General features: G+C 46.1%; 2 protein-coding genes across 2 annotated transcripts; both read left to right on the top strand.

Moving 5' to 3' along the window:
• Positions 1-15,232: 15,232 nt before the first annotated feature.
• Positions 15,233-37,219, top strand: HNRNPUL1 (heterogeneous nuclear ribonucleoprotein U like 1). Its single transcript, XM_069746630.1, has 15 exons — positions 15,233-15,406; positions 18,725-18,865; positions 19,259-19,403; positions 19,521-19,603; positions 20,630-20,769; positions 20,850-20,949; positions 21,292-21,404; positions 30,380-30,646; positions 30,737-30,859; positions 31,265-31,393; positions 31,487-31,655; positions 31,770-32,078; positions 34,233-34,432; positions 34,519-35,490; positions 36,418-37,219. The coding sequence occupies exons 1-15, from the start codon at positions 15,340-15,342 to the stop codon at positions 36,589-36,591; spliced, it is 3,132 nt and encodes a 1,043-aa protein (XP_069602731.1). The 5' UTR covers positions 15,233-15,339; the 3' UTR covers positions 36,592-37,219.
• A 2,221-nt stretch (positions 37,220-39,440) lies between these two features.
• On the top strand, positions 39,441-46,945 carry CCDC97 (coiled-coil domain containing 97). The gene is made up of 5 exons (XM_069746628.1): positions 39,441-39,526; positions 41,257-41,754; positions 44,086-44,337; positions 44,756-44,882; positions 46,329-46,945. The coding sequence occupies exons 1-5, from the start codon at positions 39,457-39,459 to the stop codon at positions 46,483-46,485; spliced, it is 1,104 nt and encodes a 367-aa protein (XP_069602729.1). The 5' UTR covers positions 39,441-39,456; the 3' UTR covers positions 46,486-46,945.
• Positions 46,946-62,709: the final 15,764 nt, after the last annotated feature.

Raw genomic sequence — 62,709 nt, 5'->3', positions numbered from 1 at the left:
ATCAATGGTGGTGGTGGAAAGGGCAATGATGGGGTGGTGGGGGAGGAGGAAATGATAGAGGTGGTGGAATGGGTAATGATGGGGTGGTGGGGGAGAAGGCAATGATGGTGGCAGTGGAAAGGACAATAATGGGGTGGAGGGGAGCAGGCAATTATGGAGGTGGTGGAATGGGCAATAATGGGGTGGTGGGGAGAAAGCAAAGATGCAGGTGGGCAATCATGGAAGTGGGAGAGAGGGCAATAATGGGATGCGGGGGAGGAGGACAATGAGGGGTGTGGGGGATTGGGATGGGAGAAAGGGGGATTTATAATGGATTTAGGAACAGGGGGAGGTGGAGGAAGATTTTGTTATTGATCATTATGTCTAACACAGTCCCTTTAGTATAAAGTGCACTCACTTATTATGTACTAGATGGTGGCCCGATTCTAACGTATCGGGTATTCTAGAATATGTAGGTAGTATATAGCACAGGCTATGTACTATATTGCACAGTGACGTAGTATATAACACAACCGACGTAGTATATAACAGAGCTACGTAGTAAGTAACACTGCGTACGTAGTATATAGCAGAGCTACGTAGTATATAACACAGCCACGTAGTATATAACATAGCCACGTAGTGTATTGCACAGCTACGTAGTGTATTGCACAGGCATGTATGTTATGAACAGGTAATTCAGAACCACAATGGACCTTGAAGTTCAGAGCACACAAACTGACATTTACCAAAAACATAGGACGAGCTCTGAGACGTGGAAACTCTGCTGACCGCAATCCCTAATCCTATCACACCACACTAGAGGTAGCCGTGGATTGCGCCTAACGCTCCCTATGCAACTCGGCACAGCCTGAGAAACTAACTAGCCCTGAAGATAGAAAAATAAGCCTACCTTGCCTCAGAGAAATTCCCCAAAGGAAAAGGCAGCCCCCCACATATAATGACTGTGAGTAAAGATGAAATACAAACACAGAGATGAAATAGATTTAGCAAAGTGAGGCCCGACTTACTGAATAGACCGAGGATAGGAAAGATAGCTTTGCGGTCAACACAAAAACCTACAAACAACCACGCAGAGGGGCAAAAAGACCCTCCGCACCGACTAACGGTACGGAGGTGCTCCCTCTGCGTCTCAGAGCTTCCAGCAAGCAAGAAAAACCAATAAAGCAAGCTGGACAGAAAAAAATAGCAAACAAAAGTAACACAAGCAGAACTTAGCTTATGCAGGATAGACAGGCCACAGGAACGATCCAGGAGGAAGCAAGACCAATACTAGAACATTGACTGGAGGCCAGGATCAAAGCACCAGGTGGAGTTAAATAGAGCAGCACCTAACGACTTAACCTCATCACCTGAGGAAGGAAACTCAGAAGCCGCAGTATCACTCTCATCCACCAAAGGAAGCTCATAGACAGAACCAGCCGAAGTACCAATCACGACCACAGGAGGGAGCTTGGCCACAGAATTCACAACAGCACCCCCCCTTGAGGAGGGGTCACCGAACCCTCACCAGAGCCCCCAGGCCGACCAGGATGAGCCACATGAAAGGCACGAACCAGATCGGCAGCATGGACATCAGAGGCAAAGACCCAGGAATTATCTTCCTGACCATAACCTTTCCACTTAACCAGATACTGGAGTTTCCGTCTCGAAACACGAGAATCCAAAATCTTCTCCACTATATACTCCAATTCCCCTTCAACCAAAACCGGAGCAGGAGGATCAATAGATGGAACCACATGTGCCACGTATCTCCGCAACAATGACCTATGGCACACGTTATGGATGGAAAAAGAAGCCGGAAGAGTCAAACGAAAAGACACAGGATTAAGAACCTCAGAAATCCTATATGGACCAATGAAACGAGGCTTAAATTTAGGAGAGGAAACCTTCATAGGAATATAACGAGATTACAACCAAACCAAATCCCCAACACGAAGTCGGGGACCCACACAGCGCCTGCGGTTAGCAAAACATTGAGCCTTCTCCTGGGACAAAGTCAAATTGTCCACTATATGAGTCCAAATCTGCTGCAACCTATCCACCACAGTATCCACACCAGGACAGTCCGAAGACTCAACCTGCCCTGAAGAGAAACGAGGGTGGAACCCAGAATTGCAGAAAAACGGCGAAACCAAAGTAGCCGAGCTGGCCCGATTATTAAGGGCGAACTCGGACAAAGGCAAAAAGGACACCCAATCATCCTGATCAGCAGAAACAAAACATCTCAGATATGTTTCCAAGGTCTGATTGGTTCGCTCAGTCTGGCCATTTGTCTGAGGATGGAAAGCCGAGGAAAAAGACAAATCAATGCCCATCCTAGCACAAAAGGCTCGCCAAAACCTCGAAACAAACTGGGAACCTCTGTCAGAAACGATGTTCTCTGGAATGCCATGTAAACGAACCACATGCTGGAAAAACAATGGCACCAAATCAGAGGAGGAAGGCAATTTAGACAAGGGCACCAAATGGACCATCTTAGAGAAGCGATCACAAACCACCCAAATGACCGACATTCTTTGAGAGACGGGGAGATCCGAAATAAAATCCATAGAGATATGTGTCCAAGGCCTCTTCGGGACCGGCAAGGGCAAAAGCAACCCACTGGCACGAGAACAGCAGGGCTTAGCCCGAGCACAAATCCCACAGGACTGCACAAAAGAACGCACATCCCGCGACAGAGACGGCCACCAAAAGGATCTAGCCACCAAATCTCTGGTACCAAAGATTCCAGGATGACCAGCCAACACCGAACAATGAACCTCAGAGATAACTTTATTCGTCCACCTATCAGGGACAAACAGTTTCTCCGCTGGGCAACGGTCAGGTCTATTAGCCTGAAATTTTTGCAGCACCCGCCGCAAATCAGGGGAGATGGCAGACAAAATTACCCCCTCTTTGAGAATACCCGCCGGCTCAGGCAAACCCGGAGAATCGGGCACAAAACTCCTAGACAAGGCATCCGCCTTCACATTCTTAGAGCCCGGAAGGTACGAAACCACAAAGTCAAAACGGGAGAAAAACAGCAACCAACGAGCCTGTCTAGGATTCAACCGTTTGGCAGACTCGAGATAAGTCAAGTTTTTGTGATCAGTCAAGACCACCACGCGATGCTTAGCTCCTTCAAGCCAATGACGCCACTCCTCGAATGCCCACTTCATGGCTAGCAACTCTCGATTGCAAACATCATAATTTCGCTCAGCAGGCGAAAATTTCCTGGAAAAGAAGGCGTATGGTTTCATCACCGAGCAATCAGAACTTCTCTGCGACAAAACAGCCCCTGCTCCAATTTCAGAAGCATCAACCTCGACCTGGAACGGAAGCGAAACATCTGGTTGGCACAACACAGGGGCAGAAGAAAAATGACGCTTCAACTCCTGAAAAGCTTCCACAGCAGCAGAAGACCAATTGACCACATCAGCACCCTTCTTGGTTAAATCAGTCAACGGTTTAGCAATACTAGAAAAATTATTGATAAAGCGACGATAAAAATTAGCAAAGCCCAGGAACTTCTGCAGACTCTTCAGGGATGTTGGCTGAGTTCAATCATAAATGGCCTGAACTTTAACAGGGTCCATCTCGATAGTAGAAGGAGAAAAAATGAACCCCAAAAATGAAACCTTCTGAACACCAAAGAGACACTTTGACCCCTTCACAAACAAAGAATTAGCACGCAGGACCTGGAACACCATTCTGACCTGCTTCACATGAGACTCCCAATCATCCGAGAAGACCAAAATATCATCCAAGTATACAATCAGGAATTTATCCAGGTGCTCTCGGAAGATGTCATGCATAAAGGACTGAAACACTGATGGAGCATTAGAAAGCCCGAATGGCATAACCAGGTACTCAAAATGGCCTTCGGGCGTATTAAATGCTGTTTTCCATTCATCACCCTGTTTAATACGCACAAGATTATACGCACCACGAAGATCTATCTTGGTGAACCAACTAGCCCCCTTAATCCGAGCAAACAAATCAGACAGCAGCGGCAAGGGGTACTGAAATTTGACCGTAATTTTATTTAGAAGGCGGGAATCAATACAAGGTCTCAGCGAACCATCCTTCTTGGCCACAAAAAAGAACCCCGCTCCCAATGGCGACGATGATGGGCGAATATGACCCTTCTCCAAAGACTCCTTCACGTAACTCCGCATAGCGGCGTGCTCAGGTACAGATAAATTAAACAGTCGACCCTTAGGAAACTTACTACCAGGAATCAAATCGATAGCACAATCACAATCCCTATGCGGAGGTAGGGCATTGGACTTGGGCTCATCGAATACATCCCGTTAATCAGACAAGAACTCTGGGACCTCAGAAGGGGTGGATGATGAGATAGACAGAAATGGAACATCACCATGTACCCCCTGACAACCCCAGCTGGACACAGACATTGATTTCCAATCTAATACTGGGTTATGGACTTGTAGCCATGGCAACCCCAACACGACCACATCATGCAGATTATGCAACACCAAAAAGCGAATATCCTCCTGGTGCGCAGGAGCCATGCACATGGTCAGCTGGGTCCAATACTGAGGCTTATTCTTGGCCAAAGGCGTAGCATCAATTCCTCTCAATGGAATAAGACACTGCAAGGGCTCCAAGACAAACCCACAGCGCCTAGCAAACTCCAAGTCCATCAAATTCAGGGCAGCGCCTGAATCCACAAATGCCATGACAGAATAGGAAGACAATGAGCAGATCAAAGTAACGGACAAAAGAAATTTCGACTGTACCGTACCAATGGTGGCGGACCTAGTGAACCGCTTAGTGCGCTTAGGACAATCGGAGATAGCATGAGTGGAATCACCACAGTAGAAACACAGCCCATTCTGACGTCTGTGTTCTTGCCTCTCAGCTCTGGTCAAAGTCCTATCGCACTGCATAGGCTCAGGTTTATGCTCAGATAATACCGCCAAATGGTGCACAGATTTACGCTCACGCAAGCGTCGACCGATCTGAATGGCCAAAGACATAGACTCATTTAGACCAGCAGGCATAGGAAATCCCACCATGACATCCTTAAGGGCTTCAGAGAGACCCTTTCTGAAAATAGCTGCCAGCGCACATTCATTCCATTGAGTGAGCACGGACGACTTTCTAAACTTCTGACAATAAATCTCTATCTCATCCTGACCCTGACACAAAGCCAGCAAATTTTTCTCTGCCTGATCCACTGAATTAGGTTCGTCGTACAGCAATCCGAGCGCCAGAAAAAACGCATCAATATTACATAATGCAGGATCTCCTGGCGCAAGGGAAAATGCCCAGTCTTGAGGGTCGCCACGTAATAAAGAAATAATGATCTTAACTTGTTGAACTGGGTCACCAGAGGAGCGGGGTTTCAAAGCCAGAAATAGTTTACAATTATTTTTAAAATTCAAAAACTTAGCTCTATCTCCAGAAAATAACTCAGGAATAGGAATTTTAGGTTCTAACATAGGATTCTGAACCACTAAATCTTGAATGTTCTGTACTCTTATAGTGAGATTATCCATCAAAGAGGACAGACCCTGAATGTCCATGTCCACACCTGTGTTCTGAACCACCCTGATGTAAAGGGGAAAAGAAAGACAGAACACAGTGCAAAGAAAAAAAATGGTCTCAGAACTTCTCTTTTCCCTCTATTGAGAAGCATTAGTACTTTTGGCCTCCAGTACTGTTATGAACAGGTAATTCAGAACCACAATGGACCTTGAAGTTCAGAGCACACAAAGTGACCTGACATTTACCAAAAACATAGGACGAGTTCTGAGACGTGGAAACTCTTCTGACCGCAATCCCTAATCCTATCACACCACACTAGAGGTAGCCGTGGATTGCGCCTAACGCTCCCTATGCAACTTGGCACAGCCTAAGAAACTAACTAGCCCTGAAGATAGAAAAATAAGCCTACCTTGCCTCAGAGAAATTCCCCAAAGGAAAAGGCAGCCCCCCACATATAATGACTGTGAGTAAAGATGAAATACAAACACAGAGATGAAATAGATTTAGCAAAGTGAGGCCCGACTTACTGAATAGACCGAGGATAGGAAAGATAGCTTTGCGGTCAACACAAAAACCTACAAACAACCACGCAGAGGGGCAAAAAGACCCTCCGCACCGACTAACGGTACGGAGGTGCTCCCTCTGCGTCTCAGAGCTTCCAGCAAGCAAGAAAAACCAATAAAGCAAGCTGGACAGAAAAAATAGCAAACAAAAGTAATACAAGCAGAACTTAGCTTATGCAGGATAGACAGGCCACAGGAACGATCCAGGAGGAAGCAAGACCAATACTAGAACATTGACTGGAGGCCAGGATCAAAGCACCAGGTGGAGTTAAATAGAGCAGCACCTAACGACTTAACCTCATCACCTGAGGAAGGAAACTCAGAAGCCGCAGTACCACTCTCATCCACCAAAGGAAGCTCATAGACAGAACCAGCCGAAGTACCACTCACGACCACAGGAGGGAGCTTGGCCACAGAATTCACAACACATGTAGTATATTGGTCAGCCACGTAGTATATAGCAAAGCCACGTAGTATATAACATAGCCACGTCATATATCATAGTATATTGCACTGCCACGTAGTATATAACAGAGCCACGTAGTATATTGCACAGTCGACGTAGTATATAATAGAACCGACACAGCCACATAGTATATTGCACAGCTACATAGTATATAGCACAGAGCACGTAGTATATTGCACAGCCACGTAGTATATTGGACAGTCACGTTGTATATTGCACAGTCACGATGTATACTGCCCAGCTACATCGTATATAGCACAGAGATGTAGTATATAACAGAGCCCACGCAGTATGTAACACAGCCCACGTAGTATATAGCAATGTGGGCAATATATTTTAAAGACTTAAAATAAAACATAAACATTTACTCACCTTCCGAGGGCCCCTTGAAGTCCTGGCGCCTGTGTGCGGTGCACGCGGCAGTTTCCGGTCCCAGGGTTGGTATGAGCGCAGGACCTGTGATGACGTCGCGGTCACATGACCGTGACGTCATGGCAGGTCCTTCTCGCATACCATCCTTGGCACCGGAACCTGCCGCTTGCACTGCCGAGGACAGCAGGCGACGTCGGAGGGTGAGAATAACCTTTTTTTTATTATTATTATTTGTAACATTAGATCGTTACATCAATAGTAAAAAGTTGGTTAGACAGGGTTAATAGCAGCGTTAACGGAGAGCATTACACCGTGGTCCGTTAACTCTGGCATTAACCCTGTGTGAGCGCTCAGCGCTGACTGCAGGGCAGTATAGCAGCGGCCATTTCGCTGCCAGACTATGGCAGTCGCTGATTGGTCATGGCAATGGTCGTGGGAGTTTTGCCACGACCAATCAGCGACTTGGATTTCCATGACAGACAGAGGACACGACCAATGAATATCCATGACATACAGACAGAAAGACAGACAGATGGAAGTGACCCTTAGACAATTATATAGTAGATAGCACAGTCCCTTAGTATATAGTGTACTCACTTATGTATAGCACAGTTCCTTAGTGTATAATGTACTCACTTATGTATAGCACAGTCCCTTAGTATATAGTGTACTCATTTATTATGTCTAACACAGTCCCTTAGTATATAATATACTTATTATGTATAACATAGTTCCTTAGTATATAGCGTACTCACTTATTATGTATAACACCATCCTTAGTTAGATAGTTTCCTCTTTTGTTATGTATAACACCGTCCCTTCTTAAGTACCATCCTCTCTAGTTATATGGTGCCATCTCTTATTATATAGCTTCCTCTGCTGTTATGTAGAGTTCTGTCTCTTACATAGTGTATTATTGTTATTTTTTTTTATTCACAGCGCCCTCATTTATTACATAGTCCCCTCTCTTGTTAGATATAAAATGACTACTGATGGAGGAGCCGGTGACCAGACTACCAGTCCATCAGCTCCTCTTTTAGAAAAGAAGCTTTACTATGCTCCATCAGCCATCATTGCATTATAAAGCTAACAAGACAGGACGGTATGTAATAAAAAACAGGGCTCTATAAAATTCAACATGTTAGGGACAGTACTGTATATAACAAGAGAGGGCACTGCATAATAAGGGACGGCAATATACTGTACATAAAAAAGGAGGCTATGTATGTATATATATATATATATATATATATATATATATATATATATATATATATATATATATATATATATAATATGTAGCTTTGTCACCTTAAAAAGAGGGGGGCCCAGACACATTTCCTGCACAGGGGTGCCAAGCTGTCTGTGTCCGCCCCTGGATTGGTCACTACTAAGTTTCCTATCACCTTAATTGCAGTGTCTGCAATCATGTAAAAAAAATCCCCCCAAAACAATCCTGAAATTGCATTTTCTTTCACCATTTCCCTTCACTTGGAACTTTTTGCCAAACCTTCAGTAATTTTTTAACAGTTGTTAAAAAGCATGAAAACTCTGTCAGTGCACTGTATTATTAAATGGACTGATGATTACTATAACATATAGTTCTAGGAGATCTCAGAGTGTCACGCATTGTCTTTTCCAGGCAATTGAAGATTTTTCAACATTGCGATTTGCGGCAAATCGATTTACTGCTGATTACATTTTTTTGAGAAAAAATGTCAAATTTAAAAAGATCTGGTCATCTACAATATTCAGTCTTGCCAAGTCCATGAAAGTCAGAACTATGACAATGTAAAATTAATTAACCCACATCATAGCCCTGTAATCCAGGGGTGAGGAACCTTTTTTTCTGTTAAGGGCCATTTTGGATATTTATAACCTCATTCGTACAAAATTATCAATTACACTGCTATATTGGGTCAAACATTAAATTAACTCACCCCTAATGTTATGGCTGGAGATGCTTCTCTTTGTTGCGGCTGTGATATTAGGTGATAATGAAGATGTCGCTACTCTAACTGTTTTTCTAGATTTGCATCAGTCATGAGCTCAGGTGACTCTTTGCAATAACTTTTGTCAAAGAACTCGCAGCAATAATTTGTACCGAATACATATGTATATTATACTGCATGACTGTTCACAGTGGGAAATTTATCATTGCTCTCATAACTCAAACACTGGGAGATCTGCAGTATACATCACATAGGAGACACTTCGACTGCTGTATAAAGGTCACATAGGAGACACTGGGACTGCTGTATATACATCTTATAGAAGACACTGAGACTATTATATATACAACACATGGGAGACACTGAGACTGTTATATATACATCATATAGTAAACACTGCAACTGCTGTGTATATCACATAGAATACACTGAGACGGTTGTGTATATACATCACATAGGAGACAATGCTACTGCTGTGTATACATCATATAGAACACACTGAGATGGCTGTATATACATCACATAGGAAACACTGAAACTTCTGTGTATACAACACATAGGAGACACTGAGACGGCTGTATATACGTCACATAGGAGACATGTAGACAGCGGTATATACATAACATAGGAGACACTGAGACTACTGTATGGACATCACAAATGATACACTGAGACTACTGTGTATAAATCACAGAAGATAAACTGAGACTGCTGTATATACATCACATAGGAGACACACAGATTGCTGTAAATACATCACATAGAATACTCTGAGACTGCTGTATATCCATCACATAGATGATGTCTCGCTGAAGCTCCGCAGGTAAGTGCAGACTCCACTAGATGGCAGCATAGTGGAAAGAGGGCTGAAATCCCGCTCAGAGCAGACCAGCACAACTGGTCCTTCTTCCAATGTCATGGATTTCCACACTAGAAACATAGTCTCCCTTCACGTCGCCGCTTCCTCTCCTTCTCCTTGAAGTTAATGGCTCCAACCTCCATAGGTTCCGTATATGGCATCACCTCGGAGTTAGCATGATATACTGAAACCTCTCGCTGGATTACTCCTTTCTCCCGCAGTCTCCGATCCATACGAATGGCCTGAGTCATGGCCTCCTCCAAAGAACTGGGTGGCGGATGGAGAGCCAGCGTATCCTTAAGATGATCCGACAGTCCTCTCCTGAACTGGCATCTTAAACCAGAGTCGTTCCAGGACACTTCGATAGGCCACCATCTAAACTCTGAACAATACCATTCGGCAGTGAGTTTACCCTGGGAGAGACCTATGATCATGTCCTCTGCCACCCTGACCTGGTCTGGTTCATCATAAATCTGTCCTAGAGCCTCAAAGAACCTATCCAGAGACACATGTTCAGGGGCAGTAACAGGTAAAGAAAAAGCCCAAGTTTGAGGACCTTCCCGGAGTAAAGAAATAATTATGCCCACCTGTTGACTCTCGTCTCCTGAAGATCTGGGTCTAAGGGAGAAAAGTAACTTACAACTATCTCTGAATGTACGGAACTTCTCCTTTTCTCCAGAGAAAGTATCTGGAAGCTTGACTGCGGGTTCCGGAGAGTGTAAAGAGATATCAATGTGGTCGGAGTGCCTAGAGGCTGATTGTGCCATAGAACCCTGAAAAGACTTAACTGTTTCAGTCAGTTCCATCTGGGGTAGATTATGGGAAGTGAACAGGGTTCTATGTTCCACAGACAACTCCTGCATAATTTGGGTCAAATTTGACATCTGATCCGCAAGAGTACAAAGCGGATACTTAGAGGGAGGGAAAAGGAAGAAAAACTTTTTCTGGTCAGTTATAATGTCACGCTGCAGCTCCGCAGGTAAGTGTAGACTCTACTGGATGGCAGCAGAGTGGAAAGAGGGCTGAAATCCTGCTCAGAGCAGACCAACAGAACTGCAGTGAGGCTACCACCAGGTGGCAGCAGAATAGTCAGACAAGCCGGGTAGATATCAGAGAGAAGCGTAGTACAAAGGGAAATTCCAAACACACAGTCAAAGGAGTGCCAGAAAGTCAGTACCGGTCTGTAGCATAAGTATCAGAAGTAGAAAAACAAAAAGCAGAGCGGCACAGTCTCTAATACAGAGGTTCTTCCCAGACTACTACCAGGGTGTCTTGGTTTTCAACAGTGGACTATACAGCCATAGAATCCATACCTTAGGTGCTCCTCTGAAAAAAGACGTCCATCTGCACAATCCACATATAAGAAAAGATGAGGGCACTCACCAGTCTTCACAAAATTCAATCCTTTATTGGTAACATATCCAGATAAAATTCATGGCCAGGGGCGAGAGAGCCGAAGCTCGTGTGAGCAGGGGAGAACAGGGACGACGGCCTTTTCGCGCTGTGCTTGCGCTTCTACGGGTCCCGAATTTTATCTATCTCATCTTTTCTTATAAGTATCAGAAGGGAGAGGCAGAAGCAGGTCACAGCCAAAGCAGAATCGAGTACCAGGGAATCCAAACACACAAGGACAAACAGAGTCAGGGGCAGGAAGAGAGGTACGAACAGACACAGGCAAAGTCAGCTAAACGCAGCAGGACAAATCAGGGTTTCATCAGGGCCAGCTACACACGCCGTAGGCAGGAAATATAATTGACACTGCCCGCAGGATGCAGCGCAGCTAAATAGCAGACCCGACACCGGAACGAGGAAGAGAAAGTTAACCCCTGACATGACCAGTCTGGGAAAGGAGAGACAAGACCCAAAACCCGGTCTGGATCATGACAGGTGACACTGAGACTGTTGTATATACCTCACATAAGTGACACTGAGACTGCTGTATATACATCACATAGGAGACAGTGAGACTACTGTATATACATCGGAATTGGTGCAGATACATCACATAGGAGACATTGAGGCAAGAGTGTATATATTTATAGCAGGAAACATGGGGGCTGAAGCATATGCATCACAGTAGACAATAGGTCTGGAGCATATACATTGCATAGTAGACACTGGGGCTGCAGCATGTACATCACAGGAGATGCTGGCGCTGCCACTACTGTCTTCATTTGTTCCCACATCGTGAGCTAACTGTGCCCACAAAGTACGTCCAAACCCTGGCAATGACCAGTGTCAGGATATAATCCTTCATTGCATGCATCGCAGAATTCAGTACTGAATACTGTGTGCGCATGTTCACAGTGCAAAAAGAAGTTAAAGGGCTGGTGGACAGCAGCTACCGGCCCGAGAACTGCGGTGTCTCGGGCTGCAGAAAAGATCATACGACCCGCAAGCTGGAGGTTCCCTTCCACAGATGTAAAGTAAAAAAATTGAAACTCAGAATTGCCATTTTCTGGTCACTCTGCTTCCCCAAAAGAATGCAATATAAAGCGACCAAAGTGTAACTGTTGAATGGACCTCAAAATTGTGCAAAAAATGCAGCTTGAAAAGCAGAAAAAAATAGTCATCCCACAACTCCATCAACATAAAAGTTAAACGTTTATGCGTCTAGGAAAACGGTGACACAATTCAATTTTTTTTTACAAATTTCTAAACTTTTCAAAACCATTAAAATAAAAAAAATTAAAAAAAATACTATATAAGTTTGGTACTGGCGTATTTGCCCTTACCAAAACAATCACGTCGTCAAGTAATTTGTACTGAAAAAATGAATGACGTTAAAAAATAAATGAAAAAACAATGTCGGAATTGCAGTCTTTTCACCCCACTTGGATTTTTTTTCACCCGTTTTCAGTACATTGTGAATGTACTGAAACTCAAAATTACAACTAATCCATCCTGACAAATAACAAGCCCTCGTATGGCTATGTCAGTACAACAATAAAAAGTTATGGCTTTTGTAAGACTTTGGTGGAAAAAATGAAAATACAAAATTGAAAACTGGCTGCGTCATTAAAGGGAACCATTTCTTCCTAAATCTAAAGGTTGGGCTGTATGGGCACTTTTACATTGAGTAAATCGACAAGTTTCTAGTAGAAATCTGTCCTGGTATTCTTGAGAAATCCAAGATTGAATTTATATGTAAAATTAGCTGCAAGTGCTTTGGGGGAGTGTCAAAGCGTTGGGATTGCTGCATTGATTGACAGGTCAGTCCAGACCCTGTCATCTTCTGCCCCAGGCCGAGATCTCACCGAAGAGTTGTCAGTGCCTTCGTTAGTGCTTAAGATCTTGTTGAGGGGCAGCAGATGACATGGGTCGAACTGATCTGCTAATCAAATGGGTGAGGAATAAGGAGTGAGGGCCGGAACACTGGAAGTGCTTTGACACTCCCCAATGCACTTGCAGCTAATTTGCATATAAAAGACAAAAGACAGATTTTTGCAACAAGGCTATCAAATTTGCTCAGGACAGCAGCGCCCATTTTCCATACCTTTAGTTTTAGGTTAGGCCGGGTTCACATTGCGTTAACAGCAGCCCGTTCAATACATACGTTAACGGGCTGCTGTTAACGCAAGTGCCGATGTGTCATCACGCTAGCGCAGATAGAACTAGCAGATGCTCTATCTGCGCTAGCGGTGACGGACCCGGAAACGCTGCAGCCCGCGTCTCAGGGTCTGTCACTCAATGACGGCACATCGCTAACGCACGCCCATTGTGGGCATGCGCTAGCGATGCGTCCGACATAGGACATAATGGCGGCGTTAACGGACTGCGTTACACCGCGTAGCCTTAGGTAGATCAGCCCCATGAATAGTGCCAGAAAACCTCTAAAAAGAAAAGCCATAGGCCAGAGGCCTCCAATAAATACGACCCATTATCAGGATATGTGCACACAACATCTTTTATACGCCGGCATACCGCTGAGTTTTTCTGCAATAGATGCTCCAGGAAAACGTCAGCAGTTTTTTTTTCCAGAATTATTTTTTTTTCTGACGGACGGCATATTTTTTTTTTAGTGCGCAGGCAGACGGGCATATCACACGGCCTACGATGGCATTGCAGCGAGCGGACTGGCTCTCTTGACCTGAGCGTGACAGCGTCATGTATTTCTATGCAGTTGTCACACTCTGGACAGGAGAGCTGCCAGCCAGTCCGAGGATTGCGATGTGACCATCGGTCGTGTTATACGTCCACCCCTAAAATGTATATATTAATAGTGTACGGGAGCCGCCAGAACAATGATCAGGTCACTTCTTTAAGTGTTTAGCAGCCTGAAACGATTAAAAGTAGGGTCCGACCTCATCGGAACGAATGGAGTGACAGGATGGACGCTCAGCCGCTGCTCCGTTTATTCCCTACGTGGCTGCCAAGCGCTGCACTCAATTTATAGAAAATGAATTGTACAGGGATCGGGGGTCCTACCTAACGCGTCATTTTGTGACAAGGAGAAAAGTGTCCTATTGGGAATAAAAATTCCCTTTTCTGTTGATCCGTGGGGGTCCCAGCGCTCGGACCTCCACCAATCAGTATGTTTTCACCTGACAGCCCCTTTCGTGGAGCAAATCTGCCGCTTTTCTATGCAGAATCTGAAGCAACAGTCATTTTAAAAGCTGCAGGAAATTCTTTACTCCGTACAGTTTTTTCAGAAAAAACAGAGTGTATAAATATTCCTGCGATGGATCCTGAGCATTGGCTCACAGCGCCGCTGGCCTCTTTTACATCGTAGGAGCTTGTGACTTCAGGTTTGATTGCCATTGCTCCCCCACCCAAAAATGGCAGATTCAGAGAAATAATTCTAAAACTGTGGTGCGCCATATTGACATTTTTGCACGACTACTGCTAACATGTCTCCATTTTTTGCTACATTTCCACAATATAAAGCATGCAACATGACAACTTTTCGTTACATGTCAAAAATAATAAAACGCCTCAGATACTGATGGAGAAAAATGACGCAGTTAATTCCTGACACACGGCGAGACAAATTTATCAAAACTCTTGTAGTTGCCTAATAGCAGCCAATCAGAGTGCAGCTCTCATTGTGCCAGAGCTGTTTCTAAAATGAAAGCGCTGTTCTGATTGGTTGCTATGGGCAACTAATTTTGATCAATGAGGCCCATTGACTTGCTGCTCCTAATAGTGGTACACGTTACCACAGTAAACAAACTGGGGCTATTTTTTTTACAAATTAAATGTGGATTTAGTGATAATTTGTGGGAAATTGTGAAATTACTGTTTAATTACACCTTCATTATACAAACGCGTTGTTGAGAGTACCAAGATGGCTGACATTCCAAAAGCTCTTAATAGCTAGTGAAGCCTAGGGTGGACAAAGATGGCTGACTCTCTCGTCAAATCTTTCGGGGCGTTGTGATAGGAGACGGCGGTCTCTAATTCAATTGGTTGTTCTTGTTGCCGCCCATCAAATTCTAACCAATCAGCGAATCCGGAGACACAGGATGAGGAAACCTATTGGCTGGATTTACAAACATACTGCAATTTGTCACCAGGGGGCGTTGCTACGCGAGTGGACGGCGAAGATAGAGAGAGGGGGTTGTTAGGGGCCGCCATTTTGTCCGCTCTCTTGACTGTGAAACCCGCGCTGCTGGGAGCTGAGAGAAGAGGATGGGGGATCACTTCCATCGAGGCGGATACCCACCCAGGGATTTCCGGAGGGACGGGGAAGGTCGATGTAAGCGCTGGGACATGGGCGCCGGGGGCGAACACAAAGCCATTGCTGATGGTTGTGGGGGGCGGCTGATGGGGTGTCACAGGCGCCGAGATCACTGTCATATGACTCCGGTCACATGATGCGACTTAGCTGCGCTTTATTTGTGGGGACCTCAGGGACTTAAAGGAATTTTCCATTTTTTTTTAAAACCCCCTTCCTAATGCAATACCCACTGAGCAGATCGTTACCGTAGTAACGTTATCCCATAATCCGGGGGCAGCGGTGTATCCAGTATACGGACAGGGGTGCCACCCAGAGGGGCTATGGTATTAATGGGGGTCTCCCGGGGTTAAAATGACTGCTCGTCGTGTGTGGGGATCGCCCACTAGTCCCATGTCATAAGGTGATGGTAGATGGCTACTATGGGATTGGTGGGGGTCTCGCCGCTAGGACCCCCTCACTGACCCTGGAAAAAGGCCTGGACGTAGGAATAAAAATGCTGCTACGCCGCGCCCGTTTTCACTCTCAGGGGGTCCCACCGATCCTACCCATCAGCGGGAGCGCCCTTTTAACCCCTTGACGCACATATATCCGTCATAGAGGTGGGCGCAGGTGTTTGGGGTGTTTTACAGCCAGCAGCGATCTGAGTGAGCTCCGATCGCGACTGACCATGAAATGTAAGTGGCGCAGTCCAGGTGAGGTGCCAGGCTCCATGTCCACGTCACCCGCCTGGCGCTGTCGCCATGAGGCACAGCGGTGTTTGCCATAGTAGCCGGGGGCCCGGTGAGAGGATCTCGTCGTCGCCATCTTTGTATTCCTCTCCACTGTCCCAGCAGTCGCCGCCTCTCCTGCCTTGATTGACATCGTCCAGACGGCCTGTAGAGCCTGCGCCGCTCGTTCCCTACTGTGCCGGAGCGAGGGTCTATGTGGCGATGACTTAGGAGGGCTCAATCGAGGCTGGTGAGACGGTGATTGCCGGATGTGCAACTAAAGGGCAAAATCTAGTGATAGGATCTGACACCAGGATAAAAAAAGACCAGATTTTAATCTTATTTTATTGATGCTTCTCCTCTTAGTGTTGTTTTGTTTTTGGTTTTTTTAAATTCAGGTTCCAGAAATATGGAACTTTTTAATTTGGTTTAACTTTACAAGAGGGAGCAGCTCACGGGATCCTCGGGGGCGTGTCTTTAGTCTGCTCGCATAATCAGCCTGTGAGACACGCCCTCTTATATGCAAAAAAAAAAAGGGTCATGGGGGGGGGATAGAAAACAATTTTTTTAAATTTGATGGCCACAGCTAGAATGGGGTGTAAAAAAAAACAAAAAAAAAACCTGAAATTAATCTCTTAAAATGCTCCCCACTCTTAAAGGGAACCTGTCACCCCGAAAATCATGGGTGAGGTAAGCCCACCGGCATCAGGGGCTTATCTGCAGCATTCTGTAATGCTGTAGATAAGCCCCCGATGTTACCTGAAAGAGGAGAAAAAGACGTCAGATTATACTCACCCAGGGGCGGTCCCGCTGCTGGTCCGGTCGGATGGGCGTCTCCGGTCCGCTGCGGCGCCTCCTATCTTCATTACAAGACGTCCTCTTCTGATCTGCAGCTCCGGCGCAGGCGTACTTTGTCTGCCCTGTTGAGGGCAGAGCAAAGTACTGCAGTGCGCAGGCGCCGTAAAGGTCAGAGGCCCGGCGCCTGCGCACTGCTGTACTCTGTTCTTCCCTCAACAGGGCAGACAAAGTACGCCTGCGCCGGAGCCGTGGCTGAAGATCAGAAGAGGACGTCTTGGAATGAAGATGGGAGGCGCCGTAGTGGACCAGAGACGCCCATCCGACCGGACCAGCAGCGGGACCGCCCCTGGGTGAGTATAATCTAACCTCTTTTTCTCCTCTTTCAGGTAACATCGGGGGCTTATCTACAGCATTACAGAATGCTGCAGATAAGCCCCTGATGCCGGAGGGCTTACCTCACCCACGATTTTCGGGGGTGACAGGTTCCCTTTAAGTTGGGCAAGAGGGGAACCATTTTTTATAAATTATAGCAGATTGGTTTTCCACCATGGCTTTCTCCTAATCTCTTGCTGGTAAAAGCCGCCTGTGTGGATTTCATCTCTCCCCACCATCTTGCCAGGTTCTGATAGAGGAGGAGGCCTGAGCAGTGACGTCCCTTAAAGGGAACCTGTCGGCAGGAGTGTGTACAGTAACCTACAGACATATAATATTTATTATGTAAACTAAGGCGCAGGTCAGTGAGGGATCAGTGACCTCTCAGAAGCCATACTGGTGAATACCTAATCCGAGCCCATCATGAAGACCCCCCACAGGCCACCCTGGAACACGAGCATACCATCAACTTAAAACTGAAAATAAAGATTACACAATAACCACAAGACGGATTTCATCACCAGGTAGCAGAAGTAGTCCCCGCTTGAGATGGCCATACAAATTAGATAGGGCTCGGCCAAAATGGCTTAAAGGGGATGTTGAGGCTTGTGGTTCTATGTGACTGGAGACTTGTGAATACTCACCGTGTCGTGCTGTCAGGATTCTCCGGGAGCGGGCGATCATGTGGCCACAAGTAGGCAATTTGTATACTCCCTGCCACATGCCAACTAGACGTGTCCGGCCTCTCGTACGTTTAGTCTGCACGTAACCACATGTATGCAAAAAGTGACTGTAGACATGAACTACAAGCCTGGACAACACCTTTAGGCCATCTCACACATCAGATGGCTGGTTCTGCTGATGTCAAGAGATGATATAGCAAAACACATTGGTCAGCCTGTCCGGCTAATATGGGCAGTATCTGACCGAGCCCAAAGAGATGGTCACAGAGCTCTCTTCCTACGAAATGGAATATTATTGAGCAAAAAAGATTTGTAGGGCCCCTGTCCAGTGGTAATATCAGTAGCCATGGCCACTGGGCTGGAGCCCTGCTACCCTCCTCCTACATCTTATTAGCAGACCCCCACAATGTCATGAGCCCATCACAACAGCGTCATAACGTCCCGTGGCCTACTGATCAGTTAAGGCAGCGGCGATGTTGCAGGTAGTTTGCACCTTCATTGTCCGGCTGCTTTGGGGTACCAACGGGTTCGGCAAAACGTTTTACTCCACTCTACCAGTGGGTAGTCACTGGTTGCAGCGTTGACATAACTTCCTCCACCGGAAGAGGAACAGCAGGGGGCTGGTAGGTATATTTCTTTTAAGACCACCATGGGCCCATTTGTAGAATATGGTAGTGGACAACCCTTTTTAGTTTTATTTTTTTTGTGGCTGGAAAGTGATTACTGGATTGTGACTCTCTAGATATGCATTTGATTTCTGATATCTCTGGTTCCAGATTATGGGCACCAGTCACCCGATCATTACGGCCCCTCAGGCGGAGGGTACCCACCACCTCACAGACAGGAGATCAAACAAGAGCGAGACCTGCCTTACGACAGGCGACCCGTGGAGCCGGCTCTTCCTCCGCACGATACGGGTAAATGAATTATTAATGGCTCCGTGGATGTCGTCAGGCTCTGACCTGCGGTATGGCTGTGTATCCTGGTACAACTATCACTCCAATCATCTGCCAGCTGTCGGGACGAGCTAGGAGTTGTACTTGGCAATAGCTGGAGGGTTCTAGTCTTTGACTGAAGACAGAGATCTTGAAGAATACCGAGACATCGAAATGCAAAGTATGTTCTACAACTCGCCATGTTGTGGCCCTGTGCAGCCCGAGCTGTATGAGGGACCTGACCGCCCTGTGGGGCCACACTGTATTCAGAGGAGGAGGTCTTCATCTAGTGGTGGCTGCGTCTCAAGATATTCGTGAGTTTCTTCATTCGAATAAATAGTGAGTGATGAATTGATTCTCTATTTCTATCCACAGGGTTGAAAAACGAATTTAAACAGGAGCAGCCCGATCCTGGCTACAAGGGTCCCAACGCTGGGGATCCTCCGCAGTCCTTGCCCAATCGCAAGCGATCATTTGATGACAGAGGCAGAGGCTTCTACGAGCATCGAGAGGACAGGAGGTATGTGTGTCACTGCGATGATGACTGTGTGCCGGTCACCTGTAATGAGAATCGATATATAGGTATACAAGCCTGTGTGGTTATACACTGGGTCTGATATACGTGTCTGTCGTGCAGAAACAGGTTCTCCCAGGGTCGCGGAGGGGGTCATGATGACGAGGACGACGTGTTTGATGAGAGCTTTGTCGTCCTGGATAACTGTAAGTAAAGTGATAAGTTGTGTCCTCAGTTGTTGGCGTACGTAATAGAAGAAATGTGACCATAGACCATTAAGGCTGGGAACAGAGAGGGGTGGTCCACTGAACTCTATCAGGGGCAGGACGGTGGCTATTAAAAGGCTCAGACTACACTGGTTGTTTGTGGCTTGTACCTAAGGAAACCGATAGGTCTGTATAGAAACTGTAGACAAGAAAACTTTAAAATTGGAAAATTGATTCTGAGGATGGACATAGGTTATTAGAAGTGTATGAAGAAATAGGAAAGTTCCTTTAAAGGGAATCTGTCAGCAGGTTTTGATATGTAATCTGAGCGAAGCCCGGTGTAGATGCGGACTCCCTGATTCCAGCGGTGTCACTTACTAGACTGTTTCAATAAAATCAGTTTTCTCAGCAGGAGATTATCACTGCAGGACTAGATGTCACATGCCTCCTAGTCATCCTGCTCTGAGTAACCCTGCCCCCAGCACCGATTGGCAGTTTTCTGTCCTTTTACACAGGAAGCAACGAATCGGGGGTGAGGGAGGGGTTATACAGGGCTTAGCATTCCTAGATCTGCAGCACAGAAATCGGTGATTGTATCTAAACTGCTGCACCCAGTAAACTAAGTGACACATTGCTGGAATCAGGGTCCCTGTCCCTACATCAGGCTGCTGTCTGATCGCATAGCAAAAACCTGCCGACTGATTCCCTTTAAGGTAAGCGGCTGACTATCCCTGCTGCCCTGGATCTGATTTCTGATCCTTCTCTTAAGCCCCCATAAACACAGTCGGTAGCTGTTGGCCAATGGGTGTTTTTCTCACGCTCCCACACACAGAACCACTTGGCTGTGAGCTCTGATGTTCTCCATGAAAGTGTCATTGCCAGGATGGGTTGTGGGATGTGCCAGATCCTTCGCTCCCTGACATCTGCCGAGGGGAGTAAGGAGGCCCCCAACACAATAGACTTTGGGCCCATAGTGCATATAGGGGCCCGAACATGTCCTCATCTTGTATCCTGGTGGTTTTCCAGATAACAGCGACCTGCATTTCAAGCTCAGCAAGGACCGCACTGTGGGCTTCCCCCTCACCAAGCAGGGCTTTGCTTACCTCTGGTCTGGAGCTCGGGCTACACATGGGGTGAACAAGGGCCGGGTGTGTTACGAGCTCAAGGTGAGACTAGTTGATAAAATCTCCCATTCGCTCTCTCAGGCTGAGCGACGACATTCATAGTAATTCTTGTTTTCCTTCAGATTACAGAAGAAATTGCAGTGGAGGATCTCCCCGCTAGCGAGCCGGATCCTCATGTCGTCCGCGTGGGCTGGTCCTTGGACAGTTGTAGTACACAGTTAGGTGAGGGATTTAGGATGGGCCGATGAGACAAGAGGCGTCTGTAATGTCTCTGCATCTACCGCTGCTGCTTTTTCCTTAAACCCCCCCATGTAAAATTGATGGTGACTTGCCCAGTGCAGCGCCTGCATGGTGCTGGTCGCAGGGGGGATATCTGGGCCCCGCATGCAGAGTACCTTCTGACATGAGACCGTTAATGCGCCTCCATCAGAGGCGAGACCCTACTTCCCCCTCATAGATACTATTGCTACCCGTGGTGTCATAAATGAGGTCCGTCCTCCACATATTAGAAATGTATTATTCTCAAAGGAATACCTCCTAAATCTCTGCCTTCTGAATTTACAGGAGAGGAAATGTTTTCTTACGGCTACGGGGGCACAGCAAAGAAATCCACCAACAGCAAGTTTGAGAACTACGGAGAAACCTTTGCAGAGAACGACGTCATCGGCTGCTTCATTGTAGGTCCATTTGGAGCGTTTCTTCTATATTTGCGCAGGTCACATAGTCTGAAGACTTGCGGTAGTTCTGGGTTTTTTTCTATCCCTTCAGCATTGAATATCCTGATTGACAGGGCTCAACAGAAATGTGCTAATGAAAATACAGTTTATATTTTTTGTGAAATGTTTCAGAAACCAGCAGAATTGCGAATACAGCTCTAAAGGCATCAGTATATATTACACTTTGGCAGAACATCTACTGTGTACAGGGTCGTGATGGCAGACAAGTCTGATCCACTGTTTTCTGGCAGATAAACTGCTGCGGGGGTCCGTCAGCAGCTGGTTCCCCTTTTTCTGTATACATGAAGGGAGTAAGGCGGCATAGCCGTCAGCGTAATGAGCGTACAATTGTGACCATGCAGTTGAAAGGGCATATCCAAAGAATGTGCCACAAATGTCTGATAGATGCAAGTCCCCCATCAATTGCCAGAATTGGTAGTTATTGGGGTCTGACAGTGGGCACTAGCGCACATGCAGAGCACTGGGCAATCACACGGCCGACATACTGTTGGGAAGAGATTTTTCTTTCTCTATCGCTTTGAGGGGGACAGGAGACCATGGGTGTACGCTGCTGACAGTAGGCAAAAAAAGTTAGCTTTGTGCCAGTCAAGTGCTCATCAGTTTTAGCTTCGTGATAGTAGGAGGCGGTCACATCGGGGGGCTCCCAGACCCCATTCTTCCTAGATCACCGTGTTGTATGTTATTAATCCTTTACTTTGTTTTTAGGATTCTTCTTCAGGGAAACAGGGTGTAACTTCTCACCCTGATCTCCCACCTCAGAGACTGAGAGAACATTGTGGCCTGATCCACATCGTACCCTCTCTGGTCTGCGAGGCAGGACCCATATTCCCTAACACTGCAATTGTGTTTATGGCCGGTTCCCCCCCAGCCTACTCCTCTGTGAGCAGTGCTGGGAGGAAGACCGCCGCCCATCCTCATCCAGTGCTCACGCCGGCTTCTGCACCGTCCGGGACCATGACCGTGCGGGAAGGAGGACGTGCCCATTCCAGTGATCTCCCACCTGTGGGCTCCTGGTTCCGTCCACGGGACTGTGAAGGAGTCGGGAGCAGGCACCTACTCCTTCTACCGTCCCTCTTCATAACGACAGGGGCTCTCCAAAATCAGGAACTAAGATAAGCACTTGCCAGGATTCCTATTAGATGGGGGAGTTTTTTAAATTCAACATTTCAAGCGCAGATGTCACGCCTTTTTTTTTTTTTTGGAACCTCCATCACACTCATACTGTTAAAAATGTTGTCGCCGGCTTCCCGAAACCTCCACTTTGCTGGCCCCATTGTGCGCTTCATCCAATCAGCACACTTTTCCTATTTTGTTTCACAGTTTGGGCTTTGAATGCGCCTCTTCTGGCTCCTCCCTCTGCTCCCAGCTTCAGCATCGCAGTCACTCGGCTCCAGTCGTAGCTCCTACAGAGACAGTGCCTGCAGGGAGCGTCCTCTGCGGCTGGGTAGGCTTTGTCCAGGCTGTGTTTCTTTTTTTTTCATAGACTCAGCCACCTTTGGCTCCAGGCCGCTCCCTATGCAGAGACTTCAGGAGTCTCACCCCCACTAGTCACTACGCCTGTTTCCTGTGCAAAAAGAAGTGGCCCACAGGTCAGCCCTCAGCAGAGATGGCCCCACACCCACCATGCAGGCCTCGCTGGAATGAGAGCATCCTCTCTAGAGTGGGCTGCTGCTGTATCTCAATCTCTAGCTGACCTAACCAAAAGGTATGTCAGCCCTGACACCGTTCCTAGAGCATCTGCCTAACCTTCCAGCCACCGGTGTGCCAATCATTCCTCAGGACGAATTGCATGCACCCAGCCACTCCCTCAGCATGGCAGATCACTGACAAGGTCCAGTAAGTTGGCTCATTCTAGCTCCTCACTTGGATTTTCATCTTCCACATCCTCCAGGATGGCCTCGGTATCCCACTCCTGAGGTGGACCCATGGGCCGACCTAGGTTTTGAGTCAGACTCTGATCTTGACCCTAATCAAACTCCAGGACATTGTTGATTACCTCATCTCAGTTGGACCATCAAGGTGAAAGAAGATGATTATCCTTCCCCCGGATCACTCTCTCATTCAAAAAGGTAAAATGCCTTCCCTGGGTGTTTTCCAATCACAGGGAATTTGACAGAGTCATTGCCAAACAGTGGGAACACCTGGAAAAGCGCTTCCTAGATAGGAAACAGTTGAATATTTTGTAGCCTTTCTGGCCTGACCTTCTCAACAAATGGGGAGAATCCCCGGCTGTGGACCCGTCTCAAGTCCGCCAACGTTGTCCTGTCACTGCCAAAGGGGTCCTCCCCTAAGGATCCTACTAATAGGCATATTGAAGTCTTAGCCGAGTCCGCCTTTGAGGCTGCGAGTGCTTCTCTCTGTCCCGCCTTCTCTGCTATATGGGTAGCCACGTCGGTCTCCGCCTGAGCTAACCACCTCCGACAGGGCATCCTATCCAGGACATCGTCCGACACACTGGCTGATCTTGTGGACCAGATTGTTCACGCAGGAAAATACTTACTCGCTGCATCTTTAGACACCTCCAGTTATTCCACTTGTCGCCAGCAAGTTCTCCATCGCCACATTGGGGGACACAGGACCGTGGGTGTATGCTGCTGTCACTAGGAGGCTGACACTAAGTAAATACAAAAAAGGTTAGCTCCTCCTCCTCTGCAGTATACACCGCCTACTGGCTCCGGATAATACCAGTTCTTGCTTAGTGTCCGTAGGAGGCACACTGCGTCTGTTTCTTTCCAGACGTTTTACCTTTATTTTTAATTTTTCACTTTGCGCAAGAGGATAAAGGGGGCGACGGACCCTTTTAAGGGGTCCGATCTCCCCCGAAACACCAACAGGCGAGCACGGCGAGTTTACTCCCCGTACCCTTTCCTGCGACGTGAGATGCTCAGCCGTGGACATGCCCTGTGAAATCCTAGGGGAGCGAACCCTTAGGATACACAGAGGCCATCTTTCCAGAGTACTGTCCGGCCGCTCTCCCTCTGCTCCACCACTAAAAGAATAGTGGTGCTGCAAGGAGCCTCCCAGTCCCTCTCCAGCCCCTCATTAAGAGGGCGCTGGATCGAGGTGGACTGCATCGCCCCTCATACCTCACCTGAAGAGGATCCCAAGCGGTGAGTCTTTTGGGGTAAGGGGGGCTCCCGAGCGCACCGCGGGATCGGCCGCATATTGCGGCCAGGCACCGCTAATTTAGTCTCCGGCTTCTGATTCTGCTAGGCCGCGGTCCGCCCACAGCGTGTGTCACGCGTGAGGCTCCGCCCACTGCTTCAGCGCTTCTCGCACACTGCGAGAACCTCCCTCCAAGCTCTCGGCGGCCATCTTGCCATAACAGGGGTACCTCAACGCCACTCCACTTCTCACCGGTCTCTGTGATCTGGACACAGGACCTGGGTACGTGCGCTGCGCGCTGACACAGCTCCCATCCTTCCGCAGGCTCCACTTTACTCAGCGCTCCTCTTTGCTAGCCGCAGCATAGTGCTCAGCTTTACTAGACGCACAGTGCTCCGCTTTACTAGCCGCGCAGTGCTCTGCTTTACTTACTGCACAGCCTGCACGGAGATTAACAGACAACATGTCTCTGCCTAAACACGAAAAGTCTACAAAAATGCATACAGTGTTTTTTACTTCTTGCACCTCCTGTCAGGCTGCGCTACCAAGCGGGCATACTGCCCCGCTCTGTAATGCTTGTGACCTTAAAAGCACTCAGGAGCCCCCCGATGCAAACAAGCCCGCGGTGACCAGTCCCCCTGATTGGGCTTTGTCACTTTCGCAGTCTATGGCTTCTTTGACTAAGGCTATTGAGTCCCTCCAGGATCCAACCAGGAGTAGGACCACTAATCCACCTATTCAGGAGGATTCCCCTACGGCTGCGGAATCTTCAGCCTGCAGGGGCCGCTCTCATTCTAAGCACAAGCGGCCATCTAGGAAGCGCGTCCGTAGCTCGGCCCTCTGGTGCCTCGGAGTCTGGTAGCTCCGCTTCCCACTCTCGCTCCCCAGGCATCTCTTCTGACCAGGATTCTGATCCTGAGTCCGATGAGCCTCTAGATCTGGAGTCGCCAGGTTATCGGAGCACTATAGATAGTCTCATTGAGGCCGTCAACCAGTCCCTTCAGGTCGACGAGGAACCGGCGACCTCCAGTACGGATACTTCGGTGTCCTTCAAAAAGAGTAAACGTACTCACAGGGTGTTTGCCAATCACCCGAAGTTCCAGGCCATAGTCCAGCGACATAGGGAGCGTCCAGACAAACGTTTTCAAGGCCAGAGATCTCTTGAGTCCAAATATCCTTTTTCTCCTGATCTCCGGAAACAATGGACAGAATCCCCTCCCGTGGATCCTCCTGTCTCACGTTTGTCCTCTAAAACTATCCTTTACGTGACGGACGGATCTTCTATCAAAGATCCCACGGACCGCCTAGTTGACAGCCTCGCCCGTTCAGTCTTTGAGGCTTCAGGCTCAGCACTCTTCCCCTCCTTCGCTGCTACCTGGGTAGCCAAAGCCGTGGCCTTTTGGGCAGACTCTCTGCATAAGACCTTACAGAACAGCGACCTTTCTCCTGACATAGCGGAGCTTGCAAATCAGATCTCCTTGGCTGGCAATTACTTAGTAACGCTTCCCTGGATGCAACTAACTGCTCTGCACTTACGGCTGCCAATGCTGTGGCTATTAGGAGAGCGCTATGCCTGAGGAACTGGCAAGCGGACTCTTCAGCATGACGGGTTGAACCCACCTGGGAATCCTCTCGTGGTGGGTGGCTGCCACCTTATCTTCCGGGATGTGTGGCTCTCTAATCGACGACTGGGTTAGAGAGATCATTACCACCGGTTACAAGAGAATGTTCTCTCTCCTGCTGACGTTTCATCCTGTCCCACCTCAAAAGGGTCCTGTCCCGAGGTCCCAGATTCTTTACTCTCTCTCCTCTGGGCAGGTGTCGTTGTACCTGTCCCCACTCAGGAACACTTCTGAGGTTTCTATTCAAACCTTTTTGTGGTCCCAAGAAGGACGGCTCAGTCCACCTAATTTTTGGCCTATAAGCTAAGACCACCGCCATCAGGGGCTTATCTACAGCATTCTGTAATGCTGTAGATAAGCCCCCAATGTAACCTGAAAGATAAGTTAGATTATACTCACCCAGGGGTGGCCCCGGTCCGGTCCGATGGGCGCCGCGGTCCGGTGCCTCCCATCTTCATACGATGACGTCCTCTTTGCTTCCTGTCATGGCTCCTGCGCAGGCGTACTTTGTCTGCCCAGTTGAGGGCAGAGCAAAGTACTGCAGTGCGCAGGCGCCGGGAAAGGTCAGAGAGGCCCTGCGCACTGCAGTACTTTACACTGCCCTCAACAGGGAAGACAAAGTACGCCTGCGCAGGAGCCGAAACAGGAAGCAAAGCGGACGTCATCGTATGAAAATGGGAGGCACCGGACCGCGGCACCCATCGGACCGGACCGCACCGGGACCACCCCTGGGTGAGTATAATCTAACTTGTTGTTCAGGTTACATCGGGGGCTTATCTACAACATTATAGAATGCTGTAGATAAGCGCCTGATGGCGGTGGTCGCAGCTTATAGGCCAAAAATGGGGTGACAGATTACCTTTAACTGAATTAACCAATATAGGCTGAAACATAAGATCAACTCTTAATTTAAAAAAAAAAGTAAATAAAAATTGCATGGACTGCCTCATTATTTTCATAACCAGCAGAGGGAAAGCCAACGGCTGAGGGTTAATATTCTGGGAAGGAGCGAATAGCCATAAAGGTTCCCAGGCTATTAATATCAGTTCACATCTGTTTGCTTAGTGTTTACTGGCTAGTTTACAGGGTGACCCCAGAAAAATTGACATGGAGTCCCCCTATAAAATCTAACCAGCAAAGGCTAGGCATACATCTGCGGGCTGATATTAATAGCCTAGGAAAGGGCCATGGATATTGCCCCCACACCCAGGCTAAAAACCTCAGTTCTCAGCCATCCCAAAAAAAGGTGCATCTGTAACAATCTGGTGCCTAGCCTCTCTTTTCCCACTTGCCCTGTAGCGGTGGCAAGTGGGGTGATAGTTGGGGGGTTGATGTTGCCTTCAGTTTGCTTACCGACATAGATTGGGGGTGGACAATGCTATTCTTTCTCTGTTACATAGGGGTACATTCATTTCTGGAGATTGACGGTACCACGGTGCGAGCGATGTTCTTTGATTTCTCGAGTGCATTTAACTCCCTGCAGCCACCTTTACTACACAAAAAGATGACTGATATGAAGGTTGAGGAGGGGATGAGAAATTGGATAACTGACTACCTATCAGATCGGCCACAGTTTGTACAGATGGGAGCAGTGGTGTCAAGCAGATTATTGAGCAGTGTAGGTGCCCCCCAGTGAACGGTGCTCGCGCCCTTTCTATTCACACTTCAGACTTTCAGTATAAATCTGATCTTTGCCACCTTCAAAAATTTTCGGATGACTCCGTGGTTGTGGGATGCATTAGGGGAGATCAGGGGGATGAGGAATATAGAAGGGTGGTGTCGAATTTCGTGGATTGGTGCAATGGTAACTATCTACAACTAAATGTTAAGAAAACTAAGGAGTTGGTGGCCAACTATAGCAGGAGTAAGTTGGAATGCTTACCGATCACTATTGCTGGTCAGGAGGTAGAGCAGGTGGAGAGTCACAAATATTTGGGTCCATTTGGATAGCAAACTGGACTGGAGATGCCACTCAGAGTTTGTCTACAAGAAGGGGATGAGCAGATTGTATTTCCTAAGGGAACTGAGGTCTTTTAATGTGTGCAGCAAAATGTTAGAAATTTTCTACCAGTCTGTGGTGGCAAGTGCCATCTTTTTTGCAATCACATGCTGGGGTAGTAGTGTGCGGGCCTCTGATGCTAATAAGCTGAATAATCTTATCAAAAAGGCAAGTTCTGCTGTCGGCTGTAATCTGGACTCTCTTGGGGAGGTAGTGGAGAAAAGAACTCTGAGGAAGTGTGTGGCAATTATGAACAATAATGCACATCCATTATATGAGCTATTCATGAGACAGAAGAGCACCTTCAGTAACCGGCTTATACTTCTGAGGTGTAAGAAGGAAAAATATAGGAAATCGTTTGTGCCAACTGCTATGGGAATGTACAACAATAACATTAGGGTTAAATCATAAAGGTGAATGTCTACTTATTTCTCTACATTTCAGTTCACTCGTTGTGTATGTCCTATTCTAATGTATAATATCCTTCTGTCAACAAACTGTCATGTCAATTAAGTAATTCATTTTATGATGTAAGTTGTGCTGCTGTGATACCATAATTTCCCACGGGATCAATAAGGCTACGTTCACATTAGCGTTTTGCGTGTTTGCGTCGGGCGCAGCAGCGTCCATTTAACATGGGGGACGCATGGACATGCGTTGTGCGACGCATGCGGTTTTTTTTTGCCGCAAGCGTTGGGCGCAGAAAACGCAACAGGTTGCATTTTTTTTGCGTCCAAATTTCTGCAAAAAAGGACGCATGCGTCGCAAAACGCAGCGTTTTTGCGTGCGTTTTTATTTGCCGACGCAGCGGCGCACAACGCAAATGTGAACGTAGCCTAAAGTGTATCGTATTATCGGGTGACATCAAGCCCACGGGTTAGTAATGGAGAGGCGTCAATAAGACGCTAACTGATGTGACTGTTCTCAAAGACAGCCGGCGATATACTGCGGGTGCGATTACATCCTGTTAGTGTATCACTGAACTGTCTGCCGTAGTCCCGAGTGTCCCACGGCGATCTCATATGTAGAACAGTCATATCGGCAGTTGTGACTGCTCTGCCCAGCCACCGGTGATATACTGACAGGAGGTAATCACTCCCGCAGTGTTATCACTGAGCTGCAGTGAGAGAAGTCACCGGAGTTCATCAGCTGATCAGCTCCAGTGCTCTCACTTACGGAACCACCGCTGCGTGGGACACTCGGGATTACGTGGACTAAGGCGGACAGGTGAGTATATGGTGCTTTATTTTACATTTTTTCTAGGAGACATGGGGATTGGGCGTTAACGTGAGTGTTTTTTTTTTTTTTTATTTCCATATGCATATAATTATTTTACATGTTTGTTTTTTGTTTTTTTTAATTGTGAGCTCAGGCACCTGCTGTTGAGACTACGTCTCCCATCAGTAACACCTGCCAGCACCGTTATCAGTGACAGCAGAGTAGTCTCTTCAGCCCATGCCTGCTGACCTGCGGAAAGCGTTTTACTGCAGGTCACAGTATCTCTTCAAGTATATTCTGACCTCTAACATGAGCCCTCAGCGCTCTGACCCACAGTCTTACCAGCGGCAGTGTTACCGCCGATAAGAACCACCACGTTGGTGTTTCCTAAGCTGTCACACAGATGAGTGTGGGCAACGCCATAGGAAGCCGGTAAAAACAGAAACTCGGCACATCCACAAACATTTTTATACCTGCGTTTTTACTGCGGATTTGACTGACTCAGTTGAAGTCAATGTGTGAAAAACGCTACAAATCCGCAAAAAGAATAGACGTGCTACAGAAAAAACACACTGCAAATGCTCAAAGGACATTTACTGATCATCTGCACAACACTTCAGGATTGTCATTGAATTAACTTGCATAAGGATTCCATAGTGTGTTTGGCCCATTTCCAAGCTGAAAAAACGCTGCGAAAACGCATTAAAAACGCACCGTGTGTACATGGCTTTATGGTTGCTGCTCCTGCGTTCTCACTAATTGCTTTGTACCAGTCGGTGGGTATATACTGCTGGGGAGAAGCTAACTCTTTGTGCCTAGTGTCAGCAGCGTACACCCATGGCTACCAGTGTCCCCCAATGAAGGCTCCGACAAAGAGATTTTACAGTGGGCACCGAAAATCCTTGTTCTTTTATCCTTTTTGTCAGTTTAGCTTTTTTCTTTCTTAATTTTGCTTCGGTTTCTTTCGGCAGGACTTTGAAGTTCGTGGCGACATAGAGATATCGTACTCCAAGAACGGGCATCATATGGGCACAGCCTTTCGCGTCAGCAGGGGCTCTGTGGGAAATCAGGCCTTCTTCCCTCACGTTTTAGTAAAGAACTGCTCCGTTGAGTTTAATTTCGGCCAAAGAGCCGAGCCCTTCTGTAATTGTCCCCCAGGGTTTACATTCATACAGAACGTGCCCCAATCCGATAGAATACGGGGAACAGAACCCCCCAAGAACAAAGCGGAGTGTGAGGTGAGCATTGGACTGTGTGGTTTTTCAGTTTTTGGGGTGAGATATAAATTCAAAGTTGCCACACTGTGAATATTTCTGTACGCTTCTCAGATTTTAATGATGGTGGGACTACCAGGAGCTGGTAAGACAACCTGGGCAATGAAGCACACAGCGGGGAATCCAGGAAAGAAATACAACATCCTTGGGACCAACACTATTATGGAGAAGATGAAGGTAAGATGGTGGAGGCTTCTTCTTGACCCAGATCCCCTGATGGCCACCTGGAAATAAATGGAAATTGTAGTGTAGCGTTACCTATGTTGCAATATGTAGCTAGAATCACGATCTCCCACCTTCACTGGAGTTCTAGCATGGCAAGGAATGGGGGGACCTCCAGCAGACCACCGATTGGCAAAACAAACCCATTAACAGTCACTGAGAAGGGGTCTAAACTTGGGTGCATCGAACAGTGCACCCCTGGACCATGCACCATAAGTGCTGCTCTCTAGATTGGTGCCAAGACTTAAGGGTTTAACGGCAGTAATCGGAGTATGTCCAATGTCCAGAGGGGATTAAAGTGGTCTTGCTAACTAAGAGATCTAGAGATTTCATAGATTAATTTTGATCTTAAACCTTCAGGTCATGGGTCTTCGGAGACAGCGTAATTATGCCGGGCGCTGGGACGTCCTCATCCAGCAGGCCACAAAGTGTCTGAATCTGCTTATCCAGGTAGCCGCCCGTAGAAAGCGCAACTACATACTGGATCAGGTAAGTGGGAGAACAGGGCTGTTGGGACTACACTATGTATTTCTGTAGAGGTCTTGGAAATATCCACTTCTCCCATCTTCCTTCCTTCCTCAGACAAACGTCTACCCCTCAGCCCAGCGCCGGAAGATGCGACCATTTGAAGGCTTTCATCGCAAAGGTATCGTAATCTGCCCCACCGATGAAGATCTCCAGGACCGTATAGTGAAGCGAACCGACGAGGAAGGAAAGGATGTCCCCGACCATGCTGTGCTGGAGATGAAAGGTGAATTACTCTTACCTATTGGCGTGAAGATGTGACCATTATTTGCAGATATGGCCACCAAAAGAAAAAAAAAAAAAATATTTTAATTTCCTAATTTTCCCAATCACTCAACAGCAAATTTTGGTCTGCCCGAACCCGGGGACTTCTTAGAAGAGGTAATCTTCATCGAGCTGCAGAAGGAGGAGGCAGAGAAGCTAGTCCGCATATATAACGAGGAAGGAAAGCGGTCGGGGCCGCCCCCAGAAAAGAAATTCCGAGGCCGCGGCGGTGGGCCCCCTGGTGGTGGAGGAGCTGGCAGGGGAGAAGCACCACGTGGTGATTTTCAGAGATTTGATAATCGGGGCCCTCCTGGAGGAAGCAGGGGAGGGTTCCAAGGTCGTGGTGGCAACTCTGGCGGTGGATACAGCAGAGGAGGTGGCGGTTGTGAGTATTACTAGTTGCCTTTTGGGAACGTGTACGTATAGGCTGGGGCAACACTGCCACTCTGGCCATGGCATATAGGTCTCGCAGCAAAAAGATTCTTTTGGGTGTATATGTGTGTGTGTGTGTATGTGTATATATATAAATATATATATACAGTGGGGCAAAAAAGTATTTAGTCAGTCAGCAATAGTGCAAGTTCCACCACTTAAAAAGATGAGAGGCGTCTGTAATTTACATCATAGGTAGACCTCAACTATGGGAGACAAACTGAGAAAAAAAAATCCAGAAAATCACATTGTCTGTTTTTTTAACATTTTATTTGCATATTATGGTGGAAAATAAGTATTTGGTCAGAAACAAAATTTCATCTCAATACTTTGTAATATATCCTTTGTTGGCAATGACAGAGGTCAAACGTTTTCTGTAAGTCTTCACAAGGTTTCCACACACTGTTGTTGGTATGTTGGCCCATTCCTCCATGCAGATCTCCTCTAGAGCAGTGATGTTTTTGGCTTTTCGCTTGGCAACACGGACTTTCAACTCCCTCCAAAGGTTTTCTATAGGGTTGAGATCTGGAGACTGGCTAGGCCACTCCAGGACCTTGAAATGCTTCTTACGAAGCCACTCCTTCGTTGCCCTGGCGGTGTGCTTTGGATCATTGTCATGTTTAATGTATTTGTCTATATTTGCCCCGTATTCACATGTAAAGCGCCATGGAATAAATGGCGCTATAAAAATGTATAATAATAATGTTGAAAGACCCAGCCACGTTTCATCTTCAATGCCCTTGCTGATGGAAGGACGTTTGCACTCAAAATCTCACGATACATGGCCCCATTCATTCTTTCATGTACCCGGATCAGTCGTCCTGGCCCCTTTGCAGAGAAACAGCCCCAAAGCATGATGTTTCCACCACCATGCTTTACAGTAGGTATGGTGTTTGATGGATGCAACTCAGTATTCTTTTTCCTCCAAACACGACAAGTTGTGCTTCTACCAAACAGTTCCAGTTTGGTTTCATCAGACCATAGGACATTCTCCCAAAACTCCTCTGGATCATCCAAATGCTCTCTAGCAAACTTCAGACGGGCCCGGACATGTACTGGCTTAAGCAGTGGGACACGTCTGGCACTGCAGGATCTGAGTCCATGGTGGCGTAGTGTGTTACTTATGGTAGGCCTTGTTACATTGGTCCCAGCTCTCTGCAGTTCATTCACTAGGTCCCCCCGCGTGGTTCTGGGATTTTTGCTCACCGTTCTTGTGATCATTCTGACCCCACGAGGTGGGATTTTGCGTGGAGCCCCAGATCGAGGGAGATTATCAGTGGTCTTGTATGTCTTCCATTTTCTAATTATTGCTCCCACTGTTGATTTCTTCACTCCAAGCTGGTTGGCTATTGCAGATTCAGTCTTCCCAGCCTGGTGCAGGGCTACAATTTTGTTTCTGGTGTCCTTTGACAGCTCTTTGGTCTTCACCATAGTGGAGTTTGGAGTCAGACTGTTTGAGGGTGTGCACAGGTGTCTTTTTATACTGATAACAAGTTTAAACAGGTGTCATTACTACAGGTAATGAGTGGAGGAAAGAGGAGACTCTTAAAGAAGAAGTTACAGGTCTGTGAGAGCCAGAAATCTTGATTGTTTGTTTCTGACCAAATACTTATTTTCCACCATAAATTGCAAATAAAATGTTAAAAAAACAGACAATGTGATTTTCTGGATTTTTTTTTCTCAGTTTGTCTCCCATAGTTGAGGTCCACCTATGATGTAAATTACAGACGCCTCTCATCTTTTTAAGTGGTGGAACTTGCACTATTGCTGACTGACTAAATACTTTTTTGCCCCACTGTATATATATATATGCCAAGTGAGAATATCAATGGAGTTTAGTAATGGTTGAAAGAAAAACTGTAAAAACTACTACATGTTATTTATACTATAAAATGTATGCATGTCCTAAATGCATAAATGTTAGTTCATGCTTTCTATAGTGGGAATTTGCTAAGCAATGGTCCTGTGATCACAGCAGCATCAGCAATGAACTGAACAGTGAATCTAGAATCTGAATCCTGCGACATAAGAGATCTAGAAAGATCTGCTGTGCTTTATGTGGTAGAACATGCAGGATAACGCTCATCTCATCCATTTGGTAATGCAGCATTTAACCGTGGAGGGAACAATTCACAAAGCCGATGGTCCGGGAGCTCACAGGACAATGGTTCAGAGCATCGAGGTGGCTTTGGTCCCGATAGTCAATCATCCAGCTACAGTCCTTCCGGCAGCCGAGGTGGCGGATATGGTGGTGGGCTGTCAAATCTCCCTTCTTATAGTGGAGCCAGCAGCTATGGTCAAGGACAGGTATACAGTCATATCTCCGCTATATGTCAGTGACCACTACTGTCCAGCAGGTCAGACATTCATTGTCTTTTTGTGTTTCTCCACAGTCAAACTTCGGACAAGGAGGTTACAGTGGTTCTGGAGGATACAGCCAGGGTGGGAATTATGGGTCAGGAGGTGGTGGAAATTATGGACAAGGCGGAAGCAGTGGGGGTAGCTATAACCAGGGTGGAGGTGGCAGTGATGGCTACAGCCGGGGAGGAGGAAGTGGCAGTGATGGCTACAGCCGGGGAGGAGGAAGTGGCAGTAGCTACGGCCAAAGTGGAGGAAGTGGCAGTGATGGCTACAGCCGTGGAGGAGGAAGTGGCAGTGATGGCTACAGCCGTGGAGGAGGAAGTGGCAGTGATGGCTACAGCCGTGGAGGAGGAAGTGGCAGTAGCTACGGCCAAAGTGGAGGAGGAAGTGGCAGTAGCTACGGCCAAAGTGGAGGAAGTGGCAGTAGCTACGGCCAAAGTGGAGGAAGTGGCAGTAGCTATGGCCAAAGTGGAGGAAGTGGCAGTAGCTATGGCCAAAGTGGAGGAAGTGGCAGTAGCTATGGCCAAAGTGGAGGAAGTGGCAGTAGCTATGGCCAAAGTGGAGGAAGTGGCAGTAGCTACGGCCAAAGTGGAGGAAGTGGCAGTAGCTACGGCCAAAGTGGAGGAAGTGGCAGTAGCTTCGGTCAAAGTGGAGGCAGTGGCAGTAATTTCAGTCAAAGTGGAGGAAGTGGCAGTAACTACGGCCAAAGTGGAGGAAGTGGCAGTAACTACGGCCAAAGTGGAGGCAGTGGCTATGGGCAGGGAGGCGCAGGAGGCTATAGCCAAGGTGGCAGTGGAGGTGGTTATAGCCAGAGTTCTGGAAGCAGCAGTGGCTACAACCAAGGTGGTGCTGGAGGCGGATACAGCAGCCAAAGCTACGATAGCAGCAATCAGAGCTACGGAGGTGGAGCACAAAGCTACAACCAACCTCCGCCCCAGAGCAGCACTGCCTCGTCTCAGCCCTCCTATAGTCCAGGGGGCTACAGTCAACAATACCAGCAACCGGTGAGTGTATCCCTCCCTGTTATTTAGAAGCGCAAGAGTTTTGTGAAAGATACTGGAAAATTTTATTTTTGCTTCTTCATTTTCTCCTCCCTTTCTTTCTAGAGTCATAACTTCTTTTTTAATTTTTATCATTATTTTGTTGATATAATCATACCCAGGCTTGATTTCTTTTAGATGTACTTCTGATTGACACCATTCATCTTACCATATAATCTTCTGAAAGCCGGGGAAAAGAAATTACTGCAGACAGACTTTTCATGATTTCTTTTTTATTCTGATAATTCCTGAAAAACACAAGAAAAAAAAATAGTGTGGTGAAAATATGGGAAAAAATGTTGCCTTTGTTTCTTTTGTTATTGCTCATGTGCACTTAAAATGACCTGAAAACCTGACTCTCCAAATCGATTTGATGACAGATCTGACGAGTTCTAGTTTAGTGGTGAACATTATCAGAATTAAAAGAGCTTTGGTTTGTGTCGCCATATTTTTCAGGTCTGTCGGGCACCACACCCCTTTCCCACCTTAACCATATAGTTACTTCTAAGGTGGGCTCTCCCCGCCCTTTCCCCCCACTCCCCCACGTTTGCTGCAGGCTCCGACGTTGAGCCCGCAACTTTGCTGGCACATGTCAGCTGATTTGTACAGCTGACACATGCCTCTAACAGCCGCGGGTGGAATCGCAATCCAATCGCGGTTGTTAACATGTTAAATGCTATCAATCGCTGATAAATTCCACTGTCAGAGATTGTGGCGTATAAGGGGGTTACACAGCAGTGACCAGAGCTAGCGTTAGTCGCTGCTGTTAGCTGTCACTGCCGGCACCTGCCTTGATTGGAGTCACTGGTACATCTTGTGTCGGGAAGGGGTTAAATGAAGGCCAATGTAAATAAATCGTATGGGTAATATAATATTTTTTTTTCTCCCCAGTATGGCAATCAGCAATGGAGCCAGTACCAAAGCCCTGGACAGGCCCCGAACCCCAGCCCTGGCCCCCCACAGGGTCAGGGTCAAGGTCAGTGGAGCCAGTGGAACTACGGCGCCGGCGGTGGTGGCAGCAGCAGCGGATACGACCAGCCCGGCAAATACGGAGGAGCCCCCTGAGCCTCTATGGGAAAAGTGACATTTGTTTTGGTTTCACACCAGGACTGATCGAGATCCTCAACCACATTGGATAAAACTTCCTCCTTTTCTGATTTCTGCGGACACTCGTGCCCGGGGCGCCGGTTTGTGAGCACCGAGTACTGTATACACGTCTACTATTACCGTGTCCGACAAAGAGGGTGACATAAATGATTATTATTAGCTAGTAACTGTCTAGGAAAAAAAAAAATCCTGTAATCCCCGACCCCTTCTCTCTGCTCGCATTCCACGCCCGTCAGCCTCGCAGCCGCCCGTAGACTCTTTTTAATGTTTATGATTTTCTTTCTTTTCCCCTCCTGTTCTGTTCTTTTATTTTGGGTAGAGACCTGCCGTCTGCATGGAGCCTCGATCCGACGGCCGCTCCGCAGCTCTGACTTTGTTTTTTTGTTTTTTTTTCTTCCTTTTTTAGCGATTTGGTTATTTTATTGCAGAATATTCCTGTTTTTATGAGTTTCATTGACGTTCGTAGCCGAGCGGCTGCAGCTGCCATATTCCTTTCCATCAGTTACGTTGCACATTTCCGTGTTACAGACATTTTGAACCTTTTTGTTTTTTATTTTATTTGGATGGAAGTGAGTATTGAATTTTGAAAGAAAAAAAAAAAAAAAAGTGTTGTGGTTTTTATTTGCTCAGTTATTAGGATGGGGGGCTGACACATTATAGGGGGGAGGTCATATCTTTATCACATCCAGAAAGTGGATTATTGGGGGGACACGGGAAGAAATGTACATCTATTTTGCAGCGACTTTATTTCCCATGAACAACTTCCAGAACGCCCTCATCATTGCCTTTTAAAGTATACGGATACATTTAGGAGCAGTTTCATTTTCTCTTCATATATTTTGGGCTAATAAATGAGTTAACGGAGGATCTCTCAGTGAGCTCTTTCTAACGGGAAAGTTTGTATCTCTTGTAGATGTCTTTTTCTGAACGTTTCATAGCTGATTTATGACTGTATAGTGACTGGAAATAAATCTGCAGAGTTCAGGGAAAAAAAAAGACCTGAATTACAAACTCTTTCAAAATGAGCTCACTGTTGGAGTCTTAGTTTACTCATTCTGCAGCCAGCAATACTGCGCCGTAGAGGCTGTAGAAGGGAAACGGTGCAAAATGTGTAATGGAACGAAGAAGCTCTAGATTGTGATGCTTGAATTATCATCAGTCCCTATGGCCCTTACCCAACCACAAGCAGCCATGTATATAGGTGGGCCCCAAACTTTACTAATATGTGCCCTCTTATAATTAGCCTCCCCCAAAATAACTTTGACAATCTCGAACCCTTTTAACAATCACAATATGAAGATGTCCTATATCTAAGCATAAGGTTCCCACACTCCTCCATAAAGCTTTTGTTAGTGGGGGGCCACACACCCCCTGACAGATGTGACCCCTGATAATCCTGCCCATCAGCTGCAGACATATGGGACAGATGTAGAGGCCGCATCCTAGAACAGGAAACCTCATGGCAGGGTTCTATTTCAAGGGGTTGTCCATTACTGAAAAACTCAAGGGGTAACAAAAAGGAAGAACCTTCCAGACTGGTACCTGTTCCCCGCCGGCCGATCTGGATGTCACCCATGGATCAGCACTGGACACTTGTTTGTTATTACAGCTCACTCCATCTTAAAGGGGTTTTCCAGTTTCAGAAAACTTCTGTCGGTACATGCAGATTTTGTTACTCGCCCTCCCCAGGTCCAGCATTGAGTCTCCTCCTCTGCTACTGTTTGTGTCTGTTATGGTCTGCAGCAATGAGGATGGCGCTGCAGACAATCGGTGGAGTGTGCCGTCAATGTGGACAGAGCTGCTGCACGTCCTGATTGGCTGCAGTGGTGTACATGTGAACCGGGCAGGGTGAGTAAAGAGAAGCGGCACTCCCATAGAGGGTGAACGAAGCAGTGGTCAGGATTGTGTATGGCTGCTCTCTTCTATCGGACCCCCACCAAGAAAGAAGTTATCGCCTATCCCTATCGTCTTCCTACCGGAATACCCCTTTAATAGGACTTGAGGGCTGTCCCCCATCAGTACAATAAAGGAGAGCTTCCTGGTCACAGAGACCCCCTGCAATGCTGAGATGCAGGCAGAAGCCCCTCACACGGGAGAGCTTTCAATCCAGGAACTACTCCTTTAAGGCGATGTTTACACGGAGCGTACACATGGTGGTTTTTCCAGATTTGATGACATCTTGGATTAGAAAGTCAAACAGATCCGGAATGTCGCTCACTGCAGTCCTACGGCGGGGAGATGGGTAACAATGGCGCCTGCTACGTGCTGGACTATCACACGTTCCAGATTAAGGAATCAAATTGTCTATATATTAGGCCCAAATGGCAGATTTTTGTTGCGAACCCCCCCCCCCTTCCTTTTTGTGGAAAATTGCTAAGAAAATACCCACAGGATTACACAGGCCATCAGAACTGTTACACAGGAAACAAAAACTGAGGTGTTTCCCATAGCAACCAATCAGATGCCAGCTCTCATTTCTCGGAAGCCCCATTGAGAATGAAACACACGATCTGATTGGTACAAGGGAGAACACCCAATAAATATGTATAAGGTATATTTTTTATTTCAATAAAGTTTCCATTGAAAAACGTACTTGCAGGAAGGAATTGAGGGCGAAGCAAGTGGTTATGGGCGGGGATTACGCGTTATTAATAGTGTATATGATTTACATAACTATAAAATCACGAACGACAGAAGCCCGAGACGCCGCGGAAGAAGTTGGAGTAGCAAGATGGCGCCGGCTTGGCTAAATCGCTTTGTGGGTGTAGGAAGATGGTCGAACTTCCGGTTGGATAAGAAAAATCAACATCCGGGAGGAGGAAGATGGCGGCGTCCAGTCAGGTTTGTCAGGGAGCGACTGAGAAAACGGAGTCCGAAGAGAAGGAGGCAGACGGTAAGTGAGGAGCTGAGGGTCTCCTCCTAGCCGGTGGGGGGCGCCATTGCAGCATCTGACGATATGGAGGTGTACAGCCTCATACACACGATGTCTTTCTCCTCGTGACTCCCGACTACATCCACTTCTATGGACGACGTCAGCCCCGTGCAGCGTGTGGAGGAGGCCGGGTGTCACCGTCTGTCATACAGGGGTGTGCTGAGCCTGGGACGGTCACTGCGCGGTCACCACAAACCTCTGCGGATCCCTCAGTTACACATCCAGATAGACCTCAAAGGCAGCGTGTCATCAGAAGACGGCCGGGTCCGGTGTCATTCTTATGTTACATACAGATGTATTCTACAACCCACAAAAAAGTCATATTACAATCTTTACTTAAAAAAACTAAATTAGTAATCTTTCTCTGTATACAACCCCCCCTCCCCCGAGCATTTATAGACTCATACATCCTGTACTTTCAGGTATAGTTTTCAGAAGGCTCCTTATTATCAGAGGCAGAATTATAATGACCAGGAGGACCATATACAGCTGATAACACCGTATCCATCATTCACAATAAGTGATGTCACAGCTCACCTCCTCCTCCTGTACAATGACTGATAACACCTCTATATACAGTAGATAACACAGAATCCACCATTCACAATAGGTGATGTCACAGCTCACCTCCTCCTCTTGTACAATGACTGATAACACCTCTATATACAGTAGATAACACAGGATCCACCATTCACAATAGATGATGTCACAGCTCACCTCCTCCTCTTGTACAATGACTTATAACACCTCTATATACAGTAGATAACACAGGATCCACCATTCACAATAGGTGATGTCACAGCTCACCTCCCCCTCCTGTACAATGACTGATAACACCTCTATATACAGTAGATAACACAGGATACACCATTCATAATAGGTGATGTCACAGCTCACCTCCTCCTTCTGTACAATGACTGATAACACCTCTATATACAGTAGATAACACAGGATCCACCATTCACAATAGGTGATGTCACAGCTCTCCTCCTCCTCCTGTACAATGACCGATAACACCTCTATATACAGTAGATAACACATGATCCACCATTCACAATAGGTGATGTCACAGCTCACCTCCTCCTCCTGTACAATGACTGATAACACCTCTATATACAGTAGATAACACAGGATCCACCATTCACAATAGGTGATGTCACAGCTCACCTCCTCCTCCTCCTGTACAATGACCGATAACACCTCTATATACAGTAGATAACACATGATCCACCATTCACAATAGGTGATGTCACAGCTCACCTCCTCCTTCTGTACAATGATTGATAACACCTCTATATACAGTAGATAACACAGGATCCTCCATTCACAATAGGTGATGTCACAGCTCACCTCCTTCCATTCCTGTTCAATGACTGTTAATACCTCTATATACAGTAGATAACACAGGATCCACCATTCACAATAGGTGATGTCACAGCTCACCTCCTCCTGTACAATGACTGATAACACCTCTATATACAGTATATAACACAGGATCCACCATTCACAATAGATGATGTCACAGCTCTCCTCCTCCTCCTGTACAATGACTGATAACACCTCTATATACAGTATATAACACAGGATCCACCATTCACAATAGATGATGTCACAGCTCTCCTCCTCCTCCTGTACAATGACTGATAACACCTCTATTCTATCATTCTTTTTTTTTTTTTTTTTTTTTTTAGTTGATGCATCGGAACCTTCCACTGAGGTCCAGAACCAAAAACCAGAAGATGAGAAACCCACATGTGATGATGATATGGACTTCAGTGTAGATGATGGCAAAGTGCTGGCCAAGGCCCTAAAAGTGGCCAGGTGTTTGGGTAGCCGCGAAGACCCCGTAAGTCAGGTCCCGGCCCCCGTTACAGGCCCTCTATTAGATATGTTTACTGAGATTGCTGCGAGTCAGGTGCCCATCCGCAGCCAGCAGATTGGAGAGCCCGAGTTCAGCCACGAGCAGAAGATGGCGTTACTTCTGGACCTCTACAAGACGAAGCCTCTCATCTTTCTTGAGCGTTTTCGGAAGGTTCTAAAGGAAGAACATCTGGAAAGCTTCAGTCACTTATCTGGTGACTACACCGCCGATTTCTACTTCAAGGAGATCCGCAAAGCGTCACTAAAGAAAGTCCATCACACGAGGGTCCGGAACAAGAGGTACGCCGCCCTCCAGCAGCTGATCTCAGGTACGACAGTCACCGTCACTCACTGCTCCGTATGGGCGATGGCAGAGACCGCGAAAATCCTGTCATGTCCAGTGAGAGCTGCCAACAGTCATAGTAACATAGTAACATAGTTAGTAAGGCCGAAAAAAGACATTTGTCCATCCAGTTCAGCCTATATTCCATCATAATAAATCCCCAGATCTACGTCCTTCTACAGAACCTAATAATTGTATGATACAATATTGTTCTGCTCCAGGAAGACATCCAGGCCTCTCTTGAACCCCTCGACTGAGTTCGCCATCACCACCTCCTCAGGCAAGCAATTCCAGATTCTCACTGCCCTAACAGTAAAGAATCCTCTTCTATGTTGGTGGAAAAACCTTCTCTCCTCCAGACGCAAAGAATGCCCCCTTGTGCCCGTCACCTTCCTTGGTATAAACAGATCCTCAGCGAGATATTTGTATTGTCCCCTTATATACTTATACATGGTTATTAGATCGCCCCTCATTCGTCTTTTTTCTAGACTAAATAATCCTAATTTCGCTAATCTATCTGGGTATTGTAGTTCTCCCATCCCCTTTATTAATTTTGTTGCCCTCCTTTGTACTCTCTCTAGTTCCATTATATCCTTCCTGAGCACCGGTGCCCAAAACTGGACACAGTACTCCATGTGCGGTCTAACTAGGGATTTGTACAGAGGCAGTATAATGCTCTCATCATGTGTATCCAGACCTCTTTTAATGCACCCCATGATCCTGTTTGCCTTGGCAGCTGCTGCCTGGCACTGGCTGCTCCAGGTAAGTTTATCATTAACTAGGATCCCCAAGTCCTTCTCCCTGTCAGATTTACCCAGTGGTTTCCCGTTCAGTGTGTAATGGTGATATTGATTCCCTCTTCCCATGTGTATAACCTTACATTTATCATTGTTAAACCTCATCTGCCACCTTTCAGCCCAAGTTTCCAACTTATCCAGATCCATCTGTAGCAGAATACTATCTTCTCTTGTATTAACTGCTTTACATAGTTTTGTATCATCTGCAAATATCGATATTTTACTGTGTAAACCTTCTACCAGATCATTAATGAATATGTTGAAGAGAACAGGTCCCAATACTGACCCCTGCGGTACCCCACTGGTCACAGCGACCCAGTTAGAGACTATACCATTTATAACCACCCTCTGCTTTCTATCACTAAGCCAGTTACTAACCCAGTCACGTGTTTTCCCTGCAGCAGATTTCGTATGAGGGGTGACCATGTAATACGAAGTCAGGCCGAGTCCTCTTGGTCTAATAAAGGGGTCTCTGTGATGTCCATCATCCCCCTAGTAGAGCATATGAGCACTTGTCCACATAAAGACAATTTTTGTTTTTACCTTTTTAGTCTTTCCTCTCCTTCTAACAACCATTTTTAATTCCACCCATAGCCATATGGGGCTCGTATTCACGGGACAGGTTTGTAGCTTTGAAAGACATCATTTATTTTACCATATAATAAAATTTTCCAGATGTGTTGAAATGGTAAAAAAAAAAGCAATTCTGGAATTGTTTTTATGGTTTTCACGGAAAACAATGACCTGTTAACTCGATCCTCCAGGTCAGTACGATTGCTGCCGTACCAAACGTATTTTGTGATTTATTATTATTTTTCAGGGTAAAATACTCTTTTTTCTGAGAGACGTAACTTTAATTTTTTGCTATGTGGAACAATGTGATGCTTTTTTTTTTTTTGCATGCTGAGCTGTCGTTTTATTGGTATCGCTTTGTATTTCTTTTTTGGAGGAAATTGCGGTGCTCAGCGACACAAATTTTGACATTTATTTATTTTGGAATTGAGTGATTTTAAACTTAAAAAATATTTGTAACATTTTTTCTTAATTTTTTTTTTGTATATTTTCACTCTATTTTTTATTCCTCATAGGGGGCTTGAACCTGAATGTATCATAAAATCATGGTCTATTATGCCAAGCAGGCCCCCCACCATAGGCATCCATTAATTGTGTCACACAGGGAATGATGGACGCCCAAAAAAGATGCATCACTTATATGGTTATACAGCAGCGAGTTCCCGTCGCTGCTGTTAGAGGCAAGGGCTGGCTGTTTTACACAGCAGCCACCTGCTCTGTATGGAGCAGGCGCAGCTCCTGAGCCTGCTCCATGATGGATAAATACATTATACAGTGTAAGGGATTAAATCTGTAAGCAATTTTCCAGTACTTGGACATTGATAAGCTCAAAGTTTGATTAGTGGGGTCCGACCTCCGTTTCTTTGCTGTGCATTATGTGTCTGGACGTGTGCCTGGTACAGGGCCACAAACCCTCCTGAAGTTCTCCTATCCCTTATTTTCTACAGCCGGGGACTATTTCAGCGACGAGCAAATGCGAGCTCGGGACCCCCTGATGTACGAGCACTATGTGGGCCAGTACCAGAGCGAGGAGGAGATCATGTCACAGAATAGTCGGGACATGGCGCAGGCCACTTCTCTGTCTGATGTCCTCCTCAACTCTTGCGAGGAGCAGTCCCTACAGAGGAGGCTGGAGGCCCAGCGTGAGATGGAGCAGAACTGTGAGGAGGAGGAAGAGGATGAGGACAGTGAAGAGGAAGGTCAGTCGCACACTCTCAAACCTCCAGACCTTTTCATGAAATTAATTCCTGTAATTCTTTTGGATGGGCTCTTTTAGAGAGTACCGGTCCTAAACACAAATCCTGTAGAAAAGAATGATTTCTCTGCCCCAGACCCTACAGAAAGATAGAACTGTTGTTGGTGCAGGTACCAGTCTAAAATGTCCTGGTTGCTGTACAAATTCTCTTTTTGAGTGGGTGGCTCTACTAAAGGTAAAGAGGTGGTAAGTAAGAGGACGTTCCAGCACCTATAGTACTGACAGAATGCTGGAACTTCCTTTCTGTTAGCCCTGTAGGTGCTGGAACATCCTTTCTCTTATTTACCACCTCTTTACCTTTAGTAGAGCAGTATCTCACTGGGTCAGAACATCACATGAATCCTGGATCCTTTATCATCCAGAGTCTGAAGTACTGTCTGAAGAGGAGCCAGAGCTGGACAACGAGGAAAAGGCTCTGATGAGGGACGAGTTCGTCAGCCGGATGCATCAGAGGTTTCTGGATGGAAAAGATTGGGATTTCAACTACAGGTAAGGGAGCTGCGTCTGCACGCAGCGGGGGAGGGTCATTATAATTAATACATGTAGAGAATGATTGAGTTACATGCGGCAACCAAGGAAAGGCTCATTTATTAGCTGTTGGGTATTACTAGAGCGCCCTCTTCTGGGGCTTGTATATATGCACATGGTTGCCCGCACACTCCATGCAACTCTGGACCTACTCTGGATCCAATTTTTAGCAATCGGACCCCACTTAGCCCATGTATAGGTGAAAAATGTTCAGAAAAGAGAGTAGAGGAAAGGGATGTTCCGGTAATTAACCTCTTCCTGACTTGAGGTGCACACCCATTGAGGATGCATGTTACAGGCTCAGAACCAGAGCCCCCTCTATACAGTCTTAACATTAGTGCCAGCTCCGATCACTGGTGTTTTGCTGTGGACCTGCAGCTGCCGATGACTCCTGCCACCATCTTTGTCCGTCTCTGAAGCCCAGACTCCAGGTGGGCTTCATGGATCATCACTTCTACTGTAAAACTGCAGTCAGACAGACGGTCACAGGTTCCAATTCCCAGAGCCTACCAGAAACAGTAAAAATTAATTTAAAGGGAACCTGTCATCTGAATTTGGCGGGACTGGTTTTGGGTCATATCGGCGGAGTTTTCGGGTGTTTGATTCACCCTTTCCTTACCCGCTGGCTGCATGCTGGCTGCAATATTGGATTGAAGGTCATTCTCTGTCCTCCATAGAACACGCCTGCGCAAGGCAAGATTGCTTGTGCAGGCGTGTACTATGGAGGACAGAGAATGAACTTCAATCCAATATTGCAGCCAGCATGCAGTCAGCGGGTAAGGAAAGGGTGAATCAAACACCCAAAAACTCCGCCCATATGACCCAAAACCAGTCCCGCCAAATTCAGGTGACAGAGTCCCTTTAAAAAAAGTTTTACGAAAAAAAGCAAACTATGAATCGCGCCCTTTTTTCAGTTGGAAAATAAATAAGCATTTATTTTAAAAAATCTATAAAAAATATTAAATGATTTTTATTATTATTATTTTAAAATTGCGGAAGCATAAAAAGAAGAAAAAAGAAAAACAATCCTCTTCTCCCCCCAGAATTGCCTTTTTTTTTGCCATTTTTTTTATTTTGTTTTGTTTTTTTTTTAAATGTAAATATATATATATTTTTTTTAGCAAATAAAATATTTTTAAAAAAGCGTTAAAAGTTTAGTATCGAAGAGAATTGCGCCATCAGGTCATTTTTACTGCACATTGAATGCCATAAATAAAGAAATAATGGCATAGTTGCATTTTATTTTATTTTTTTACTTAAGTGATTAATGAGTACAACTCGTCCCACACAAAAAAAAATAACAAGCCCCCCCACCCACCCCATACAGTTATGGGAATGGAAAAATAATTTGTTCTGGCTCCTGGAAGGAGGGGAGGAAGATGTTGATCCGTGTTGTTTTTTTCTTAGTGAGGTCGACGATAACCCGGACTTCGATAATTTGGACATTGTCAATCGGGATGAAGAAGAACGTTACTTCGATGATGACAAAGACGAAGGAATAGACGAGATGGAAGAAGAGGATGATCACAGGGCGAACGGGCAGGAAAGGGTCGGCAGCGAGTGATGATATCATCCTCCTCCAACTAGTATTACATGGACAGGAACCGGAGGCGCTGGTAACAGAGAAGCTCCTGTTCAGAGTCTATGCACTGGGACGGCCACTGGAGGGCAGCACATACCCGCCTCATTCTTATTGGCCGATCCATATTACAGGTATTTTGGACTTTTCACTGTTTTCGTCACTTTCACAATAGATTGGAGACGATTTCTGAATTTAGTTGGAACGTTTCAATGAGGAAAATGACCGCTCACAACTTGTACAGAAGACGCCGGATCATATGTTAGTTGTACTGTTCTTTTTATTATATTCTTCCATGTGGTAAGAGGCAGCCGCTTTCAACTTCTCTGCAGTATCCTGCTAGGAAACAGCAAGAATTGTCTTCTTCTGCTGCTGCCTCTTCGATAAAGTTTCTACAACTGCAAAAGCATAGGAGTAAATAAAAAAAAAATGATTTGGTAAGTAATATTCTGAATCATTTCCATATATGTCCAATCTTTTATGTTCTCTGGGACATCCCATGTGACCACCATTGCCACCCCTACAGCTCGTCACCCAGCTTTCCTATATACACTGCACCAAAAAATAAAGGGAACACTTAAACAACACAATGTAACTCCAAGTCAATCACACTTCTGTGGAACCAACCTGTCCAGTTATGAAGCAACACCGAATGTGAATCAATTTCTCCTGCTGTTGTGCAAATGGAACAGACAACAGGTAGAAATGATCGGCAATTCGCAAGACAACCCCTATAAGGAGTGGTTCTGCAGGGGGTGACCACAGACCATTTCTCTGTCCTCATACTTTTTGACTGTTTTAGTCATTTTGGCATTGATTTCACCCCTAGAGGTACAGTAGCATGAGGCTGTGTCTACAACCCACATAAGTTGCTCAGGTAGTGCAGCTCATCCAGGATGGCACATCAGTGTGAGCTGTGGCAAGTAGGGTAGCTATATCGGCACAGTATCCAGAGCATGGTGCAGATACCAGGAGAAGTACAAGTGGCAAGTACACCAAGAGATGTGGAGGGAGCCGTAGGAGGACAACAACCCAGCAGCAGGACCGCTACCAGGGTGCCAGGGCCCTGCAAAATGACCTCCAGCAGGACACTAATATCCATGTGTCTGCTCAAACTGTCAGAAACAGACTCCATATGGGTGGTATGAGAGGCCGACATCCATAAGTGGGTGTTGTGCTTACAGCCCAACACCGTTCAGGTCGATTTTTGTTGTCAACTCATTCCACTATGTAATGAATAAAGATTTCCAACTGGAACATTTCATTCAGTGATATCTAGGATGTGGGATTTTAGTGTTCCCTTTATTTTTTTTGCCCAATGTACATAAAAAAGGAAAATAATGGCTAAAGATCACAGTAGGCACCGTTACATCGCATTGTGCAGAGTGAGGTTGTGTTGAGGCCTCCATGACATGCAAGTTGCAAATTATGTAAATGATTTGGGGTTATTTCGTAACCTGTTTGTCGTGGCAACTTCTGATCCTAGGATGACCACATATGTTTCGGTCAGATCCTTGATGGCACATTTGTGTAGCCTCAGCAGGCACCAATGTTCCCTGCCAGCCTGACGGTTGTGTCTCTGGTTCTTATAGGTATGTATCCCATCAGTCCACGTCCAATCTGCTAAAGAGTCTTGAACCATGACAAGGGATATCGGCCAAGACTGGGGTCCTACAAAGATCCATTTTATACATAACTTGGGAATTGCGGGGTTTCTGACTTCGCTCCTGTTAATTCATGGCTGCAGGTCATCGATTATTTTGCACATTTTTGCCAGAAAGGGATGAACAAGACTTTACAATTTCAAAGAAATTTACCAAAAACTGGACACCATATGATAACACTGAAATGGGTTGTGGAACCTGGAGTTACTGGCACATAGAGAATGAGTTTAATTCCTTCCCCAATGAGGCGGCGTCATTAGTGAGAGTAGTTGTTAGCTTGCTGATGGATCTAGGACTCTTAGACATTGCTAACCCACAGCTGGAAGCTGCAGTGTCTGCGCACGTCGTGCTCTTATGGAGGGAGCTATACTGACTTCACTATTGTTAGGACTTTCAGCACATCCGATATAAATCATCTTTCCTGCATGGTCGACCATCCCCCGTATCGGTGCTTAATGACAGCAAGTGCAATATTAGAGATTAGTGCTGATTATCCGGGGATAATGGCTCCCGTTAGATGGGATTGATCAAGCAGCAAGCGAGCGGTTAGTTCTTGAAGTTGAAGCAGGAAAAATGGGCGAGTGTAAGGACATGAGCGACAGTGATGAGGGCCAAATGTGATCTCTAGACGAGGAGTTCAGAGCTTCTCCAATATGGCAGGTACTGAGGTATGTTCTCGAGGTCCTGTAGTTTGTAATTAGGAAAAAGTGCTTCAAAGAAGAAGAGACAAGGACGGCCAAGTGTTACTCATGCGTTTAAGAAGTAAAGGCCGGCCTGTATTGTACACAACTGCAGAAGAGCAACTGTAGCCGACATTGGTGAAAAAGTCACTGCTGACAATGACAGAACGGTGTCAGAAGGGGCCGAGCATCGCAGCTTACCGTGTGTTTGTAGTCACAGACCGGTCAGAGTGGCCATATTGGCCGCTGCCAAGAGAAGGTACAATAGGCATCAGATACAGGCCATAGAGCAATAGAAGGAGGTCTGGTCAAATGCAATTTGTTACCTCCTACAACATGTGGACGGCTTGGAATAATATGTCACCAGTGTGGGAAGAACATCAGCTAGCACGGGCAGTGTGATGGGACAACGTTCTGCTGGAAACTTCTGCTTAATATAATAATAATAATAATAATAATTTTTATTTATATAGCGCCAACATATTCCGCAGCGCTTTACAAATTATAGAGGGGAATTGTACATACAATAGACATTACAGCATAACAGAAATACAGTTCAAAACAGATACCAAGAGGAGTGAGGGCCCTGCTCGTAAGCTTACAAACTATGAGGAAAAGGGGAGACACGAGAGGTGGATGGTAACAATAATCTTCATGTGAATGTGACACGTACCATCTACTATAAAGACCATGTGCCCCCCGTCATGGTGGAGGTATTCCCTAATGGAAGTGCCTCGTTCAGCAGGAGAATGGTTCGTCGGCCAGGATTGCTCTGAAGAACATGAGCGAGATCAAGCTGATGAATTGTCTTCCATCCAATCGATCATCTGTGGGATGTGCGGGAAACCCAAGTCTGATCCATGGAGGCCGCACTGAGGACTGCTAGATTTGCTGATAACGTCTTGGTGCTGATATCACAGGAGACTTCAGAGATCTTCCACAGTCCAGGTCTCAAACCTCCTTTAATGGAGCAGAGGGGATCTATGTAATATTTAGCCGGGGTGATCGCTGTAAATGGTAAACCTGAGCCTTAATTAAATTGAAGTGACTTGTTGGATCATCTATTAGGCCAGAGATGAGGGATAAGTTGCCTGTAATACTGAGTGGCTTTGTATGATGAGACATGTAAGGGGGTCACAGTAAAATCCATGATGTACGTATGGCTGTAGGCGACCTGCGCCTTTCGTTCACACCAGGAGATCCAGAAGGGTAAAGCAGAAACACATGTGGGGGACAGAGCCGACCCCTCCTGGTATGGAGCACATGTTTCCTGGTAAATGTAACTGAATAATAAAATCATTTCTCCTTTTACTCTTTTCTCATACCCCCTGCTGTGCCCCCAACGTAGCTGGCATCATCTTTGGTGAGTCACTAAGGTCTAATTAGCGACAGATGTAACTTCACCCTTCGCTCCCAACCCTTCCTTCGTAGTAAACAGACAAAGCTGCTCATTCCTGGCCGATCACCTCTGCAAACGAAGAGAGACGGTGAGTCGAGCATCTCGCCTTCCCCTATTATTCAGCGGGCACCTCACCCACTCCTAAGGGTATATTCACACGTGTTGGACTTGGCACTAGCAGATGTGACATTTATTCACTGCAATAAAGGCCGTCACTTGGACTTCTACTGCAGATCTGAACATTTGACTTCGATTTTGGCGTGGAATTCACGTTGAATCCTGAACATGTGAACGGACACAGAAGTTGTCGATAACGTGATGGCAACTAGTCAATATATGAACGGCAGAAGCGTCATCTTGCCGCCGTTTTATAAGATGATTGGCAGCAAATCATGGATTCAAATCAGAACTTTACCAACTACCTGCTCTAAAAATCCAACCCAGAAATGCTTTTGTTTTTAGGGGCGATAAGGCTTCTTTCACACTTCCGTCGGTATGGGGCTGTCACAAAGCGTTGGCGCGACGTACCGACGGACGTTGTTAAAATTCGGCACAGCGTGGGCAGCGGATGCAGTTTTTCAACGCATCCGCTGCCCATTCTAAAGTCCCGGGGAGGAGCCAGAGATCTCCGCCCGGGCATGCGCACTCTAAAGTGCAGGATGCGACGTACGAAAAAACATTCCGTTGAACGTTTTTTTTGTGACGACGGTCCGCCAAAACACGACGCATCCAGTGCACGACGGACGCGACGTATGGCCATGTACGGCAATACAAGTCTATGGGAAAAAAACGCATCCTGCGGGCACATTTGCAGGATGCGTTTTTTTCCCAAAAGGACGCATTGTGACGGATCTAAAAAGACGGAAGTGTGAAAGTAGCCTGAGTCATTGCTTGGCAGCAACTTTCTTCTCTCTCCCCATTAGAAGCACCTGACCTCTCAACTGAGGGGGAGTAGTGGAGAGGTGGCTGTCTGTCGACCGAACCTTCAGCTGCCAGTTATCTTTTATATGTACCATCATCTTAAGACACTCTTGTGCATGAGGCCTCTGTACTTCAGCCAATCCCTTCTGCATGGAGTGGCTCAAATAATAAAAGCTACAAAGTACTCTCTGCTAGTCTGCTGGGACCATCAGCGAACAGCTCTAGTCTGTGGGGAAACCGGTTATAAAGTGTTCAGTTTCCCTGCAGCGCTCCCACAGGGGAAATGAAGAATTACACAATGTAGTAAAATCAATATACAGTATGTAATGCAGGACGGGTCCTCCATAGCCAGAAACTCTTTATTTTTTTTTAATGCAAATAGTTTTTTATTAAGTATAAAATTTCAATAAAACATTTGACATTAATACATGTATTCTCCCCAACATTAACCCCCCCCTTCCCCACCCCTCCCCCCCTCCTTACCATTTAGACAGCTCACGCTCTTCACTTAACATGTCTTGTAACAGTATATACATTATCATTTTGTAATGTCTTTCATTATGGACATAAAACATTATTGTATAGGTGAAATCTCCTCAGGCCTGTCTTCCCTTAACTTCCTCCTAACCCAGTGCCAACCAAGGCGTCCACAATTTGTCATACAAGACCATTTTCCCTCATTTCTGATACACTCCCTTTTCCAGGGCAATGACCTGCCCCACATATTTAATGTATTCACCCCTCGAGGGAGGCTCCTCTTTAATCCAGTTTCTTGCTATGACCTTCCGAGCCATGTATAATAATCTAGGGATTGCTATCTTCAACTTGTTATTCACAACTATCTCCTCTACATATCCCAACACACACACCACTGGTTCCCTTGGAATTACACTTCTGTGCCCCTTCTATCCGGCTGAGAACCACCAACCAAAAAGCAGTCAATCTCAGACACGTCCAGAGGATGTGGAACATTCCTGCATTATCATTCCTACATCTAGGGCGTTCCGAATCAGATCTCAACCCAGCTTTGTATAGGACATTCGGGGACCTATACACTCTGCGTATAATATAAAGCTGGGAAAGTCTATATGGCTCATTCAATGATAGTTTTGGTATCCATTCTAATACAGATTCCCACGTTTCATCCTCTAAGTGGCCCAACTCTCTTTCCCATTTAGCCCTCACGCCAATCGGATATCCCAATCAGTATGGAGTAAATCTTTGTACAGGGAGTAGATAACGCCCCTCGTCCTCATTCCCCAGATGTATTCCAATACTAAGTCACTTTGGATTTTGAGACAATCCCCCTTATTCTGAGCTACAAATGCATGTCGGACTTGTGCATATTGATAACCCCCGGATGTCCTAAGATCATACACCGACTGCAGCTGGGAAAACGGTTTCTGCTCCCGCCGCTCCAGAATCTGATAGACATATCGAATTCCCTTAGCTTGCCATTCTGATATACATCCCATTGCCAAAAACTCCGGTAGATTACCGATATTATTAAACCACAGCGGAGAGAACCTGGTAAGACAGGTAACCCCATGAATTTGTTTAACTCCCCCCCCCATATTTTATAAATCAGAAATAATATTGGATACGTTTCCCAAGCATCCCCAGGCCAGAAACTCTTCATAATCAATCTTCAATCTGGCCAAGAGTTCAGAATAGTTGACCCTAATTACTCAGAATTCACTTACCGGGTGTAAGAAAATGACTTATCTAAACTGGCCAACATAGACCACCATGCCCACCCTACTGCACAGACAGGGCACCAGCCTCTCTGTGTAGTCACAGACAGAAGGCCGGCTATCACTTGTAAACACATGGGTACAGTATTAAGGGGGGAGCTGTATACACAGAAGGAGAATATTTTCCTGGCGTGCCAAGCTGGCTTTGTGGTTTAGCTATGTTATTACACTGGCACTTTGCTCTAAATATAATCCTGACTAAGAGGCGGATTCTGTCTGTGCCCGTACGTGATCATTACACCCTGGCACCTTTACCCCAAACAATCCACCCTATTATTCACAAACGGAATGTTGTTCACTCTATCTTCCCCCCAATCAAGTAAATAATTCAACAAATACTTTACTATGCCAATGAGACATGGATCACCGGGTTCTCCCCCAAAAAATGATCCCTACAGAGGGCACCTTCTATAGTAAGTCCAAAGTATATAGCAGCATTGTGTCGTTCTTAGATGGTCGTATTCATCTCTAGAACTCTGCCGTTTTTTCTCATCTGTGGTCAGTATCGAAGCATCAGATGTTCTTCTCACTGCCCGTAAGAGACCAGTGGGTTTTTGTGGGCAGCTTCTGAAAAATGTGGGCACAAATACACTAAGATTACTGGGTGGGAGGTCTTTCAGCCATAGCTTGAATTAAACAGAACCATCACTTCATACTCAGCGGTCCAAGACAAGGTTTTCTGTAGCGTCTGAGGTTTTTAAAGTCCCCCTCTGATTTTATGAGGGTGGTTGGACGGAATGACTTCAGAACCACAGCGCAAAATCTCTGGTGTGAATATGAGATGTATGGCGACAGGAAGGATCTGCAGACCAGACAATGTTGTCTATGCTGCTGTGGATTACTTATTTTTGGACAATAATCTTTGGACCGTTGTACAATTTTTGCAGTGGGATCACCTTATCTAATATGAAGGGAGGGAAGAAGGCTACCAGGCAACTTTGAGAGTCTTCTCTCTGGACTTGCCATCCATGGTTATTTTTTGTTGTCATTGCCTAAAAAGTTCGAAAGCTGTTTGTGTATTTAGGGCTGATGACTACTGACGTTATGTGGCCAGCCTTAGAATAACGTCCATGGGACACGTTTGGTGTTGGAAATGGAATCAATAACAAGAAATCCAGAAAAGGCTTACCCCTGTAATCAATTTATATCAGTCGTATCTACAGGGCTGAGAAAGTCCAGAGACATTTTCATACACCAGTGAGAAGGATATTGTCTTCTTTTGTTAAAAGCATTACAAACGGTTGACTTTAAATCATTGAAGATGATCACACAAGTGACAATGTTCTCCTATAATTATATTGAATAAAAATCCCCCCAAAATGACCTGATCCAAATAGATTTGTGTTTTCTCAATATATATGTCTATCTTAAGGAACAATTCCGTGACTGCAAAGTTCTTGGGATTATCAGGAAATGTTTCTATTCTTCTAGTACTTTCCTATCCTCTTGTGGCCCCTCCTCCTTGTCTTCTCCATTACCACCTTTTTCCCCTTCTTCTGGCCTTCATCCCCCTCTGTGTAACCTCCACGTTTCCCTTTTCTTCTTGCCTTCATCCACCTCTGTGTAACCTCCATGTCTCCCTTTTCTTCTTGCCTTCATCCCCCTCTTTGTGTAACCTCCATGTCTCCCTTTTCTTCTTGCCTTCATCTCCCTCTCTTTGTGTAACCTCCATGTCTCCCATTTCTTCTTGCCTTCATCTCCCCCTCTTTGTGTAACCTCCATGTCTCCCTTTTCTTCTTGCCTTCATCTCCCTCTCTTTGTGTAACTGCCATGTCTCCCTTTTCTTCTTGCCTTCATCCCCCTCTTTGTGTAACCTCCATGTCTCCCTTTTCTTCTTGCCTTTATCCCCCTCTTTGTGTAACCTCCATGTCTCCCTTTTCTTCTTGCCTTCATCTCCCTCTCTTTGTGTAACCTCCATGTCTCCCTTTTCTTCTTGCCTTCATCTCCCTCTTTGTGTAACCTCCATGTCTCCCTTTTCTTCTTGTCTTCATCTCCCCCTCTTTGTGTAACCTCCATGTCTCCCTTTTCTTCTTGCCTTCATCTCCCTCTCTTTGTGTAACCTCCATGTCTCCCTTTTCTTCTTGCCTTCATCTCCCTCTTTGTGTAACCTCCATGTCTCCCTTTTCTTCTTGTCTTCATCTCCCCCTCTTTGTGTAACCTCCATGTCTCCCTTTTCTTCTTGCCTTCATCCCCCTCTTTGTGTAACCTCCATGTCTCCCTTTTCTTCTTGCCTTCATCTCCCTCTCTTTGTGTAACCTCCATGTCTCCCTTTTCTTCTTGCCTTCATCTCCCTCTCTTTGTGTAACCGCCATGTCTCCCTTTTCTTCTTGCCTTTATCCCCCTCTTTGTGTAACCTCCATGTCTCCCTTTTCTTCTTGCCTTCATCTCCCTCTCTTTGTGTAACCTCCATGTCTCCCTTTTCTTCTTGCCTTCATCTCCCTCTCTTTGTGTAACCTCCATGTCTCCCTTTTCTTGCCTTCATCTCCCTCTCTTTGTGTAACCTCCATGTCTCCCATTTCTTCTTGCCTTCATCTCCCTCTCTGTGTAACCTCCATGTCTCCCTTTTCTTCTTGCCTTTATCCCCCTCTTTGTGTAACCTCCATGTCTCCCTTTTCTTCTTGTCTTCATCTCCCCCTCTTTGTGTAACCTCCATGTCTCCCTTTTCTTCTTGCCTTCATCCCCCTCTTTGTGTAACCTCCATGTCTCCCTTTTCTTCTTGCCTTCATCTCCCCCTCTTTGTGTAACCTCCATGTCTCCCTTTTCTTCTTGCCTTCATCTCCCTCTCTTTGTGTAACCTCCATGTCTCCCTTTTCTTCTTGCCTTCATCTCCCTCTTTGTGTAACCTCCATGTCTCCCTTTTCTTCTTGTCTTCATCTCCCCCTCTTTGTGTAACCTCCATGTCTCCCTTTTCTTCTTGCCTTCATCTCCCCCTCTTTGTGTAACCTCCATGTCTCCCTTTTCTTCTTGCCTTTATCTCCCTCTCTTTGTGTAACCTCCATGTCTCCCATTTCTTCTTGCCTTCATCTCCCTCTCTGTGTGTAACCTCCATGTCTCCCTTTTCTTCTTGCCTTTATCCCCCTCTTTGTGTAACCTCCATGTCTCCCTTTTCTTCTTGCCTTCATCTCCCTCTCTTTGTGTACCTTCCATGTCTCCCTTTTCTTCTTGCCTTCATCCCCCTCTTTGTGTAACCTCCATGTCTCCCTTTTCTTCTTGCCTTTATCCCCCTCTTTGTGTAACTTCCATGTCTCCCTTTTCTTCTTGCCTTCATCTCCCTCTCTTTGTGTAACCTCCATGTCTCCCTTTTCTTCTTGCCTTCATCTCCCTCTCTTTGTGTAACCTCCATGTCTCCCTTTTCTTCTTGCCTTCATCTCCCTCTCTTTGTGTAACCTCCATGTCTCCCTTTTCTTCTTGCCTTCATCTCCCTCTCTTTGTGTAACCTCCATGTCTCCCTTTTCTTCTTGCCTTCATCTCCCTCTCTTTGTGTAACCTCCATGTCTCCCATTTCTTCTTGCCTTCATCTCCCTCTCTTTGTCTAACCTCCATGTCTCCCTTTTCTTCTTGTCTTCACCCCCCTTGTGTGTTCTCTTCTTTTTCTTCTCACCTTCATGTCCCTCTCAGTATGTTACCTCCCTCTGTTTTTTTTTCTTGCCGTCATGCTCATCTTTGTGTATTGCCTCCTTGTTTTCAAGTGAATGTTTCCTCCTTGCCTCCATCTTTCTTCTCGCCTTTATGCCCTTCATTGTGTTTTGCCTCCTGCTTTGATTACCTTTTTGTCTTGCCATACCTATTCCTCTTTTTTGTGTGTCTCCCTCATTCCCCTGTCCTCGTTGGCGTCCATCTTTCTTACATGTCCCTTCTTCCATACCCCCGATCTCCTGTATCTTTTTCCACCTTAACTCTGCCCCTGGCACCCTCCATTGCTTGCTCATTGGCCCCCATTATAGAACCATACTCTTTATGACCCGATGGATCGGCAGAGATTTATGTGACGGCTCAGGAGCTGGAGGTAATGATGCTGGAAGCTATTAATACTTTTGGTATAAACCTCTCGGACGGCTGTAATGATGTGGCGGGTGTAATGCCATTTTTCCTAATTTTGCAGTTCTGGATTTCTCCTTTTTGGGTTATAAGGTCCCTGGGATTGTGCGGTCTGGTCCAGATACATTGCACAGCTCTCAGCAATGTTCCCCTGCACGGCCTGAGTCTCCTCCAGCTGAGTCACTCCTGGTGTCATGCACTAAGCAATGAGGTCCCATGGGTCGCCTCGTCCATTACCACTCATGAGCTAATCTAATTCTGAATTGACCATTTCGAGTCAGCATGATGGGGCTTGTAGTCCAACAACCGCAGCAAAACCAAAGTATCAGCACTTGAAAAGTAACGCAGGGTTAAATGTTATGTATTCATATTATCTCCATTATCCGCCCACGCCTATCTAGCCACTAAATATGATATAACCCTGAGAATTCAGAACATATCCCCCCCCCCCTTCCCCACGTACCTCCATACCCCCCTTCTCTGCCTCGGGGTGGGAATTAAAGAATTTTTGGAATCTGAGTTATTTCAAACACCAAGGAAGAATCAGCGGAGTGACATGATGAAATACTCATATTAATGGATATTTATAGATATGGGTTCCAGCAGGTTATTAACCACCTTGTGTCCGGACTCAGCTTTCCGAAATATTGCCGAAGACTTCAGTTGTATCGACCGTTTTCTTCTTTTTTTGTAGAAACGTGTTCCGATAGTTTAGGAGATATTTTAAGGCACTTTCCAAGATTACAAAAACAGGATTGCTCTAGAAACAGCGCCACTCTTACCCCAAGGCTGTGTCTGGTATTGCATCACTATTCATGTGAATGAGGCTACGCTGCAATACCAGCGGACTGTATGTATACCAGCCAGGGCTGTGGAGTCGGTAAGCCAAACCTCCGACTCCTCAATTTCCATGACTCCCACTCCACCAAAATGGGCTCCGACTCCACAGCCCTGACTGTATGTATTCCAGAGGATTGTACGTATACATGAAGTGGCATTTTCCTAATATATATTATAGGATTACATACATTATAAAAATCTTCGCTGCCAGTTAACTCCTCTAGGGAGAGTGTTCTGTATGCAGCTCCCATTGTGGTCAATAGAGCCTACACCATTTACCACCTGCCTACAGCATAGGTGATAACTGCATAATCGGTGGTGTTCTGACTGCTAGGACCACCCAAGTCACAAAAATAGGGGTCCTGGGTCTCCCAAGTGAATGCAGTGATAGTGCCCATTCACTGTCTATGAGAGCACACGCTCACTACCGCTCCATTCTCACAGGATTTGGGACCCCATTTTTGGGCTAAGGGAAGATCCCAGTTGTTAGACCCACATTTATCGTGATGTGGCGGTATAAGGACACAGACTTAGTATCCCCTCATTATACAGACAGTCGTGTGGTCCTTTGTTCCTTCTCAGGGCAGAGAGGTCCGCTTTTGTTCATGCCACAGTCATGGACCACAGCGATGAAAGGATTACACAACAGGGATCAGAGTTTCCTCAGATCCCTGCTATGGACTTCTTGGAACAGTGGAAAGTACTCAAAAATCCACACTCCGGTCCCCTGTAATAGAGCGCTGCTAAAAGAAGTGACCACCATGGTTAACACTGTCGCATGGCAATGGGATTGGGGGCGAGGGGAGATCCAGACACAAACATGACGGTTAAATTTGCTAAATACAATATGTCCCCTGATCAGGGGAGGATGATGCTGACAGTACTGAATCCAAGTGGAATCTCGAAATTATGGCATTTGGTGATTTGGATCCATGCAAGGACAACCAGAATCTCTCAGTAGTGCAGCATAAGATGCAGGAAGCCTGAAAAAGCATCTAAGGCTACGTTCACATTTGCGTTGTTGGGTGCAACGTCGGCGACGCGACGCAACCAACAACGCATGTACACAACGCAGCGTTATGCGACGCATGCGTTGTCAGAAGATCCTACAGATCAGGAATTTCGGCGCAGGGAAAACGCTACAAGTAACGTCCTCTGTGCCCTGTCTTGTGCGTCTGTATGACGCATGCGTCGTAAAACGCAGTACAACGCATACCGGCGCATGTCCATGCGACCCCCATGTTAAAGATGGGGACGCATGCGTCGCCGACGCTGCGCCCAACAACGCAAATGTGAACGTAGCCTAAGGCCTAAATCTTGCAAAAATGCTTTGTTTTCCCCTTTCTTTACTCTGAAACTGGGACAAAACGCACAAGTGAAAAACACCGCAAAAAAGAAGAGTCCTCAGTATCGGCAGAGTTAAAAATTAAAGACTATTTTAATTCCTTTTTTTTTCATAAGATAAGCAACTTTGTGGTCGATCTTGCCAGAGAAATCTGTTTTTTTTCTACTCCTGGGCTGATCAGTTACTCTGAATTCAAGGGTGAAATCTGTAACCAGTGAAAACAGATTTACAGATTTTCCCATTACTGAGATAGGAGATGACAGCTGGTGCTTTTACAATTCTGTGAAGAAGGGGAAGAGCTAGAGGCCGACACAGACATTCCGCTGCAAGTTCTCCGAAAACGACAGTTACAGTTCCCCATAAAACCTTATGACCACCAACTGCATCTCCTATCTCGGTAACGGCAAAACCTGTATTTACCGAAGACATTTTTGAGAATAAAAGATCAGTCCTGGAGGAGAAAGAAGCGGATTTCTTTGATAAGAAACGTCACAAAGCTTTTTTTTTCACGTGTAATATTAACTTAAAGGGGGGATTAAAACAGCGGTAACTCTTTAAACCCCCCCCCCCCCCCAATACAAAAGATCGTACGTCCAACACCTATCTCTGCCAACTCCTCCATACACTGGAGCATTGTCTTGGCCGATCATTCCTGTGCTGTCTATGAGAGAGCCGCTGCCTGACCTCTCTGGTGGTATCATATCTCTTAAAAAACAAAAGGATTGACAGTAAGAAATCAGACATGCCAGATCCTTCCATACTCTTTAGCCTTTCGTCCGAACCCGGGGAAATCGTTGGGTTCAACTGACGTTAGTCCATTGTGTATGGGGTCCTTTATCTTTGCGGCTTTAGGGAGCGATCTTACCCTTCCAGGAGGATTCCTCTTTTTTGAGGAGCCTGTTGGGCGGCATCGGAGAGTTGGCAAATATGCACAATACCGTAAATGTTGTGCTCTTTTCTTATTAATCTATTTGTAATCTTGCCTGAAGAAGGAGCCGCTGTTCTGTGACAGCTTGCAAACATATTATTTTCTGGCTAGCCAATAAAGGTATCACTCCGAGAATACTTTTGTTAAAAAAAAAAAAGAATTCACATCAATATTTGGAAAGCGCAAGACCTGGGTGAGAACATCGAGATTTCTGATTCTTCCCAGAATTTAACAGATCTTCCCTTTTACTGGAAGTCTCCTAGATATTCTGTTGGCGAATGTATACAATAACTTCCACTTTTTTAACCTTTTCTTGACGCCTGCGCGACAACATAATGTGGTCTTATAGTGAAGTAGGGGCAAAGCTATCGCTTGATGCCTGACAAGCCCCCACTGGTGCAATAATGGCCCAATAGAGAAGAAACATATAAGTGAGACTCAAGTGTGCGAGTACAGTAAATGTATAGTTCTTGAATTATTCGTCCGCTCTCACTTTCTCCTAAGAGTTTGTTTTACCGCAAAAGCCAGAATATAATTGTGTTTGTGGGAAACATCCTGCGATGACGACTTCGCCCTTTCCCCCTCCGCTTCGGTGGTGTCTGATCTGTGTGCTCGCAGACTGACTGTATATACACAAAGATTGGGACCCACCAGGGAGAGACCTGCCCGGCCTCCCACTTGTCTCTCTGTCCGGTCTGACACATTCCTCTTTTCATCCAGATGCCAGGGGCATCCCAGCTTTGTAGGGGAGAGACAAATGAATGAAACATGGCCTCTTGGTAGAAGTCCACAGCCTACAATGTATGACGAGCTGTCAGGTGAAAATTAAAGGAGTTGTCTGGCGTAGAAAGACAATTTTCAATAGTCTTATTAATAATTATTAATAAATTATGGCAGCAGATGTTCTATGTTGCTGCAGCGCCACCACAGGAAATATTTTGTATTACACAGTTCCCATTGAGCTAAATGGTCTGCCCACGTAATGTAAGGACGAGCTTGATACTCTTTGTAGTCAGGCTTCAGCCTGGCTTCTCCATAAGGTATCTGAACATAGGACCCCCTCTATTAACCTTTAATTTCGAGTATGGTAATTCTCTTTAGAGGCATATTCCTAAATACAATTTACCCGTATATACTCGAGTATAAGCCGACCCGAGTATAAGCCGACCCCGCCTAATTTTGCCACAAAAAACTGGGAAAACTTAATGACTCGTGTATAAGCCTAGGGTGGGAATGTGGGAAAGTAGATACCAATAAAAGTAAAATTATTTGAGACATCAGTAGGTTAAGTGTTTTTGAATATCCATAATGAATCAGGAGCCCCATATAATTCTCCATAAAGTTTGATGGGCCCCATAAGATGCTCCATATTAAAATATGCCCCATATAATCCTGCATAAAGGTTAATAATGGCCCCATAAGATGCTCCATAGACACATTTGCCCCATATAATGCTGCACAAATGCTGATTATGGCCCCATAAGATGCTCCATAAAGATATTTGCCCCATATAGTGCTGCACAAACCTTGATTATGGCCCCATAAGATGCTCCATACAGACACTTGCCCCATATACCGTAATGCTCCACAAACGTTAATTATGGCCCCATACAGACACATTCCCCATATAGTGCTGCACAAACGTTATGGCCCCATACAGACACTTGCCCCATATAGTGCTTCACAAACATTATGGCCCCATAGATGCTCCATACAGACACTTACCCCATTTGCTGTTGCTGCGATAAAAAAAAATCACATACTCACCTCTCCGTCGCTCAGGCCCCCGACACTTTCAATATTCACCTGCTCCTCGTTCCGGCGCCGCTCCATCTTCAGCGTCCAGTGCACTGACGTTCAGGCAGAGGGCGCGCACTAACCACGTCACCGTGCCCTCTGACCTGAGCGTCACTGCAGAAGACGCTTTAGACGGAGCGGCGCCGGAACGGGGAGCAGGTGAATGTCGTGCAGCGCTCCCCTCCCCGTTATACTCATCTGCTCCTGGTGCGGTGCAGTCCCTGCTTCCCGTCGCCGCTGCTTCATCCTGTACTGAGCGGTCACCGTTAGCGCTCATTACAGTAATGAATATGCGGCTCCACCCCTATGGGAGGTGGAGCCGCATATTCATTACTGTAATGAGCGGTACCATGTGACCGCTCAGTACAGGAAGAAGCTGGGGCGCCAGGGAGTCGGGGACCTGCAGGGACCGTGCCAGGAGCAGGTGAGTATAATTAGACAGCCCCCTCTCCCCCTCCCCTGCCGACCCCTGGGTATGACTAGAGTATAAGCCGAGAAGGGGACTTTCAACCCAAAAAAATGGGCTGAAAATCTCGGCTTATACTCGAGTATATACGGTATTCATGGATGGTGCAGCCAAGAAATCTGCTACTAACCTTCAGACATATACATTGTGTGAACCAAACTTCACTGCTCAAAAAAGGGAACACTAAAATCCCACATCCTAGATATCACTGAATGAAATATTCCAGTTGTAAATCTTTATTCATTATATAGTGGAATGCGTTGAGAACAGTAAAACCTAAAAACGATCAATGTAAATCACAACTAATATCCCATGGAGGTCTGGAGTTGGAATGATGCGCAAAATCAAAGTGGAAAATCAAATTGCAGGCTGATCCA

This window comes from Ranitomeya imitator, chromosome 2 (genome assembly GCF_032444005.1).
Source record: "Ranitomeya imitator isolate aRanImi1 chromosome 2, aRanImi1.pri, whole genome shotgun sequence".
Classification (NCBI taxonomy): Eukaryota; Metazoa; Chordata; class Amphibia; order Anura; family Dendrobatidae; genus Ranitomeya; species Ranitomeya imitator.
This window is presented reverse-complemented; position numbering and strand designations above follow the sequence as displayed.

Coding starts and splice junctions, on each gene's coding strand:
- HNRNPUL1 (XM_069746630.1), top strand. CDS start 15,340: ATGGGGGATCACTTCCATCGAGGCGGATACCCACCCAGGGATTTCCGG. Junction 21,405..30,379: donor ACGTCATCGGCTGCTTCATT/GTAGGTCCATTT, acceptor TTCTTTCGGCAG/GACTTTGAAGTTCGTGGCGA. Junction 30,647..30,736: donor AGAACAAAGCGGAGTGTGAG/GTGAGCATTGGA, acceptor TACGCTTCTCAG/ATTTTAATGATGGTGGGACT.
- CCDC97 (XM_069746628.1), top strand. CDS start 39,457: ATGGCGGCGTCCAGTCAGGTTTGTCAGGGAGCGACTGAGAAAACGGAG. Junction 41,755..44,085: donor CCTCCAGCAGCTGATCTCAG/GTACGACAGTCA, acceptor TATTTTCTACAG/CCGGGGACTATTTCAGCGAC. Junction 44,338..44,755: donor TGAGGACAGTGAAGAGGAAG/GTCAGTCGCACA, acceptor TTTATCATCCAG/AGTCTGAAGTACTGTCTGAA.